The sequence below is a fragment of the Pinus tabuliformis genome, chromosome 2_2, assembly GCF_031772625.1.
Source record: "Pinus tabuliformis cultivar Carrire ecotype Pingquan chromosome 2_2, CPIR1, whole genome shotgun sequence".
Classification (NCBI taxonomy): Eukaryota; Viridiplantae; Streptophyta; class Pinopsida; order Pinales; family Pinaceae; genus Pinus; species Pinus tabuliformis.
Genome location: NC_142300.1, coordinates 74,471,878 through 74,543,966, shown reverse-complemented (window position 1 = coordinate 74,543,966; position 72,089 = coordinate 74,471,878). Strand labels below are relative to the sequence as shown.

General features: G+C 36.3%; 1 protein-coding gene and 1 pseudogene across 2 annotated transcripts; both read right to left on the bottom strand.

The window, feature by feature from the left end:
• Window positions 1-30,969: 30,969 nt before the first annotated feature.
• On the bottom strand, window positions 30,970-32,767 carry LOC149191512 (plasma membrane ATPase pseudogene; annotated as a pseudogene).
• A 10,453-nt stretch (window positions 32,768-43,220) lies between these two features.
• On the bottom strand, window positions 43,221-44,832 carry LOC149191511 (peptidyl-prolyl cis-trans isomerase). Of its 2 annotated transcripts, none has more exons than XM_089404305.1 (2): window positions 44,675-44,832; window positions 43,221-43,971 (listed from the first exon to the last, which is right to left on the bottom strand). In XM_089404305.1, exon 2 carries the CDS (start codon window positions 43,964-43,966, stop codon window positions 43,451-43,453), a length of 516 nt encoding a protein of 171 aa, XP_089260431.1. In that variant the 5' UTR covers window positions 43,967-43,971; window positions 44,675-44,832; the 3' UTR covers window positions 43,221-43,450. The 2 variants fall into 2 exon arrangements, with proteins under 2 accessions (XP_089260431.1, XP_089260432.1); XM_089404306.1 differs by lacking the exon at window positions 44,675-44,832 and adding an exon at window positions 44,401-44,585.
• Window positions 44,833-72,089: the final 27,257 nt, after the last annotated feature.

Below are 72,089 nucleotides of genomic sequence, written 5' to 3'. Positions count from 1 at the left end.
AGAAGCCCAAAAATTGTGGGATATTATTATTCTTGTTGTTACTCCATCAATTATATTGGTTAGCATAACTATTATTGATGCCTGGCAGACCTGGTGTACCTCCACTTCTGCTCCTAAGCAACGCAATTTGCCCCTTCTAATATGCTGGGCTATTTGGATCACCCGAAATCACTTAATTTTCCAAAACTCACCACCTCGCTGGTCTATTACTGCTGCCAAGGTTTTTGCCAACTACACCCTCATCCTGGATGACCCACCCCCAGAGGCCCAGTAATATTATACCTGAACATATTTATCATTGCAAGCCATGGGCTTATTTCGACTGGGCCGCACAGGAGACTGGGCGCAGTGGGGGAGCTATTCTACATATCAACCATCATCATTCTTACAGCATGCTCATGGGTTTCAGAAGAGGCACTAATAATTTTACAAAACTACTAGCTGCAAAACATCTCATGCAATTTGATTTGGAGAAAAATTGCAGAGACATACAATTATTTGGGGACTCCAAAATCATTTGTGACTGGTTGAATAAAACATCTAGATGCTCTATTTTTTCTTTGAGTCATATTCTGGATGAAACTCTAAGATTGATTTCATCATTTGACTCCTTTACATGTAAACACATTTTTAGGGAGCGGAACGGGGTTGTTGGCAGCCTATCCAAAGAAGTTGCGATCAAGGAGCCGAGCATCTGGATGATTCGGGAACTACGCGATGGAGATCACTATCAATACTACCACCGACTGTTTATGGATATAATTGCATAATTTTCTGTTGGCATATGAACACTATTATTTTGTGTATATATTTATCGCATGAAGAACTTCTCAGTTTTTATATATTGTAGTTTTTACAGTTTTATATATATTGTTGCCTCTCTACGTGGATCAAGGCATCAATTTTTTTATCATTGTTGATGATGCCAGTCATGTCTTGGATTTGATCTGAATATGCATTTATGCATTTACAAAATGTAATTTCCTTTTATTAATGAAATTACGATTTCTCCCAAGGAAAAAAAAACTAACTATTATAATTCAACAGTTAAGAACAAAGTGTCCTGAAAAGTTCATTAAAACAAATAAGTTCAAAGTTGTTGATTGAGATTTACTCTTTGATTCCAAATTTAAGGATTTCAAGGGTAAATTCATAACTCGTTAGCTAATCCCTTATGAAGTTTAAGAAGTGTTTGATAATGGTTTTATAAAGATAAAATACAATTGACAAGGAAGGTGTTTTATTTGTGGTCAATGGTCACGAGCTAAAACTCTATAACATGCCAATCAATCAAAATAATTTTATATCTCTACCATTTCAGCAAGCTGAGATGTAAGTTGTTGATTAAGAGAACTATACTCCTACCTCTCTTCCATCCTAAATACACTTTTATATATATATATATATATATATATATAGTTATGAAATTCAAGTTACTGTTATAATCAAGATTTCAATTTTCATTAAAAGACCAAAAAATTACCTAACAAAAATTCTTAATAAAAATACCTACCTAGTTTTTACTAGAACTATCAATATCTCATAATCAATTTTCAAAATCATTAATAGTTTCCTACTAAGATCAAACATTGATCTAGGGAGGATATCTACAAATATGGACATGTCTTGGTGTTTTCTTTCATAAATTCAATGTATATTATATATAAAATGTGTACAAACTATTATATTTTCTATCTAATGAGGTTGAACACTCCATATGAAACCTTTACAAAAACGACTTATTTCATATCCAAACAAAAAATAAAAGAAAATCACTCTATCATTCATTCAAGAAGGGAATGCTTTTTATCATTCATTGCAGAAGGGAATAAGTTTCATCATCCGTTTAAGAAGGGAATGAGTTTCATCGTCCATTCCACAAGGGAATGGGTTTGATCATATATTCCATAAGTGAGTGAATTATATTCACACATTTGAAAATGAAACAAGTCAATTTACAAGCAAGCAATTGAAGACTACAATATAGAAAGTGAGGAAATAAAAATAACAAACATCATAATTGGATACACAAACAATTATTCCTATTGTATAAAAGAAAGTGTGGCCAGAGAAATTTTCAATATTTTAAATTTTGTTAAAATAAAAATAATGATACCTTTTTACTCTTTTATGATTACCATTTAGTACTTATACCTCTTTAAAAATACTTTTAGGAGTCTTTTAAGTGTCATTTCTAGTTATTATTACCTATAATGGTACTTCCACCTTTATATTCATACCTCATTTAGACTCGTTAATCATTTCTTAAAACTCTTTCCATATACATCACTTCATTATACATGTCACAAGACATATTTACCTATTCATAATCATTATCCTAAACCATTATCTTAATGTACTATCAAATACTTGTCCCACTACCTATCCATATATATAGTTTCAAAATAAACTTTGACATGATAAATGGCTTGAATGACATCCTCTATACTTATGCTCAAATGATTTAATACAAGTGTTCATATTTATACTTATTCTAACAAGAAAACACTCTACCTCTATCATATTTGGTTTCCTCTTCCACCTTGATTTAGAAAATATTTTCTTTTCCACCACCTGTAAACATTATAAACTATATTATGCTTCTATCTCTTCACATGGATTGACACCTTTATACTCTATCTCTCATTGTTTCAAAACATAGTCTCTGCCACCTTACAATTTCAAGCATTGTACTCTATCACCTTGTGAGACACTTTGAAATCATGATACTTAGGCATTTTCCTATCAAATTCAAATCCCTACCTCTACATTGATATTTTATAAATGTGTGGAGAATAGGAAAGGGTTTCATCACAGGTAAGCCCAAAATGAACTACTATGTGATATCTCTTTTGTTCCAAAGTATGTTCATAAAAAGGACTATCATATATGTTTGGGTCTTTCATTGGCAGGGTTTCTGCATGTATTGGTATCCATAAAAATTACTTTTGAAATGGAATGTGTAAAATATGAGGTGTATGCAAAATATAGAACAACATATATTTTATAGGTTTACAACAAAGGCTTATATGTAAAGTTTGAAGTGCATACCAAATGGTGATTTTACACAATCATTTGATGGGTAAGGTACTCTCACAAGTCATTGGCTTATCTCATAATGGAGAAAAATAGTTTAAGAATAATGCCATGGAAGAAATGGCTCAGAGTCCCTTTGTAGGTTAAGGCAAAGACCTAACTAAGAAACAGGGGTCCTATTGACTCTTATATTTTTCTTGGCAACAAGAAACAACACTAAAGGCATCCGATCAAGATCTAATGGTCCTCCCACTTTAGGTTGGAGACTATCCCTCTCCAACCATAGGGGGTATTCCTTATGTTTAATATTATTTATATAAATTTTCTATAATAGAAAATAAATATATCCAAATTATAAATAAAAAAATGTTTTAAGAAAATATAGGTGGTAAGGCTTACAATATATGAAACTCCAAATGTCCCTTTTTGTAGATAGTCTCTTCAGTCCAAAAAGCTAGAAAACTGCTTAGCAATGTTCAACTAAGGTATTCTTTTTTCGTAGCTAGTCTATCTCAGTCCGGAAAAGGGTTAAAATTATACTGAGTAGACGTCTTTTCATTTGCTTTTACGAGTTTGAAAATACAAGTGCTTGGAAATCTTTTCATATTTTGAGAGTCTGAAAATAGCTAAAAGAGTACTCCTCCTAGAGGAACGAGTCGTATAAAAGGATAGAAACTGGTTCCGATGATGATGGAACTGCTCAAAACATGTAAAGGTCAATAGGTTGGCTAATAAGACCACTCATCGCAGATGTTCCCTAGGAAAGGGTAAAACAACCAAGTGAAAGTGTATGAATGGCCAAAGGGATGGTGACAATGGAATGAAAAACCAAGGCTCATTTGGCAAAAACAAGCTGATAAAAATGGAAATCACGAGAGGAATGGTTTCATTTTTACAAAAGCTTGAAACTGATACAAACTATGCTTGGGATTAGTTCCATTTTTACAAAATCTTGAAACAAAGAAAAACTATGCTTGGATTTGGTTTCATTTTTACACAAGCTTGAAACAAGGAAAAACTATGCTTGAGATTTATTTGCATGCCCCGAACATAATGACTCAATTTGAGGTACATGCCCCCAAGCTTCATTTCATTCACCTAAGTAGACTATTGGGTACTAAAAGGTGGATGGAATGAAGGTTCATTTACGAGATCAAGTGAAAGACTCGACTGGGAATTTACGAGATCCAATCAACTCAAATTGGAAGGGGATTTGTTTCATTTTTTAGTGAGCTTGACACAAGAAAAGAACCATTCTCATGACACCATATTTCATTTTTTAACGAGCTTGACACAAGTAAAGTAACTCTGCTCTGACACCTTGATTCATTTTTTAAAGGAGCTTGACACAAGACAAGGAACTATGCTCTGAGAACCTTGATTCATTTTTTAAAGAAGCTTGACACAAGACAAAGAACTCTGCTCCAAAAACCTTGATTCATTTTTTAAGGAGCTTGACAAAAGATAAAGAACTCTGCTCCAAAAACATGGATTCATTTTTTAAAGGAGTTTGACACATGACAAAGAACTCTGCTCCGGAAACCTTGATTCATTTTTTAAGGATCTTGACACAAGATAAAGAACTATGCTTTGAAAACCTTGATCATGGGCCATAAGAGGCCATGTGTCACGCCCTTACACCTGCGGTAGTCTTCCAACCGCTTGTAGCAAGGTGCGGCACCACCGAATGCGTTCTTTTCACCAATACTAACATTCGTGGACTACGCCTACTTTCACATTAACATACTTAGCTTGTGTTTCGCAACTAAGTAAAAGCAATTATCCTTTATACTTAATGAAGCCCATACTCATTCATTATCATCATGCAATTAAACCGAGAACAACAATTGCAACAAGTATAAAGGGGAGGGGCAACTCCCCGTAATGTGAGTCTGCCCGACAATATATTATATCAGTTTTTCAATAATACAATCATCAAGTATACTTGGCAAAACTCCAAGTCTATACTTATAATATTTTACAATCAAGGCATAGAACAGCCTTTTACAATCATGTGCCAACCTTACACGGTAGGAGGGTGCTCACCCGAGACAACTAGAACTCCACCTTAAGTTCTGCACAAAACCGCATGCTCATCGACCAACACACGACACACTCTTCCAACCATCAACCAAGACTTACACCTGCGCAATCTCCAAGTCAATGCGCATGCCTCAACCCAACTACGCACTTTTCTCTTGCGTAGATGCTATGAGCGAATGCCAAGTCGAATGATTGATGAACAAATGAGCTTGAAGCTCCTCTTACTTATACCATTCCATGCGTTGATTTACAAGGGGTGTGCAGCCCCTTGGCCGACCCCCAAAAGTCTTCAACGCACGCCCACAAGCTCCCTTAACAAGTCGGCTTGCACACATTCTAATCATCGCATATATATGCGCATGCTCACACTTAATCGCATAAGTGTTATCGCATATATCGTCGCATTGTCCACGGCTTCGTCGCACTTTCGTCACATTTCCACCGCAGCTCTGTCGCATCGTGTGCCCGTGCGCTCGCCCGCGCGCCCGCGTGCCTACCTGCGCGCCCTCATGCATGACCTCGCCCGGTGCCCGTCGCACCCGCAACTCAAAGGCCTTACATCCTCCTCCACCTGAAATCGTTGTCGTCCTCGACAACTACCATCCCGGTAGCCAACCACCAAGATCATCACTCATCTATGATGTGGACTCCTCTTCGCAAGGCAAACATCCTTGCAACATATGTAGAGACTCTTCTCCACTGGCTCAATGACCAGCTGCCACCAAGCTCACCATACCAAGGCATGCACCTCCACGATATGCTCTCCATCAGATATCTTCTTGATCCATGATTGCTGACCTCTTGTCTTCATCATGTGTCCCTATGTGAACCTTCGTCATGATATTCCAGCATAATGCCAACACATCTCTGTACACTTCCGGACCTCATGTCTGAACTAGTCGGGTGATCAATCCAACCATACGCTCAAACCATAAGAGTGAACATCCTCATGCCATCATCAGCTGTTCCTCAAACATCTGCCACATCCTTGACTCATCAAGAATCTATCTCCATAATCCATGCTCAAGTCCATGGAACTCCATCCATCTCATCTGCAACATGTCATGATGCTTGATGTCAAGCCATCCCTGCACCATCAATCATACCTGCTCAAACATGTTTAAGGACTCACTGCCATGAGCAGCTAATAATGATCCCATCTTCTTACTCATCTAAGAAGATGTAGAGGGAGTAGAGCCTGAAGGCTCTCCCTCACTAATCAACTCGATCCACCTATCAGGATCCTCAATCTCCATCCTTTGTAGATAAGCAACCCGGTCTTCCTTCTGGACATCTGGCCTCACATATACCTCATCATCATCATCATCATCCTCCACCAGCTCTAGCCTTCTTGTCAAATCCAAGATGTTATCTGAAAGTGTCTTGATGACCAATGACTGCTCCACAAGCCTTGCCTCAACACTAGACAACTGCTTGTTCATCTTCTCCTTATCCTCCATTTGCATCACTCCCAATTTACAATCAGGCCTAGTCACACCAATGGTTGGCACACCAATGGGTACATCTTCCCTTCCATCATAAATGTAGAGCTTCTTCAAATGTGGAACGATCATAGCATCAAATTGTCTCATGAACTCCATTCCCAATACAGCTTCATAGTCATCAATCCGCACTATAGTGAAGTCCACCTTCCCGATCCATTCACCAAGTGTAGTGTCCACCCTCTCAGCTATACCAAGAATCTCAATAGGAGGAGAATTCACTGTCTTCATTTGTGCCTTTGCCGGTACAAACTTCAGTCCAATTCTTCTCGCAGTATCTTCACCCATGAAGTTGTGAGAAGCCCCACTATCCACCATAGTGAGCACATCAGCACCTCCAACCTTCATTCGAACATACTCCAACTTGTTCCTTTCAGGATCCCTTCTAGAAGCCACTTCCATAGTAGCAGAAGCACCAAGTATCTGCATCATCCCCACAGAAGCATCTCCGTTCTTTCCATCAGACTGTGCAATAGCGGCCACCTTCGGTTTAGAGGGACAATTCTTCACCATGTGTGGTCCTGCACATATCCAACACTTCAAAGGTTTCTTCGTCTTCGAACCATCATCCGATTTCGAAGCATCATCCTTCTTCTTTTCTTTCGGCTTGTCGGACTTCTTTTTCTCATCAGAAGTCTCATCATAATGATCCACCAACCTATCAACCGCAGCAAAAGCCTCCTCAAGTGTCCTAATCTTCTGCCTCTTCACCTCATTGCGTGCCCAAGGCTTCAACCCAATAATGAAGTTGAACACCTTGTCCCTTTCCGCCATGTCGGGAAGTTCCAGAGCTGCACTTGCAAACTCTCGCTGATATGCTTGTAGGCTTCCGGTCTGTTTTATGTACTTAATCTTCGTCCTTGCTTCCCACGTTTCATCTTGAGGACTAAAATGGGTCTGCAAATCCTTCTTCATGTCATCCCACGAAGTGATGTCATCAGCACTGCCATTGACAATCTGATCCACCCTCCTTCGCCACCACATCTTAGCATCCTTTGTTAAGAACTGAGCAGCCACCTTGACTTGTGTCTCACCATCAAGTAGACTCAACCGTTCCAAGTACTGTTCCATATCCCATAGAAAGTTGCCAAGAGTCTTTGCATTCCTTGTGCCATCATAAGATTCTGGTTCCTTGACCTTCACATGAGGCACTCCTCCACCTGAGTTATGCCTCACGGCCTTCTTCAACACCGCAATCTCATCCTTGGCTTCATCAAGGGATTTGTTTACCTTGTCAAGAGATTCCTTCAAGTTCACGATCTCTGCAAGACCCTGATCCCTTGCTTCTTCAACCTCCTTGACCCTTATCTCAAGTTGTGTACACATAAGATCAGTGTACTCATGTTGCGTTCGGAGCTCATAAAGTTCTTCCCTTAGCTTCGAGCTGGCCTCTTGATCCTTAGTGAGCAATTCCTCCCTCGTTTCCCAGGAAGACTCCATGGCTTCCATCCTCTGCAGTATTCTTTCCATAAGTGATAAAGTCTCGGCTTCATGGCTAGACCCAACTTGAGACCCGGCTGCCATCTCTAACAGCTTCTTCTTCCTTTGCGATCTAGTCTCCACCATCCAACAGCTTCACCGAACCGAAGCTCTGATAAGCTCTTCACCGAGCTCTGATACCAACTGTCACGCCCCTACACCTGCGGTAGTCTTCCAACCGCTTGTAGCAAGGTGCGGCACCACTGAACGCATTCTTTTCACCAATACTAACATTCGTGGACTACGCCTAATTTTACATTAACATACTTAGCTTGTGTTTCGCAACTAAGTAAAAGCAATTATCCTTTATACTTAATGAAGCCCATACTCATTCATTATCATCATGCAATTAAACCGAGAACAACAATTGCAACAAGTATAAAGGGGAGGGGCAACTCCCCGTAATGTGAGTCTGCCCGACAATATATTATATCAGTTTTTCAATAATACAATCATCAAGTATACTTGGTAAAAATCCAAGTCTATACTTAGAATATTTTACAATCAAGGCATAGAACAGCCTTTTACAGTCATGTGCCAACCTTACACGGTAGGAGGGTGCTCACCCGAGACACCTAGAACTCCACCTTAAGTTCTGCACAAAACCGCATGCTCATCGACCAACACACGACACACTCTTCCAACCATCAACCAAGACTTACACCTGCACAATCTCCAAGTCAATGCGCATGAGTTATGTGCATGCCTCAACCCAACTGCGCACTTTTCTCTTGCGTAGATGCTATGAGCGAATGCCAAGTCGAATGATTGATGAACAAATGAGCTTGAAGCTCCTCTTACTTATACCATTCCATGCATTGATTTACAAGGGGTGTGCAGCCCCTTGGCCGACCCCCAAAAGTCTTCAACGCACGCCCACAAGCTCCCTTAACAAGTCGGCTTGCACACATTCTAATCATCGCATATATATGCGCACGCTCACACTTAGTCGCATAAGTGTTGTCGCATATATCGTCGCATTGTCCACGGCTTCGTCGCACTTTCGTCACATTTCCACCGCAGCTCCGTCGCATCGTGTGCCCGTGTGCCCGCCCGCGCGCCCTCGTGCACGACCTCGCCCGACGCCCGTCGCACCTGCAACTCGAAGGCCTTACACCATGGCTTCCAAGAGGTTCTCAGCAGATTTGAGAACAATACTCTCGAAGGGATACACATCAAGGGATTTAATGGAAATATCGGGTTCCAATGCCCCTAGTACATGATGCACTATATTACCGACTAACTCATCAATAAATGCGGGCATGGAACAAATGGCCACATAATAAATCTGTGGCGGGGATGATACCACTTGCATACAAGGACCATTTATGGAATATGGTTGATTGGGAGTCAAATTAGGACCAATGAATGAAATTTGATTAATGGTCAATTATTCTTTCATGAGGGAAACATATGACACAAAAGAGAGAAGATACAAGAGCTCTCATGACATAAACATAGTCACGGTCAAGGAGTAAATTAAAATCCAAAGGGCCTTGGACAACCATCACATCAATATAGATAATTTTTTCTCCAAAAATAATAGGAAACTTAAGAAGGAACCCTAACGCTTGACTAGTTCCTTTGTTAAACACCAACAGATTATGGGTAACAGGCACAAGCTATGGAGAACCTAAGTATTTGTAAGTAGTTGAGGAAAATATACTAATCGACACGCCTTCATCTATAATTGTACCATGTATGAGTATATTATAATCTTGTACTATGATATGTAAGGGAACATAAGGAGGAAGATGGTATCCTGTGAGTCGTCTCCAATCAAAGTAAGAGACCATACTACTTGGAGGGGGTGCCATGCGAATGGGAGAACTTCCCCCTTGGGTTATGGGAATGGGAGGATCCCCCTTGTACCATGGGAACAGGAGGATTGCCCCCCAATTCATTGGAATATGAAGAAACATGAAGAACATGAGTGTTATGAATTTCACTCTTTACAGGAAAGGTACAATCAACTAAAGGTGGACTCGAATCATCCATTTTCTCAACCAATGGTTGGTTGAGAACATGCTCATGGGATTCACATTCAGAGAGAGTGGGATTGACTAGAGATGAATTCTAATCAATCACTTGGTCAACTAGTGGAGGATCAAGGGAAAGCTTTCGACAACCAGTTGGAAGACGAGAATGAGAAGATGTAAGGTTGTCCAACACTTTTGAGGATTCATCCATATAAGGACAAAGGTGAATAGGATTATTCCCTTCACATAACCTACAGAGAAATTTGACTTTACCCTTTTTCCCATGGAACTTACTATCACTAGTTGAGGGTTTATCACTAGCATGATCTCCAGAGGCTGATCACAAAGACTGATGTGAGCTTGTGGACCACACTTCTAATATCTTGGGAATACAAGGACAATCTCTAAGAAGGTGGCCACCCTTACAAATCATGCAAAGGGAATTTAACTTTGCGGAGTTGATTGGAAGGTTTCTTCATACTATTTTCATCCATAGCAATGGTTGCTTGGTTATCCCCTTGCTTATTTTTCTTCTTCTTAATATTCCTTTTCTTCTTCTTTTTATCCACCCAATTACTAACTTGCAGGCTTTCACCAAACGAAGAGGAAGAAGACCAAACAAACAAAGAAGGCAAAGAGCCAACTTAGGATCAACATGAGGTGGATGTTGTTCGGGTGGAGGAGAACTTGGTTGAGAAGCAATTTGGATATTCAAAACCATAGGGGTTGAAAACAACCAAATTGGCAAACCAATGGTAAATACGGGAAAGGACAACGTTGCCAAATAAGGAGCACCAACGATCCCAAAAGAAGGAAAAGGACCAGGATTCCTGTTAGAGGGGTTTCCTTATTAGTAGACTTAGGAATTGCTTCGATTAGTCTCAACCTAAGATCCACTAAGGAGCTATTCCACGGGGAGGATGTTGTTTCGTGATCAATTAATTGTTTTTAGAAATTTACAAAAAATAAATAAAAAGGGGTAACTAGGCATAAAGGTTTACCAAGCAACCATGAACTGCAATATATACCTTGGCGAACCAAGGACTTAACATATGATAACCAATATCCCTTAATTTTGTGTTCGGTGTATCACAGTATACAAGGCGGCATACTGAGTTACCTATGGATGGATGGAAACCTATAGGGGACTCCCAAAATATACTCAATGATACGTGGGAGTGTAGTCCGTAGTAGTGATGTTTAATGTGTAATCGTTCGATGAGAGCATTCCCATATACTTTTCATGCATGGAGCACTGTCTAATTTACTTGAAGGTACGTGGAGAACGATCCTATACACATATGTACGTGGAATGAGATTTCACCCCCAAGATGCAATGTTGGAAAACAACAAAAACTCCTATGTTTAACGACGTTGGAACACGTCTCTAGCCTAGACCTTTAGATGTTTTTGTTAATGTTCCAAATGCTCCTTAGGTTAATTGAGATATATTTTAGAGTTGATCTTGAATTATGTTTCAGTTTCAAGGCTAAAAAATCGATGTCACCTAAACACACCTACAATGCAACAAATATGAAAAAATGATTCTTTTAATTTCAATGAAATCTATCTAGTGTAGGAAAGAAGTGCAAACATTGCTGCAACAATCAAATATGCAACCAACAATAGATTCCTAACTAGATATTTCAATTCCACAATTCCAATGCAACTACAAAAAAGTAAACAAATTTTAATTCACTAAAGTTCACCTACATGATTTTTTTTTCTTTTTAAAATGAAGGAGGATTCATTTATCAACTTTCAACACCAAGCAATGTAATCTATGCCCAATAACAATCTCAAAAACAAGTTTCTAGTGCAATGTAATCTAATGCAATTCCAAAAGTAATGATCAATTTTGAGATGAAGGTGTTGGAAATAATACTGAGAGGTTGGGGTTGGGGGGGGGGGGGGGGGGCGCGCGGGGCGGGGTGTGAATCAGTATTATCAGATCAATAAAACGTTTTCATTTCCATACTTAGATACATATACGCTACTTCATTCAAGGGAACCCACATGTATACGCAGCTGTGTCTAAAGCAACTAGCGTATATCCAAAATACTTATGATTCAATTAATCGATTAAATGTTGATCTTTAGTTAGTGCATCAGAACTTCATTAACCATATGAACAGTAAGCAGGTGCAGTAAAAACAGAACAAATCATCACACACAAGAAGCACACATGAACACCATGATATAAGGTGGAAACCCAATGTGGGTGAAAACCACCTGCTGCAATTCGTTTCTATCTTCCTTTATTAAGAAACTTCTTTTACAATGTACTGGTGCAGTCCTTTACCAGCACGCAAGCTACAACCTGCAGAAGGCTACTACCTTCTCTCGTTCTCCAGACTCTCCTAGAAGGGAGCTCCAACCCCCTTTGCTCTTGTACTAGCTAAGATACTAGTACGTAGGCGCCGACCTACAATCTTCTCTCCTCCAGGTACCACATTTCATAAATTTTCACACTGGATACTCCTGAAGCACAACACATAATCTGAAGGCCACGTTTCATCAAATTTTCATACTGGACCCATAAATATCATTGAAGCACAAAACAATCAATACTCGCATCATCAATCTCTGAATCACTGAAACACTAAAGCCCTGTCAACAACACAGTCACCAGAACACAGAGCAGAACTCTGCAATAACAATCAGAACCAACTGTACCATCAAAATCATGCATCAGAGTGCATACGCTACTTGGAAGTGCCGAACCTGTGTGTATACGCAACTTCATCAAGATGAACCAGCGTATATGTCATTAATCACTTATTCATAACTTTGCTGCACTCCCTGACTTCAGACATAACCAGATCATGACATATACAAGGATAATATATGCATTAGCACCCAGATCTAGTCCATCAGATCTCATAAATATGAGTCATTATGATCCTGATCCAATATTAGTTCTCATCCATCAATACTGAAGCTAAACACAATCAGCCAAACAAGATATGCAGAATACTGATACTGTCATCAGAACCCTTCAACCACCTGTAACTGCAAATATCATAGCTCAAAAGGTATACACTACTACAATGAACTCAACATGCGTACATACGCGCATACGCCAAAGCCAACCTGCGTACAGATCTATAAATATTCAATCATGACTTGCAGCGATTTCAAACTTAAGTTATACCCAGTTCAGATCATTACATGCGTCAATATACAGATCTAGATCTAGAATAAACATAATCAATCATATAGAGATAGTTCATTTCAAACCATTTGATCCCAATCTATCCTTGGATCTTGTTCTCCATCCACCGGTGAGATCCCTCCTTAGCTCAGATCAAGCAATGCATCATCAACCCATAACCTGCATACTGGATCTCATACATCCTCAGATATTCAAGACTTTTCGAATGCCCTTGCCTAATGATCTTCTTCTCCTTTTATAGTCTTAGGCCTTGCTCAATACCACGGTCCAAAACCATAATAAATCAATACCAAGAGCCCAATACTTGGGATCAACACACTTGTCGAGATACCATGGTCCAAAACCATAGGTTCAAATACCGAGGACTAACTACCACGGACCAAAAGTAAGCTTTCCGACATGTACACGCTTTTCTGTGCATAAAACTGCGTGTATACCCTACTTGGTATATAGCGAACCTGCGTATACGCGACTTGGTATATAGTGAACCTGCTTGTATACCCTACTTGGTATATAGCGAACCTGCGTATACGCGACTTGGTATATAGTGAACCTGCGTGTATACCCTACTTGGTATATAGTGAACCTGCGTATATACTCTTCTTTCTTCATTCTTTGTAGTCTGATCATCAATTCTTTGCTACTGACCTGCTGCACTATAATCTGTCATTTTTCCATCAAGGACAACACTTGTTTCATAAGGCCAACAGAAGGCTTAACAAATGCAAATGCAATTTCTTTTTGGTTTCCAAAAGAATTAAAAATGCTTATCAGACAACAAATCAGTAACACATGCAAGTAGAAAAACAATAAATTCAACTACACAAAGAACTAAAGATTCAACCAAATTTCGTTTTCACCACTTAAGCATGGAACAAACTTTTGCAAACAAAAAGAAAATCTAACAACAATAATTCAGAATTCTATGCACATAGAGCAGGAGAAATACTTTAGAGATATTGACATTCCAGATCTTCTGTCAAAAACCCTAAAAAATCTCATTTTTTGGACCAACACGACTGCAATGGTAAAATTCCGCATTGCTAGGGTCTTCAACGTGACTATAATGAGCAAAATCCACCCTGAAAATGCTCTGTTTTTCAAAAAAAGGGCGTTGGGCGAGAAAAAATTAGGAGAAAACAAGCAAAGTTGAATAGAGCCCTAGATTTTACACTCTAAACCACACACCACTCAAAATGTGGATCCACAATCAATCAAAGTTATGGATCACTAAGTGGTTGGCCAAACCTATTAAAAGAGACCAAAGACAAAGGAGGTTTGAAGGGTTATGTACTCCCCAGCAAAGTCGCCATTTTGTTGTGCAGAAAATCCTTTCTACAGATAGAAACGATCCCTCTAGTCCTATGGGAGGATCTAGCAACTACAAAAGACAACTACATGCAACCTTTCCTAATTCATACTAGAAAATGCAAAAGAGGATAGATCTCCTACCTCTCTATGATGTTAATACCCTTGCTATCTACCTTGACTCTTTGACTTCCAAGATCATGATCTCCTCTTCGATGGTGTAGATGAGTGCCTGTAAGAAAGGTCATGTGGGGACAAAAAAACTATACAAAGCATAACATTTTTCTAGTACAAATTATGTAACAAATCAAGGAGCATCACAATAAATGGACAATAATTGACACATTTATGGAAATAAAACGTATATTGTATTATTAATAGATGAAAAAGGGAGCATTACAACCAATGAAGCCTTGAAGTTGGAAGCCTCCTTCAATTGAGATTCCAATTCCAAGACTTAGCCTTCAATCACCTTTTCTCCTTTGCAAATGGGCAACATTTGGGCACAATTCAGCACTAGGATGGAAACCAACCAACCATTAGTGGATGGTTCACAATTCATTTATAGGGAAGGAGGACGAGTTAAGGATCCATGAAAATAGTGAGGAGTTCCACATCTCAAGGGAGATATACATGAAACTAGGATCTAGGACCAGTAATGGGAGGCCTCGTTCCAATATTCATTCACTTGAAACCACATCATCATTTTCGAGCCTTCTAGTAATAGAAGCTTCTCCTAAATTTTCAGAAAAACTGCCTGAAGAGGACCATCACAGATTTGCTTGATAAAAGTTGCACTGACAGCGCTAGACATATGTAATGCCAAAGGTTACCAGCACAATTTTTCCTAATAAAAGCCGTGATGGGCTTGCAAAACAAGGTTTTTAACAAGCTCTTCAGTATTCTTTCAAGGAAAGTCTTATTTATTTTCTTCAGGGATGTTTTGAACATGTTTCATGGTGAATACATTGTTCGCAACAATTTTAATCACTCTGTGACACTTGTGATATTGACGACACAAAGTGTGACACTTCATGACATAAGACTGGGAGTGTGACAAAATATTCTATAGAAGGGTACCACAATGCACACGAAATTGTCACCTAATGAATGACGGGATTGGGCAATCTGCTTTGAGGACCCTCTCGCCCCCTATCGTTAACTGTCAAAGATGCAAGGGGGGCCGCAATGGATCGGGAGTCGTTGATCTAGGAGGGCCTGATCTCGTCTGTCACATTCCAATTGAACCTTATTTCTATCTGACAAGACTGCCAAATCAAATTTATTTACAATTAAATAATCCTTCGAAAAATATAAAGGATTAAAATAATAAAAAAAAAACAAATTAAAGCAGCATTTTAACTTGCATGCTAACTTAGGGATATTTTTTTATTATTTTTCTTATATATATATATATATATATATAGGGATATTTTTTATTTTTTATTTTTCTTAGATATATGATCCTTTTTTATTTTCTTCCTTTTGATTTTTATTTATTTATTTTTTCTCATTTTTTTCTTTTTTTCTTTCTTTTTTATTTTTATTTTTATTCTCTTTTCTATTTTTTTCTTTTTTATTTTTTGAACAAAAAGGGAAAAGTGGAAAACAAACTAGAGTAAAAATAAGTTACAACATCGGCTCCATCTAAAAACTGCTTCCCTTTATGGGATGTAGAGAACTTGTAGATCCATGTGCCTTCTCCTTGGGCTATGGAGTCTTTGTTGTGAAACACACACTTTGGTGTTAAAATTTAAAGAAAACTAGAAATTTACTATGAACATAGTTGCAAACATTTATTGTTGAATATAGTGTTTCAGGTATTGTCCATTTACTGGAAATGAAGAATACTATCCTTCTAGGTTGCGCAAAATGAATGTATTATTTCCCTTTACTTCTGCAATACTGAATGGTCGCAACCATAAATTATCAAACTTTTCATGATTTCCTCTTTCCTCTCTTCTAACATCCCATCTTAGAACCATATTTTCTTGTCTAAAATATCTTTCTCTAGCCTTTTTATCAAACAAAATTTTCATTTTGTATTGATATTGTCGAAGTTTGTGTTGAAATTCATCTCTGTCTTGATTTAGCTCAATAATCTGATTGATTCTCCTTGAAAAATCCATATAGATAGGTATGCAAATAAAATCTCGGAGATAATTCATTAAAAAAATAAAATATTTACAAGAGAATTCTTGGCCTACTCATTGGCCTCTCATTCCGACTTGCATGCCTCATGGGCTCACCTAGATTTATACTAGTGGATCTGAACCCAAAGTAGCTTCTAGATCCTTAAAAAACTCCCAAAATATCTCTCATGATTCATAAAATCTCTCACCTAATCTCTTATCTCTAGATAAGATCTAACTAACCCTCAAATTTCTCAATTATTCCAAAATACTCTTGAACCTTCTTCTATTTATAATAATTCTCACTCTCTGAAAACTATAAGAAAATACATTAAATAATTAAATCATATCTTATGAAACTAACTCCTTTAGTAAACATTCAAACATAGGTTAGATGCACCTGCATCATACTTCCCAGGTAAAATAAAATCCATGGTCTCCCAACCATATGCCTTCATAATTTGATTAAGCTCCTCTTGGATCCAAAACTTTAGTTTGTTGTTGATCATCCATGATTTGTTGTTCTCCTTCAATGATTGTGACTTTTCATTCACCAGGTTTCTAAATTTTGTGCTGTAATTCTTCTCCTTCTTTGTTGATGTATATTTGTGTAGTAAAATGTACCCTATTGTTGCCCTTCTGCCTCATCTTATAATATATCGTTTTATGTACTTTTCCCATTAGTTTCCTTAATTCTTCAATTTCAATATCTAGTCTAGTTTTTTATTGAAATTTGTTGTTACTAGCTTGAAATATCAATTCAACATCTTTAATATTAAATTGAAAATTACATTTTATCTCAAGTTCCACATTTTTGTTGCTTGAACATTTTTCTTCTTTATCTACAACTTGATTAGATTTAGGTTCCATCAACATCTTCTCTAGAAATTGTAGTCCTTCTTCACATTTCATAAGCATTTTACGATCTCTTTCAAAAATAATTTCAACGCACTGGTCTTCATCTCTGCATGAAACAAAAGTAATGTCTCGTCCATCATCTTCAACACATATCATGCATTCACACACCAATTTTGAGATTTAAAACCAAGATAATTGTTATCTTCCATCGACAATTCAGTAATCCTATGTGGATCTTCTAAACTGTTTGTGGCACCATCTATGGGAATCGAACCCACATTCATATGAACAGATTTTATTCAGCATCATCATTGTCCTCACCAGGCATTGTTCATAGTTCTGGTTCAAAAATGCATACATTCACCTCAGTTATCTAGAATGTTTCTGCTTCCCTTAACAAAACTTTCAACTTGTGTTTATGTCTCCTTGCAATCAACTGTTTGAGTTCCATCTATCCTCTTCATTATCCATCCATATTTCTGATTTTGTAGCAACTCCATCAATATGTCAAGTCATGCCTTCAACTCAACATTCTTTTTCTCGTTACTTATATCAATTGCTATGGCATAGATGTGACTATTCATAGTTATATCCATATCCTTTATCATGTTCACCATCACATACACTCTTCATTTAATTAAAGAGAGATTTCAACCCATATGAAAATTGAAATACGTTGAAAATTTGTTGATAGTATATATATATTATTCATGGTTTTTCTATAAATCATGTGCATATACCATTTCATATATTACCATCATTACAATCTATGAATAAATAAAGCTATTCATTCTCAAACCCACACATGGTTTTATACCATATATGACTCACTCAAAACTGTGTGCGACAACTCACCATTTATCATTCAACATTTATTTCAATTATATGATTTTCTCATTCCTTACCCACTTATCATCTATCTTCATCAATTTTCCTTTACCATTTACTTTCACCTTTACCTTCACTGTTTACTTTCACCTTTAATATAACACATTTACTTTTGCTATTTACTTTCACCACTCATTCCTTCTTAAATATAAGTTTTACGTGAGTTATTTTTAAGAGTGGAAAGAAATAATGACAAATTACGTTATAAAGATACATATTTGAAAACTCAAAGACACATTCCTTCACACGTAGTCTCCTTGAAGTTAGGTGCATTCTCCGATCGTCGTTGCATTCATATCAAAAATTTATCCATCCATTCAGAACCTGGGCGCTCAATATTTTATGCAAAATCTAATTTTTAGCTCAGAACAATTGTAGCATCAATTCATTCAACAGTTTGATAGCTCATTCCTATGCGTAGACTTCAAATCCAAACGGCCTATCTTCTCCAAAATTGCAGGCTGCTCCACAGATAGTGGTGTTTTGTGTGTTGTTGCACGCCTTTCAAGCGTGAAATCAAACCGAAAACGTTTCAAATTAAAAAATATTATATCAAATTTCACAACCTTGAATGGTATAAGAGTCGTTTTTATTTTTTTATTTTAAACTAGTTCATCCACATTTCAGATCGCCAGCAAAAACTAATTTCGATGTATTTCCTAAGAAGTTTCGAGAATAAAATCCGGAGCAATTTCAGAAAATGATAATTGGCAATTTCGTGTGATGGGCATTAAAACAACAGCCTTTAGTTATGTTAGGAATAACGCAAGCGGCTCCAATGACTAAAACACAATGTAATAAACAATAACGTGTTGTGTATCAAACTAATAAAATTCGTATACTTTTCCCTGTCTACCCTATCTGGATGCAGAGATCCAACTTTTGAGGAACGGGGTTTCCTTTCTAAGCACGTTCCAACGGATAATAAAATTGTCAACCGATGGATTTCCTTGAAATTTATAATTGATTAAATTCAGCTATTATAACCTGATCTTTAAATTGCTAGACTCTGATACCAAAAATGTTGCCACATGCCATAAGGCTATGCAACTTAAAAAGTAACAAACAACACATACACTGAAATCGATATAGATGGGTAAACACATAAAATCTCATCATTTGAAAAAAAAAAATATTTACAAGAGAATTCTTGGCTTACTTATTGGCCTCTCATTCCTACTTGCATGCTTCATGGGCTCACCTGGATTTATACAAGTGGATATGAACCCAAAGTAGGTTTTAGATCCTAAACAAATTCCCAAAATATCTCTGCTGATTTATAAAATCTCTCACCTAATCCCTTAGCTTTAGATAAGATCTAACTAACCCTCAAATCTCTCAATTCTTCCAAAATACTTTCAAACCTTCTATTTACAATAATTATCATTCTCTCCTAAAACTATAGGAAAATACATTAAATAATTAAATCCTATATTATGAAACTAACTCCCTTAGTAAGCATTCAACCCTAGGTTAGATGCACCTGCGTCACTATCCCAACTTCTTTTGTGATCTGTCAATACTTTTTTGATAACCTTAACCAAACTTTTATTTGATGATTTTGCTAACCCATTACATAGAGGGTAATATGGTGTAGAATGATTCAATGAAATCTGATATTTCTGACAGAATTCTATCATTTTAATATTGTTGAAAGCTTGTGCATTGTCTGTAATTATTTGCCTTGGACACCCAAATCTAGACAGTATATTTTCTTCAATGAATCTCATCACTACTATATCAGTTGCATTCTTAACAAGGATTTCTTCTACCCACTTGGTGAAGTAATCAGTGGCAGTTAATATCCATCTATGTTGGTTGTTGGAAGCTGGAATTATTTCACCTATAAAATCTAATCCCCATTGTAGAAAAGGAGCTTCAATTAAAACTGGAACAAGGGGAAGTGTTACTCGCCTATGTTTTCCTGCAAATATCTGACATGGGATACAACTCCTCACCTTTGCTCCAACTTGTGCAAACAATTTGGGCCAATAGAAACCTACTCTCAAAATTTTATATGCAGTTTCCTTCCAAGCATAATGTCCTCCACAAATGCCTTCATGAAACTGTTCAATTACTCCTTCAGTTTCACTTTCAGTCAAACATAATAAAAGGATATTCAAAGGATCCTTCCAATACAAATTTTCATTTATGATACAATACTTCATGGCCTTGAGTCTAAGAGATCTGGATTGATTCTTTGTGAATTCAGGAGGATACTCTAAATCTCAAAGAAAATTCACTATGTCTTTATACCAATATGAAAGTAAAAATTTGTCATCAATATGTAAAGGAAAAAGAGCAAGATTTGTACTGGAAGAAAGTTCTTGTGGATTCTTCTCACCTAAAATTTGAGAAGATTATTGTGGATTCTTCTCACCTGAAATCTGAGAAGGTTCTTGTGGATTCTTCTCACCTGAAACCTGAGAAGGTTCTTGTAGATTCTTCTCACTTAAAATATGAGAAGGTTCTTGTGGATTCTTCTCACCTGAAATTTACATGATGGTGTTGATACCAAGTATCTTACAATTTGATTCAACCAAAAGTTTAGCTAAACCTTGTCCTTTCACCAATTTGGTAGGTCTGATATCTATATCAAACTCAAGTATCTTAGCAATCCATCTTCCCCTCTTTCCATCTGTATGAGGTTGAGTTAGAATTGTTTTTACTGCATTGTTGGGGACATAAGCAATTATAGGAGAATGTAAGACATAAATCCTAAATGCTTTTAAGGCGTGTACAAGGGCGTAGGATTTTTTCTCTATGATGTCATATATTAGTTCAACATCTCTCACCACCTTACTGAAAAGGGAAATTGGTTTCTCATATCCATCATCATTTCTTTGTAGTAAAACAATTACTATGGTAGTATCTGAGACAAAGGAGAAGATACTAAAAAGTTTTGAGTAATATCGACTAGCTAGTACTAGGGCTTCCGAAATGGACTTCTTGATCTATGAAAAGGAATATCTAGGTTGTATTGTCCATTTGACTTCATGATCCTTTCTAAGCATATCAGTAATATATTTCACAATCTCAGCATAATTAGGTATAAATCTTTTCAAGAAATTTATTTTTCCTAAAAATGATTGAATTTCCTTCTTATTTCTAGGTAAACCGATTCTTGAATTGTTGAGACTTTTTTTGGATCAATAACAACTCCTTCCTTTGAAATTATATGTCCCAATCGCTTTTCTTCTTTCATTGCAAAAAGTGACTTTTTGGGATTAAGAGAAAACCCATATTTCCTGCATCTTTAAAAAAAAAATCTCAAGTGTTTATCATCAAAATCAGAAAATATAGTTAAATCATCAAGATAAATGATAATAAATTTATTTATCTTACCAAAAAATGTGAGATCCATTGCTCTTTGAAATGTTGCTCTAATGTTGATTAAACCAAATGGCATGTTGACATGCATAAATGTACCCCATGGAGTTGTAAATGTTGTCTTTTCTCTATCTTCTGGACTAACTAGCATCTGGTTATATCCATAAAAACCATCTAAAATTGAAATCCTATTTGAACCTGATACTCTTTGAAGTAATTGTTCCATTTTGGGTAATGGATAATTTTCCTCTAAAGACAATTTGTACAAATTCCTAGAGTCAACACAAAATATTACTTCTCCATTTTTCTTCCTAATAGGTATTAGGTTGGCTATGCATTCAAAATGTCTTAAGGGATCTAGACAGCCTTGCCAAAATAGCTTTTGGAAATTTTGGCTAACGCAATAGAACTACCTTTGAAGACAAAAGGTATTGAGTCACTTCGAGAGGTGGTCGTAAGATCACTATCCTTGTCAATAAAGCATTGGTTATCAGGATCTAATTCTTCTTGTTGTTTCAAGGATCTAGACAAGCAAGAGAAAAAGTGGATGTCCTTCTTTCTTCATTTCTCATATGGCCAACTCTCCTCCCATTTAAGAAGATTTATCCCCAAGGTGCATGGGAAAATTAGGTGCTCTAAGTTAGAATTAAAAAAATGGAATTCTTCTAGGTCTTTTCATATTTTGAGTTTTTATTGTGCTTCTAAAAAAAAATGGCTTGCAGGAGTGGGAGGGGCTATTTTTTTCCTTGACAAAAAATTTGAATTAACCTTCTTGTGGGTACTAGGGAATAGGTATAATAATCAAGTAGAATCATATGCCCTTCTCTAGGGTTTGATTCTAGCTCAATCGGGGAACATAGAAAGCATCGCCATCATTGGTGACTCTCATGTAATTATCCAAAGTCTAGTTAAGAAAGCTCCTCCCAAAGGGATGAATCTGAAATCCATTGTAAAAAAAAAAGCAATGGACCACTTGAAATAGTTCAAACAATATGAATTTCATCACATTCTAAGAAAAAATGATTAATTGGGAAACTCCTTGGCTAATGAAGGTGCCTCATTATCCATCGATGAATTTTAAGGAGTGGCTCCTCATTTTGTTCCATATCATGAAAATGATTGTGAAGGAAAAGAGCAATTATGATAAATGGTGGATTTCAATGGCATGAAAAAAATTATGATATAATGGAAGGGAAGGGTTGTAATCAACCTCTCCTCCATTCAAACTAGTACAAAGGAAGGAAGGAGATATTTTACTTAGGAAATATTGTTGATCACACAAGGGCACTCTTGTGGACATGTTAATTTGGAAGGTAATGGAGGTCAAGTCTAGTGATGTGAAGGAGGTCAGCCTAATGTCAGGCGAGAGCATAGCTTAGATGAAATCCCCCTATACCCTAGCATACTGGCAATTTAAAGGGTGGAAAATTATGAACTTGGATGAGGGTGGATGGATGGATATAATGAACTATATAGACATTACCTTAATTAATTTCTTTCAAACATATTGGAGCAGGTGTGGGGAACTTGATTTGTGCAGCCAAAGTCCATGGTTCTGTAATGGTAAGAATCTCCAAGCCACTTTAGTCTATTTGGAGTCTTTTGGTATTTTTTTATCCTAAATATAGAACACTAGAGCCATTAGATTAGTCAGTTGGAATACCAAGATATTGCAATTGCAAATCTATGTTATAATGACCAATGTAATTATGTTCGATACAATTTGATTAAAATATGGTGGGATAGTGTAATTTGTTTTTTTTTTTTATTCTCTTTAGGTTCAATTTATCTACTCAATAAGGAAAGATTGGAAGCAATCAACTCCCTCCAAATTACTATGGAAATTGAATAAGTGGATTGGGTGTTGTTGCCGATCTGAAAGAATTTTGTGTAGATTTAATTATGATTATTTGGGTGGTCGATTGGGTGTTTGTGAATTTTAGGTTGGTGGTCAATTGGGTGTGTCTCTATTTGGGGAGCTCAAATCATGGGAAATTATTGAACCTTATCGCAATGCAGGGGACCGGGTATTTTATCTTGGGATTTCAAGTAACACATCTCTTTAGTAAGTAACTGAAGTTGAAATTCCATGAATTTATTTGCAACAACTCTCTCTTGTTTTTCAAAGCCTCTTTCTTTGGGGCACTCAATGGAGTCCAATTCTAAAACTCAGTAGAAGTGACACTGCCAAAATCACACCATGTCTCCCAAGTGTGGAGTTTAACCAATCAATGGAGACGATCAACCAACTGCAAGAAGAAATACTTACCCTTCAACCAAGGAATAATCGAATGGTGTATAGTTTGACTATAGTAATGGAGTTTCTTGTGGAACACAGAACATCAATGCAATAAATGAGGATGAAATTTCCAGCCTTCAGTAGCAAATTGAGGAGATATAGTAAAAAATTAACATGAGGATTTCAGATCCTTTAACTTCCAGTAATGATATGATCATAGTTTAACAAAATTTACTAAATCTCAATGTAAAAGCATCCCCCTATAGAAAGAAATATTAGGGCTAGGTGATGACATGACTTTGCCAAATACTTGATTTGAAGGTGTTGTAAAACTTTGTCTATATTTCAGCGTATATATGTTGATATTAATAGTAGTCTAATGTAAGGGTAGTCAAAAAATTTGGAATATTGAGCATTCAAGCGGTAGATAGAGAGGAAATTAGAAAATGGGATTGTACCCTCCTATGATGTAAAGGATGTGATGGCTACATCCACCAAACAATTTTTCAGAAATATAAAAACAAAGCTATCTTTCATGTTAAGAAAAGAAAAATCCATGTTTCCAAAAATGTTACAAAATTTAAGCCCGAGAGTAGTAGGGGTGATATTGACATAACATCAATTTTTGATCTAGGGGTTAATTTTAAGGTTTTGTTTACAATAGTACCAATTGTTGAGGTGGTGGTTTCAAATAAGTTATAATGTTAACAAAAAAAAGTGTTGATGGTAGCATCAATTTTCAATTCAATGACTAATTTTAAGATTGTTGTTTGAAATATGAGTATTTAAGGATATGGTTGCCAAAATTTGTAGTTTTATTAAATTTTTTGGCACTCGTCATTGGGTACTAGGTTCAGTGCGTGCACACACACACACACACTGGATCTAGTAATACCTTCATATTAACTTTACATAGCTAATGAACTGAAACACATTGATGCGTCTAACCAAGAAAGAAAGAAAAATCACAATAGAAATTATAAAACCAACAATTAGATCATGCATAGTAAAAACAAAATTTCATCCCTTAAAACACAATTCTTATTAGTCCTTCAACAAGAATCTAGGGCTCTTGTATCAAGGAAAATGGCCCTTTTAAAATGCTTAGTAAACTACCAAATACAAAGAGAAAAAACATTTTCTTTACTGTTGAAACCCTCCTTGATATTGATGCCACAATCTACTCATTATACTTGCTACAATTTTCTCATTGTTTGTTGCTCCTATAGTTAAACAAGCCCTCCTTGAACATATTCCTTCCTGCCTGAGGGTTATGGATATCATGGCTCCCTCAAACTTCAATAATATGATTATACAAAATCTTCACAACCCTCAGCCTTCACTATTCTAACTATGACCTCACTTAGGGTTATCCACAACCCTAAGTTTTCTTGAACTAGGGTGTGACTAGCACCTTATAGGTCTTGTCTTGTTCTCCTTTTTTCAATCTGGGGTCTAGCCCCTTACCTATCCCTCCCTTCTCTTTCATTTTCATAGCAAACTAGGCTACAACCTCCTCAACACAACTACAACTTCTTCTCACAGGTCGCAACCCTCTTGGTCAGCCCTTTAACTGGGATTGTCCTTCTTTGCTCCTTTGTTGTAGCCTTAACTCGAGTTGCTTCCCTACTTGGAATCTCTTTAGACTTACTCAGCCTCCTCAAAAACTCCCTTTTTTGTTCCAAAACTGAGGCCTACTCAACCTTCTCCTCCATAAGATGCTCTCTTGCCCACAATATGAACTCTTAGCCCTGCTCGACCCTCTACAAGCTCTCTCAACCCTACTCGGCCCTCCATAAGCCCTCTCAATCCTCCACATGCCCTCTCATCCCTAGTTAGCCCTCTTGGTCCTCTCGACCCTCTCAACCCTCCACAGGTTTAAGGCCTACTTAACATTCTCATCCATAAGATGCTCTCTTGCAAACTGTTATCACTATGTGAATTCCCTAAGCTGAAAAGCGAATCCTAGAGGTAACCACAAACCAATTCTAGGCCATAATCTAGCCCTTCTAGCCTAGAGAGGGCTCTCTCACTTAGGTTACACAAAAAATATGATTTTAGGCTAGGTAATAAGCTCAACAAAGTTTTATTTTTAGAGGTTTGTTGATGAGAAAAGGGGCAGATCCATTGGGCATGGAGTCATGTCAAATTAGATTTTGTCCAGTGAGATGATGGAAAAATAGAGGGTTTCTCCACAGGGGCAAGGTAGGCAGCTTTGGTGGTGGATTTAGATCAAATTTTTGTAGGAGGTGAATGTAGAAAGGGTGAAAGACAAACACATTAGAGCATCAAATCATGGATGAATTCTAAAGTGTTGCTTTAAGTTGAAAACATTGATAACTTGGCAAACTAAAATAGAGCATTCATTAAAGATGAATTCTGAATTAATCATTTGGTTTTCCAAGAAATAATATGCACATTAAATATATGTAAACACATAGATAACTTACAAGACCAAAGGAGCACAAAACCACCAAAATTCTGACTCAAGAATCCCTACAAATTCCACCTTTGTATTTCATTCATTCACTAGAAAAAAGTTTCAAAAAATACAATGCACAAAGTCTTTTCTCTAATCTCAACCAAAAGAACCATTTACAATGTTTTTGATATCTTTATACATCTTTAAAGGTTTGATCTCCTTCCCTAAGTGATTGAATTCATTGATCAAAACCAACTTTAACTAGCATGTACTGAAAAATAGGATTAGTTTCACCTACTACCAATCACTGCCTAATACATCATTGACTTGGAATATTTGAAATTCAGCTTTAATTACATCTCCTAAAATAGTATGCCACCTATCCATACGATCTAACTACTTCTAGGAGCCAAAATTTGAAATTTGAAACACAATAGAGTTGACTATCCATACTCACAACGCATTGAAGTGGCTTACATGCTTTGTACAGTTGTGATCCCTGACTGTCAAAAAGAAGAAAATGGGTATGATTCATATACCCCTATGATGGTGTTGGTTCTCCTAAACCAGATCGAAAATGCCTGTAGACATCCCTTTGACCTATACCCCATTTTTGCAGCGGACCAGTCTGTTTTCACAACGCCTCCAAAAAATGAAACACATGGTGACTTTTCCTTAATATGAAATGTTGGAAACATCAAAATGAGTGTTGGAACCTTCATAGAACTCCCTCATGACAACAAAACTTCCAACTTCACTATCCCACAATTGTCAAAATTTATATATGAAAAGTGCAGCAAGCCCCTTACTGCGTTTTTACAATTTTCATCAAAATTTTACCTTTTCTGATCTCCTGAGCCAAAAACAAGGTTTCAGAGCTGGGATGAGGTTTCCTGTTGGAGATTCACCTTTGTACTAGCCTCTGCAAGTAATTCCAACTTACCTCTCTTCCTCTTCCTTCCATCTTCTTTGACTTCAGTGAGCTTCTTCTTCACCAACCTGAGCCTTCTTTTCAAGACCAAGTTCCACTTCAGTTTATACTTAGCTTTTTCAAGGAATAGTATAACAACATCTACCTCTCTAAACAATGCCAACTTGTCCCTATGATCTTTCTCTGAAAGTTGATCTACTTTATATTGTATCCCTTCAAGTTGTTCCAGTAGCTTCTTGAATTCCTTCTGTTCATCAAAAACCACAGGTTGAACAATCTCCTTTTCTTGCATATTCATCTTAGCAGCAGACCTAGTCCTAGGTCTTCTAGAATTATCAACTGGCTCCTTTAGCTCCTCGACATCAATGACCATTTTACCTTTTCCTTTGGCAACATGTGCCAATGTTTCCTTTGGTGGCTCTTCTCTTCTAGGCTGGATAGTCCCTTAAGACACATTATGCCTAAGCTCCATATTCTCCTGCTGCAAGTAATCTATTGTCACATGGACTTTGTCCAACTGATCGTGTAACTCCCCAATTTTCTGGTCTCTTTCATCAATTTTCACTTCTCTTTGTGTGCTCTCTAATTCCATGACTTGAATTGGTGATGATGGAGGAACCATAGGTAATCTCTTGGCTACAACTCTAGTTCTTGGCACCCTTACCACCTTTTCTACCTCAGGGGAAAACTGTAGCTTCTTAGCACTTTTCTTACCAACCAATTTGCTTTTAGTCAAATATTTCTTGACTGAGCTTTCTATTGCAGATGAAGCTTCTTTAATCACAACTAAAGGAGTATCATTATTATTCCTTTGATTGTTTTAAGATTGGGATGACCATCTTGAAGAAACAAAGAACTACCGCCAAGACTATTCTTTCTTCTCAAGATCCTTCATTACCAGCAATTTAGTTAATGAAAAATGGAACAAACTAGCCTCAACTTGACTTCCTTTAGTTTGAACTCAGTCAACCATTTTACATAAACTCCTAAACAGATAATAGGGAAGATTCAAATATTTCTTGCTAGTAAAATGCATTAAGAGCCTAATGTGATAGTGATACACCCTATTGAATCTCCCCTCACATGTGAAGTACCTTTGGATGACCTCCAATAGTTTGCTATGATGATCTTGTAAATAACTCCTTGGAACAAATGAACCATACCCTTTCCTATGTTTTGGCTTGAGAAAGTCCTTGAAAGCAACCAAATCAAAATTCATTCCTTCATTCCTCTCCACTCAAAGGTATCTCAGTGGCCTCAACTATTGATTGAGTTGAGACTGGAAAATTCATACTTCCCACCTTTGCTTGTACACCATCAAAACCCCTAGAAAATTCCTTTGTCAATTGCAAATGATATCCCTAAATTCTCTCACAGAATCTCATACACCCTACTTGTTCAAAATCCATCATAATGGTTGGATCTACATTAATGGTTGTGATATATTGTGGGTAAAAATGTACAATGGCTCCTCCTTTGTATTTTTTGTCTTATGGTGTTGTCATGGTTTCACTTTTGCAACAATGGATATTTTGAGTTTATGAACAACTTGCTTGGGCAATAATGGAGGTGTTATGGTTTTTAAATCTTGTGACAATATCTTAAAACACAACCCAACAATTTCACCAAGAATCACAACCACAGAATTTCTCAAGCAAACCCTATAGGACTCAGAATTTTATAACTATTGGCAAAAGATTATACTAGGGATACTCACAATGCACAAGTCAAAAACGCATCACTAAAGAAAACTCGACCTCTAAACACCTTTGAGCATAAATTTTAAGGGAAAAGGATTTGTTAGAGTCTTTAAACTAAGGCGACAATTTTCATGCAGAGGCTCTTACGGTGAAAAAAGGAAAATTTGCAATGAGAAAAGAAGGAAATGTTTCACTGTGTGGATTTGCAGCGGGTTGGGATGAAAAAGTAGAGCAAAAGAGGAAAAAACGCAGTGAATCTCAGAAAGGCAATAATGGAAATTTTATCCTATTTGCAAGCTCTAAATGGTTTGTGTTGGCTTCAAAATGAAATTTCAAAGTTCTATCATGACTGAAGGACAAAGAGGAAACCGAATTTGCACCTGTGAGAGGATTTTGACCATTTATATGCGAGAAATTGAACATTGTGTGGACTTGTAGTGCCCCTACCTCCCTTTCGCAGCGAAAGAACTAGACCTCTTGAGCTTTTTGATGTCGATAATGAAGAGTGGGGTGCTAAGGGATAATAAGGCGGGCTCAAATGATCACCTTGAACAGCTTAGAGTGAGAGTGAGCGTGCTAATTATGATTTTGAGAGAAACATCATGAATACACAGCGTTTTTTCTAAAAACACAACACATTGGGAATTTAAATGACTATCCTCTGACTATTATCCCTTGTTGAGCTCATATGTTGTCCTTTTGAAATGACATCCAAACCGATGTAATAAAGCCTCCAAATATTTGTGATGATCATTGCATGATTTCTCCAATGAATACATTATTACCAAACTTAGGTGGCTTAATAACTATGACTTAAGATGGGACTAAGCCACTCACACTAACTAAAGACTTGTAACATGATTTTTGTACCCTTTTACAAGTGACCAAAGAACTTCCATGATTTTCCTTTGTAAGGAAAAACATAATTTTAGATGAAGCATAAAAACTGATAGTTGTAGGCTTGAATGTAAAAATACACAAGAGGTATTTTGTAATAATATATATATATATATATATATATAATGTATAAGTGATGAATGGTACAATGAGGACCTGCATTTATATATGTAAGCAAGTGTCCTTTCGTGAATGGGAATGTCTTTTAGACATGCCTTTTCACTTAACTTAATGACTATTTAACTTAATTAATATTTGATTATTTAATATTTATTTTTGTTTTATTTATTTACTTGTTATGAATTACATTCATAACATAGCCCCTTCCTTCAAAAATTTTGTCCTCAAAGCTATATTGCTGGCAATTGTCTTTGCTATTGTTGTTTCGGCATATGGAAGGTGGAAGGTCTCCATCACTAGTGACTTGCTAGTAACTCTATTTTGAGTCCAAGGTTGTCTTTCTTTTTCTTTTTTCTTTTTTTATTTAAGAATTTTTTCTTTTTTTTAATACTAATTTTTAATAACTCTAATTTTTTTTTAAATAACTCTCTCTCTCTCTCTCTCTCTCTCTCTATCTATATATATATATATATATATATATATATATATATATATATATATATATGTTATTATGAGATTAGTATCATTGCATTAATGTAATGTCTATTGGTTGATTATATTAACCTCGTAATATATATAATATATACGGTCACCCTTATAACCTTTCCGAATCATGATGAAGATAAGGTGTGACGCATCGAGACCCCAGCCGTCAAGGATTTAATGTTTCATTCAGGAACGATATTATACAACCAACTTTTTTTATGGAGACTGGAATTAGAGCTACAGTCAACTATTAAAAAGGAGAAGAACTGTGGAATAGGGAATAACGGAACTACTTGACGTTTGTCAGTCTGTGGGAACAAATAGACTGACCGGGTTGTTTGGCGGCTCGGACGGGAAGCAGAGAGTGGGCTGAGGCATGCCTGTTGACCTGCGGCAATAAAAAAGTGGTTGGAGGTTTTGTCCGATGTCTGGGCCGAGACCTGCCTACTGACCTACGGCAACACAAAAGCAGCTGGCACGCGCTTGCGTGGTTGCTTTGCAATGAGGGGTAGCACAAAATCGATATAGCCTGATACTACCCATACCCCATCTGATGCCATTGATTCTCGCAAATGCCCAGTTTGCATACACTGCAATGAATGTAGCAATCAATTGAGCTATTATAAAGGAAATGCCAAGCAGAAGGCCAGGGCTCTCTAAAAATGACCAGCTGCGAGACTGAGTCACAAAGATGAGGGTCTGGCTCACAATATTGACTTACAAGTACAGTGCAGCCATGTATTCATTGTTTTTTCTTAAGGGTCTCACACCAAACATCTCCATGAAAAATTGATGGTCATACATTGCCCAGAAAAATATGATTGTCATGGTAGCGAGGTAAGTGCCAAAAACAACACCTGTTGCAAATATTTCCTTCAACTTCCAACTATCAGGAAGTGGAGATGGTTTAACACGATCCTTGGATATTGTCATGATTGTGGCATCATTAAGAATAACAATGATCAAAACCATAAAAGCAGAGCAATCAAATTCCCATATCAGGGTGATCATCAAGAAGCCAAGCACAACACGGATTGTGATAGATACAACATATATCGTGTAATTTTTCATTCTTTGGAAAATGCAACGATTGGTAATGACAACATGGATAATGACACTAAGCCCTGGTTTCGTAAGTACAATGTCTGAGGCACTTCTTGCGGCATCCATGGCATCAACAACTGCAATTCAGATGTTTTCCTTCTTCAAAGTCGGGGCATCGTTAACTCCATCCCCAGTCATTCCACATACTATTTCATCTCTTGAAGCTGCTTCATGATCTCGTATTTGTGCTATGGAAATACTCCGGTAAATCCATCAGCTCATCAACGGGAATTGTTTCAAGATTGGGATCCTTATGATGTCCAAGCAAAGAAGAAGATGGGTACATATTCACACCCATGCCCAGTCTTTGCCCCATCTCTTTCGCAATGGCTAACTGGTCACCTGTGATCATCTTGACATTGACACCAAGGTCAAGAGCCCGGCAAATAGTTTCTACACTATCATGGCAAGGTGGGTCGAATAAAGATAATAAACCAACAAATTTCCACGGACCTCCCGGACTTTCATTTCTCTTCTTGTGGACTTGCTATCTAGCCACAACAAGGGATCGAAATCCACGTTCTACAAACTTATGAACAATTGAGTGTACCTTATTTATCAAATCTATGGTACAGTTGTAGAATTCAAGGATATTTGAATCTCTAGCTTGTCTCTCTTCTTCAACGATATATAGTTTTTGTTTCCTACTAGTTTCACCCACATCTTCTTCAATATATTGCTTCCTTTTCCTAGTGTTTTCTTCTAAATTTTCAACACTTTGTTTCTCTTATTGTCGATCTGTTTTTTCTTCTAAATCTCTAGCGCTTTGTTTGACCTCTGCCACGGCTGTAGCATCTTCGACCTTACCTCCTAAAATTTCGGCTTGAGAATCTTCTGCAACATTCTCATCTTCAACATTATAATCATCTTGATCTATATCAGCTTCATCGGAATCATTATCTTGATTTAGATCATCATCATTCACATCAAGATCGGCTTTATTTGAATCCTCATATTGATCTGTATAAGTTTCATCAGAATCATTATCTAGATCATTTTCCTTTCGAGCTTCTTTAACTTTTGCAAATGACTTTTCTAAATGTTGAAATGCTTCTTGAATTTTACTAAACTTTTCAACGCATTCAAGATGTGAACATAATGGCACATTGTGCGGTGAACAACGTTCAAAGACCCGCATGATTATTGTGCGCCATAGCTTTCACACCACTTAAGCATAAAAACTGATAGCTTGTAGGCTTGAATGTAAAAATACACGAGGTATTTTGTAATAATAATTTATTATATATACAATGAGGACCCGCATTTATATACCTAAGCAAGTGTCCTTTTGTGAATGGGCATGTCCTTTCGTGAATGGGCATGTCTTTTAGACATGCTTTTTCACTTAACTTAATGACTATTTAACAATAATAATAATCAGTTGATTCATGACTAATATTTAAAATTTTGACCTTAGATACATAACAGACTAACAAGACTAAGATTCCTAAACATAGGACACCAACACCAACCACAAGAATGAATCACTCACCCTTGTACTTATACCTTTTCAAACAGTGCAATACCATGGGTCATCAAAATACCATGGATCTATGGGTGCAAATCCCCATCACTTAACCCACTTGCCCCACACATAAGAATACTCCTAATGCTAACAAATTTTTATTTTTTTTAATGATCTAATCCAGTCACTCCAGTACTTGTAGGTCCAAATTAAGTTGCAATAGACTAGGCATTACAAGTAGATGGGGACTTTACAATAATTTCATTTGGTGATCAAGTACACGAAGGGTTGTTGATAAATCTAGGGCAACATGGTTAGGGATTCTTATTAGGATGATTTCTCTTTCACTTGACAATTACTTGTTATTAATTCTTACTTCTCATTCTTTTTTATTATATATTTATCATCAAGACAATTGCCAAAACTTCAAAGACAACAAGGGAACACGTGATGTAGGCACTCAACCAAGGCGTAACCCCTAAGGAGGGGAAAACCTAGTCAAACTCTTCCAATAGTAAATTCAAATCAAGTTGAGATGAACAAGACCCTTATTACCTAGACCAAGAATACCTTCCATCCATCAAGTCAAACTTTAGAAATAAATCATTTGTTCGTTCATTTCTTCATAAGTCAACAACAAATAGTTACTCGAGACAATTTGCCCTCTTTATACTCATGTGTCTTCGACTTCCCACATTCATAAAGAGTTTCGGTCCTATAATCATGAAGATCTTCGATCCTATAGGCATGGAGTACTTTGGTCCTATAATCAAGAGGAGTTTTGGTCCTGTAGTCAAGAAAATTTTGGTCTTGTAATCATAAATATCTTTGGTTTTGTTCTTCTTTTATATCTCCCACGAAATTTCCCTTTGACTGAAATAGCAGATCACAATATGTTTGATAGTTCAAATGCTTCACAAGGCCAAATGCTAGTATATATATAGTCCTTTGCAAGGTGGACGCGATTGTTCATAAGGTTGACTTAACCTTTTGAAGAGGTCGACTTGTAATGAGACAAAGGTCAACTTGATAGAGGCGAGGCAAGACTTTATTTTGATAATAAAACATTTTCTTTCTTTGACATCATGAACCCAAGAAGAGTTTCTTACATAGTAACTTTCATATTGACTCAACAAAAATCCTAGAGCACTCAATGGGTGCTTTGACTTATTGACCATTGACCCAAGCATGAAACCCATGCTTTAAGAAGTCAATAAAAATTTCTTTTATAAATAATTTTATTTTATTTCTTTTGAAAGATACATGACAAGTACAATTATGAAGACCGACACTAGTTACATTCTTCAACACCCCCTCTTAACTAGGGAGGTATTCATAATTTTGTACATATATAGGTACATGGAAGATCTCAAAATGATCTGAACTATGAAGAGTTATAGCACATACAATGCTACATATTAGATACCTGACTAGGGTACTCTAATCGGGTGGGACTAAGGTGTACTCAAGCTTTAGCCACTCTAGGTACCATTGGGCTTTTAAGATCTAACACCAACCCAGAGATATAGGTGTGTATCCAAGGTCAAAACTCCATGACCAATACCACCCTCCCTACTTCGGGATCTAGACATCAATGCATAGGTCAGTCACACGTTCTCCTAGGAATTTTGTTGCCACAAGATGCTTTATCTATCCTAATCAAATATATATATATATCCACCAATCCAAGCATGCTTCAAACATTAAAATTTATACAGAGAGATCATGCACAATCGCAACCCCAATCAGTGATAATCTTTCAAATCATTAGAGAAATTTTGAGGTCTAAAATGGGCCTCTATTAAAAGAATATTATAAAATAATAGTGGAAATAATAAAATAAGATTAGATTACATCATCAAATTTTATAGGGAAAAATGAAAAAACTTCCTTTTCAACTCGTATTTTCAACTTATCTCCCTATGGTTTTACTCAAATTTCAAGCGAGAGCGCTCATTGGATGCATAATTTGATTACTCATCCAAGGAGTACCCATGTTGCATACTTTTGATGACCCTGCTACACGAAAAATGAGAAATACATTGAAAAAAAAATTGCAATAACGTTTTTCGCGTATTTTTCATTTTTCGTGTAGTAGGGTCCATAGAAAGTATGCAACATGGGTACTCCTTGGATGAGGAATTAAATTTTGCATCCAATGAGTGCTCCCACTCGAATTTGAGTAAAATCATAGGGAGATAAGTTGCAAATACGAGTTGAAAAGTACTTTTTTTAAATCTTTTTATGTTTTTACTCAAAAAATGGTGAATCATCCCCCATGGTTGACATCATTATCTTGAATCCTATTGATTCTTATAAAGTTGATTTTGGTTGTACATTTTTGTTTTGAGGCCCATTTTAGACCTCAACATTTCTATAATGATATATACAAGTAAATACAAACCTTCGAGGTCCTCAATCATTCTAATGCTACTTATATCATCATCAAGTTATCCAAACACAACTTGTCAGAAGCTTTCTTAATTCATTTCTTCAGTAGCACCAAATACAACCTGAGTACTTCTCAAGTCCTTTAAATCTATCTGTATTACTTTCATTCATTCGTCAATTTCATTCTTTCTTCAAAGTATTCACTATGGTTGTCATAATATGTTCTCCCTCTTAACTCAACAACTTCCTTCTTTTATAGCATTCGAGAGACTTCAGCCTTTCAAGGATTTATTTCTCTTTTATGGCATCAAAGGCCATCTTAATCATCATCATTCTTATAGCTTCCTTCATCATGCTCATTATTATTATCATCTTCAGTTATGAACATATTCAACATTTTGAAGATTATGTACTTGCAAAACTTTTAATAGCAAGTACAACCAAATACAAATATACAGAATCATGAAGTCAATTATATCAAAGTCATGTCATTATAATGGAAGCATCAAAACGTTCAAGTTTTAGACATCAAATACCTAAACCTAGTTAGGTTCATATTTAGAAAGAGTCACATCTTTTATATTTTAGACTTCAACAACTTGTTAGTGTTTTGTCACAAACCCTAGACTTCATCATCGGGACTTAAAGCAACTCAGTTAAGATATTAATCCAATCATGGCACTATACATCTATGGATTTCAATATTATGTCCTAGAATTCATAACGAAATCTACTAGGGTTTTGCTACAAACCCTAGACTTCATTAATTAACATACTTGCATATATCTAGGATTTCATTATCATGCACTAGCATCTGATACCAATATCTACTAGGTAAACCCAAGATACAAACATTAATACATTGAAGTTAGATATACAACAATTTTGACCAAATTATGGTTTCGATCATACATACAAATATACACCTAGGATTTCATTTCTAGGATCTCACTTTAATTATTACAAGGGTTTTGTTCATAAAACCTAATTCACCAAACCCTAAAAATATAGGGTTTCATTATATAACCTAGACCTTAATAGAAAACCCTAAAGGACTAAGGTTTTTACCACGACATTATCAAAAACCCTAAACTTCAAAATAATAAGATTTTATTATATGTTTTAGACTTTATCAATAACCCTTAAGTAGACTAGGGTTTCAATATTACCATTGACATACCCTTAGCATTGAAAGGCTAGGGTTTCATAGTGACCCTAAAGGTTAGGGTTTCAAAAGAATGATCAAATGTCAAGAGACAGTATAACAAGGGTAGATTCAATTTAATGAATAATCACCCTAACAAGAATCTTTATGATTTAAAACTCTACACATAAAGATGTTAGTAATGTCAAGAAAATTTCAAAATAGAATGAACATACCTTTTGTATGAAGAAAGCCTTACAACAAAACTTGTTGTCTATGACATAACTTGAGTTGTTCTTTTTAACAAACCTTGCAGAGTATTGAAGGCCTCCCTCTGAATCTAGTTGCACTCCTCATTCCTTTGAATATTCTTGTAAGCTTAGTCTTAAAGAAAACTCAAAGATGATATATATCTTATATGATAAGGTGGAAGCCCCTTGTGAAAGAACATCCTCTCATCTTGAAACAATACCATCCTTATCTCTTTATGCACCTGCAATAATCCTTGGTAAGTACTACCAAACATATACAAATACAAGGACATAATTATAAATTAGTAATTTTACATTCAAACCCTATGTTCAAATTTAATTCTATACTTACTAAGGCTTTCAATTTTTATCCAAACCCAAAGGAAGGGTTCCTATGAAATAGGGTAGGGTTTCCTTAAAAGATTTATGACAACAATATTCACTATTACAGACCCTAGAAATTAAGAGATAGGGTTTCTAAGAGAGAGTAAGTGATGACCCATATACCATCTAGGATTTACAATTCTAAATATTAATAACATTTAACATAATGAGAACTAAGAAACTCAACATTTTGTGCATGCTATCCATACCTCATGATTACATACCCTAACAAGAATCTTTATGATTTAAAACCCTACACATAAAGATGTTAGTAATGTAAAGAAAAATTCAAAATAGAATGAACACACCTTTTGTATCAAGAAAACCTTACAACAAAACTTGTTGTCTAGGACATAACTTGAGTTGTCCTTTTTAACAAACCTTGTAGAGTATTGAAGGGATCCCTCTGAATATGGTTGCACTCCTCATTCCTTTGAATATTCTTGTAAGCTTAGTCTTAAAGAAAACTCAAAGATGATATATATCTTATATGATAAGGTGGAAGCTCCTTGTGAAAGAGCACCCTCTCATCGTGAAACAATACCATCTTGATCTCTTTATGCACCTGCAATAATCCTTGGTAAGTACTACCAAACATATACAAATACAAGGACATAATTATAAATTAGTAATTTTATATTCAAACCCTAAGTTCAAATTTAATTCTATACTTACTAAGACTTTCAATTTTTATCCTAGGCTTCCAAACCCAAAGGAAGGGTTCCTACGAAATAGGGTAGGGTTTCTTTACAAGATTTATGACAACAATATTCACTATTACAGACCCTAGAAATTATGAGATAGAGTTTTTAAGCGAGAGTAAGTGATGACCCATATACCATCTAGGATTTACAATTCTAAATATTAATAACATTTAACATAATGAGAACTAAGAAACTAAACATTATGTGCATGTTATACATACCTCATGATTACATACCTTTGACTTTGATGTTCCATTGAGCTTGTTGATTTTTCTTGCAAACTAAAAACAATTGTTAGATTACTAAAAGATAAAGGGCAATAATAATACTTACTTGAATTTGATGAGATCCTCAAATATGCTTTCACAATCTGATGTAAGACAAACACGTTTGTAGACTTCTTCCTTTCTTCAAACAAGCATGCTAAGATTGCTTATCAAGGTCTTCCTTTCTTCAATGCTAGATTATGCATTGGTATAATAGATTGTTTTTAAGATAGGCCTATAATGCCTTGCACAATAGAGATTATCTTGTCAACATTTTTGTCACTTATGGATCTCGGCCACCGTAAATATGTATGGGTATCTTTATGACTTAGACCTTAAATAATCCATTTACTTTTGTGTTTTAGTTCAATCAACAAGTGATCCTTTCGTTGGTTACTCCAGTTTAGAGATTTTACCACCTTTTGAGATGGTATACATTTTGGATGACAAATATCCTATTTCGGATTCCTATTATAGTACAAGGTTTGGATTGTTGTACAGACCTTTGTTTTTTCTCTAATGATCTCGACCTTAGCAAGACTTAAAGCCTCATTATTTAGACCTACAAGAAAAGTTATTTGGATTTTGTTATTGTTGTGGTTATTAATTACAGGTTTGCAATATTTTTTATTACCCATAATTGTGGCCTAATTGCAAAACACTATCCTTGTGATCATGCTAAAAAAGTTGTTCTTTTTCAATTCGATTTTTCCTTCTAGGAACTCGACCTTGAGGACTAATGCTTGTAGTCTTATTATGATCCTCTAGCTGCCATTTTTATACTTGTTTCCTTAGCTCTGAAACCACGTTGAGAAATCTATGACAACATAGTTAGGACTTCTCATTAAGATGATTTCTCTTTCACTAGACAATTACTTGTGATTAATTCTTCTTCTTTGTTATTATATGTTTATCATAAAGACAATTGCCAAAACTTCAAACACAATAAGAGAACAAAAGTAGGCACTCAGCAAGGGAAAAACCCCTAAGGAGGGGAAAACCCAGTGAAACTCTTCCAATAGTAAATTCAAATCAAGTTGAGATGAATAACACCTTTATTACCTAGACAAAGAATACTTTCCATCCATCAAGTCAACCTTTAATAAATAAATCATTTGTTGGTCCATTTCTTCATAAGTCAACAACAAATAGTTACTCAAGGCACTCAGCCCTCTTTATACTCATGTCTTTGACTTCATGCATTCATAAAGAATTTTAGTCCTGTAATCATGAAGATATTTAATCTTATAGTCAAGGAGTACTTCGATTCTGTAATCAAGAGGAGTTTTGGTCTTGTAGTCAAGAAAGTTTCAGTCCTATAGTCAAAAAGATCTTTGGTTTTGTTCTTCTTTTATATCTCCTGTGAACTTCCCCTTTCACCGAAATTGCAAATCATAGTATGTTTGATAGTTTAGATGCTTCGCAAAGGTCAAATGCTAGTATATATATAGTCCTTTGCAAGGTGGACATGATTGTTCATAAGCTTGACTTAACTTGTTGAAGAGGCCGACTTGTAATGAGAGAAAGGCCGATTTGATGGAGGAGAGGCGAGACTTTATTTTGACAATAAAACATTTTTTTCTTTGACATCATGAACCCAAGAAGGGTTTCTTACATAATAACTTTCATTTTGACTCAACGAAACTCCTAGAGAATGGGTGCTTTGACCTATTGACCATTGACCCAAGCATGAAACCCATGATTTAATAAGTCAATAAAAATTTCTTTTAAAAATAATTTTCTTTTCTTTCATTTGACAAATACATGACTCAAATAGAATTATGAAGACAGGCACAAGTTACATTCCTCAACAAGGGAACCAGATCAAATATTACAACCTTGGGAACATTGATGCACATGGAGACTTTCACCTATGATGCATATAGAGAAACATATGTAGACAATGAGAACTTCAAGGAGGGGTCTCAATAGTTGCAAAGCTAGAGTCATGTCCACGATGGTAACAATACAATTGACTAACATCTCCAAATGGGTTACTCTACAAGTTGGATAAGTTATATGTTCCTAAAGGTGACTCTAGTTTATCAAATTTGCTCACACCTCCACGATTCCAGGGAATTTAGGTGTATGGAAGACAATGGCCAACTTGAAGATGTATTTGTACTAGCCCAGGATGTAAAAAGAGGTAGCTAGTTTCATAAGAGGATGCATTCTTTGTTGTACTAGCAAACCTAATAATAGGAACAGGGTCTATACCATTCCTTATCTATACCTGCTCAAAATTGGGAAAACATTTCAATGGATTTTATGGGAAGTTTATCAACAACTAAGAAGGGACATAACTACCTATTCGTGGAAGCTAATGGGTTCAACTCAATGTGTGTTTTAATGCCTATAAAAAGACCAATAGCAAGTAAGAAGAAAAAACTTTTTATTTGGATAGGTGTGGGTGCACTTTAGGATACCATGAAGCATAATTTTAAACAAAGACACAAGACTTCTTAGTGCATTTTGGATTACATTGTGGGAGAAGATGGACACAAAGTTGAAGAAGTCTACAACATTCCATCTACGGATAAATAAGAAAACAGAAGTAATCAACCTAACTTCGGTGCACCATTTGAGGGGCTATAATAAAAAACATTTTAATACTTGGGATGAAAATATGGCATATATACAACATTCTTATAATAGAATGCAATCCACACTTCTACTGTTAAGTCCCCATTTGAAACTTGTTTTGGAGAGAACACTTGCAGGGTCAATCTACCCCCCGACATGTGCATTTACTCAGTCATGAATGCAAAAAAGTTGAAACTCGGAGACTTCCATGTTGGATCAAGAATAGAATAAGTCTTACCCTTTGTGCAGGATTTGACACTAGATGCTTAGGCAAAGTTGATGAAGGATATAGTTTTGCAAAAAAAGTCAATAACTACAAGATAGTGGTTGAATAACCTTTGGAGAATTGGGTTGAAAAAACAACTTCCATGGAAAGTAATCTAGGGAGAAGGCAGAGAAAAAAATAATTCCCCTGATTTAGTAAAAGGTTTTTGGAACAAAAATCCTCTAAAAATGGGGAGATATGATCTGGATTGGATCATTATATTATTTTCCATCCATTTTTATGCTTTTAGAGTGGGAAACATGAGGAATTAACTTATAATACCATTTTACCAATGGGTCCCAATCTGGAAAATTCAGGTTTTTAACCTTACGAAGGTAATTTGAGGCATTTCTTGAAGTTTTTGGGGGTCCAAAAACTCTATAATGAAATACCCCCTAGGATTCATTACAAAGACTAAAGGACTTGGGATTTCTTTGATTTGCTTCAAAGTGAATCGGAATGCTTTCAGTGCTTACATTCACAACACTATTAGTGTTGAAGAAGGTTACACCTTGTATACCACTCTTTGACATGTGAATGAGTTGCTTACATTCATAACACCACTAGTGTTGATCAAGGTTAACCCTTGTATACCACTCTTTTGCGATTACTGTGAACTAGAAATTAACCACAAAATTAATTTTATGGTTTTCAATGTTCCAAAAAAATGTTTCATGTTTGTTACAAAGCAAAGTAAACAAAGGCAAGTTAAAATTGTGCTCTAACATCCCACTAAAGTGTGACATTTGTTAGACTTTGTTAAATAGATGGGAGACTTAATGTAGTGTACTTTAACAAACAAAGCGATCTTGTCTTGAGAATCATTTTGCATGCTTCATTAAATCTAGGAGATCATCCCTTAATGTTGTTAGTCTCATGTTGCAATGTTTCTAAAGTGAAGATAAATCATTGACCATTTAACATTTCTAATTTTAATCCTAAAATATCTATCAAAAATCTCATCAAGGGGCTCATAAAATATATTTTGAGTGCACTTGGATTTCATTAAAAGATTTTCCAAGCATTCAATAATCTTCCCTCTCATTTTGGAAATTCATTATTTGCCTTCATGATGTGTATAAGTTAATACATTAAATTACAATCAATTTATATAAACATGTTTGATAACCAAATACGTTAGCCCTAGAAAAAGAACTTTAATATTAAAAAACAAAAAACCCTCTCAAAAACCCAAAAGTATTCTTTGTAACTTACATTCATAGCTATCATTCAAAAAATGAGAAAAACAAATTCAAATCCTATAACATATAAAAACAAATAGCTATAATTTAAAGATAAAGAAAAACAAAATCAAAATATATAAAAATTAATCAAAGGAAAAAAAAAAGAAGAGGAAAAAAATAATACTAGTCACTAACATCCATAAATAATACTAGTCATAGTAACATTCATAATCATTTTTAAGGTTATCTAATATTTAATAACATATAAAAGTAAAAATTCAAATTAGATAACATAGAAAAACAAATTTAAAGCATGTAAAAATTATAATTTTTAAAATTATCTAATATTTAATGACAAAAAAGTAAAAAATTCAAATCTTATAACATAGAAAAACAAATTTTAAGCATATAAAAATTATATGAAAATCATCGATTTCTAAGTAGAAAAAATCATTTAAAATAATACAATTCATAGTAGCATTCATAGCCATTTTTAAGGTTATCTAATGGAATCAACCTTCTCTTTTCAAGAGCAAAAATCTAATGGGTGATTTCTAATTCGGTTTTATTCCACTTGCATACACACAACCTCAAGATAACAGACATTTTACATCAGATATTTTACATCTCTCCCTTATCCATAAGGAAAGGCCAAAACCATTGAAAATGACATGATAAGAAGCATTGATTTATTCAAGAATGACAAACATTTTCATATAATATAAAATACTTGTAAATCATTAATTAATACAGGGATAAACCATTGAAAAGGACAACTGGTTCAAACTTTCCATCACGTTTGTTAGATAATGCCATTTTATTTGCCGATAAAATTTGTCAAATATCTAAAACATATGCGACAAAAGGGCAGCATTAACTATGATAGGAAAAAGATTCAGTGGGGCACAACCTCATGGCCCTCACATGACCGTAAAAGCAAGCCACACCATGTAATAATTATCAAGGACCATAATAAGATTTCAAATGTGAGAGTATCCCATGAAAATATAAGCTAGTCCCACGACTCCACAAGAGTCGTCGTTAGTCACTTAAAAAGACGAATATACGCAACATATAGGATAAAAGGTGTCAGGGGCGGCCATGCCACTCGAAACCCTTATTAGAACACAACAGTAAACTCGTAAATTTTCCTAACCTAACCATAGTAATTATTAAAGCGCAGTTCAGAGCTGACCGCAGTCAGCAATAACTACGGGCTTGGAAGTCCTGCCACTGGAGGATCCCACACCCTCGATGGCCTTGACAATATCAAGGCCCTCCACCACCTGACCGAACACCACATGTTTCCCGTCCAACCACTCTGTCTTTGCAGTACAGATAAAGAACTGCGATCCATTGGTATTCTTCCCGGCGTTTGCCATCGACAGGATTCCCGGCCCGGTGTGCTTCTTCACGAAATTCTCGTCGGGGAACTTGTTACCGTAAATGGACTCACCGCCAGTGCCGTTTCCAGCGGTGAAATCCCCTCCCTGGCACATGAAGCCAGGGATCACACGGTGGAACGCGGATCCCTTGTAGTGCAGAGGCTTCCCGGATTTCCCCACGCCAATCTCACCGGTGCAGAGTGCTCGGAAGTTCTCTGCCGTCTTAGGCGTAACGTCAGCAAAAAGCTCCATCACGATTCTTCCGGCGGGCGCGCCCCCGACGGACATGTCAAAGTAAACCTTAGGGTTCGGCATTTTAGCTGCAGTCAAAGAAAGAAACAGAGCATCTTATTTTTTGCATTCTCTGTTAGGGTTTATATAAAGCTTAAAGGCGCTAAAAATGAAAAACAGAAAATAAATAAGAACAAATCTTCAAGAATAATCATTTGAGTGCATAACACAACAGAAAATGCAAGAAAATTATAAGTACACGAGAGCAAATTCTTTTAACAAGAAGAACAAATTTCTAAGTTCAGCAAAGTCTTTTAGCAAGATGCACAAATTTCTAAGTTCAGCAAACTCTTTTAGCAAGAACCACACATTTGTAGGTTCAGCACATTTTTTCAGCAAGAAGCACAAGTTTCAAAGCAAACTGATCTGATCCGTTCATTAGGCTAATATTCGCTGCAATTACTAGAAAGATAATAGCGGTAAGAGAAAAGCCCTAATGAAACATCAATCGAACTAACTTCACCGCATAAAGACAGCTAAAACCCCCGGCATTCCCCTTTCAACCTCTCAGAGCCAGCCCAAAGAGAAAATCAAAACCTCGCCGAATAATAACAGATAAAAGTCCCGGCACTCCCCCTTTCAACCTCTCAGACTAGAGAGAGAGAAAATCAAAACCTCACGGCATAAAGATACAAAACCCTCCAGAATTCCCCTTTCAAAATCTCAAAACAGATCCAAATAGATAATCAAAACCCTCAGCGGCGGAATGCAATAGAGATCGAGAAAACTTACTCGCTACTGCAAATCGAAAGCTCAGTCTTAAAGTCGTATACACTGATGAGCGCCGAATGAATTCCAGAGCTCCCCCTTGACCGCTATATAAATTCCAGGGTCACAAGAAAAAATCTTGAGACAATATCTCAGCCGTTCGATCGGACACCGGAGTATCGAACGGATGTGGTTTCGAGTGTTCATAATTTACCTTTGAAAATTCCCTGGTGGGGCTGGGAGTGCGTTGGGTCCACCTCTAACGGTGGCGCTCTATCAAACACGTTGGGGCCATTCTTCCGACCATTGCTTCGGATTGGATGTCTAACTCTCCGCGTCTCATGGTACCAAGTCAATGTTTCGAATTCCAAAGTGGTTTACCGACACCTGTCAAAACAGTTTACCACTTCGATAAACGAAATTGGGACCCTCCTTTCCGCCAAAAGTCCCCGAAATTGTTATAGTAGTTGGGATGTGGTGCAAGGGTAGGTCAATGGGAGTATATGACATTAATTTATGAAATATTTTACAAGCATAAAAAATATTAGATGTAAAATTCGTCTTACTTTGTTACAGGTTTGGTTTGCAAAATTTGTGTAATTTAAGATAAAGTAATGTCTGCGTGGTTTTAAATAGCCCTCGTTTAACTAGGCGGAGGAATTATTGAGAGAAAGCTATGAAAATTCTAGTTATATTTAGAGAAAATCTGACAAGGATTTTTGTAAATCTAAGTTATAGTTATTAAACTTCAAAATTTTAGGTGTCTTAAACATTTTTTATGGTGCTGAATTCATTTCCACCACTGCCTCTACAAGTTTTTTGAAATTTTTTTGCCCGGATTCCGGCCACTTTTGGTGATCCATGAATTCCTCCGCCTCGACTCCGATTAAATATAATGATTGAAAAAGCATCTCAATAGGATAAAGTTACCATTCTTAATGGACTAAACATCTTAATAGACTAGGTTAGGTTAATTAGTGATTATAGATATTAGTTAATTTTGTGTTAATATGTGTTTTATTTTAATTAGTGGAGTTGAAAGTTTCTATAATTTGTTTTGTTTTTTTCACTATTTTTTGGTTAATTTTGTTTAAAATTTGTTAGGATGTGTTGGAATTGTAAATTGATATATATTTTTACATGGATTGTTCCAAGGAATTTTTGGGAAAATGAATCCATTTATATATTAAAAAAATTCAATTTTAGCAATGAAAAAATATCTCTTAAAGAGTTATATGATCATACTAAGGTGAAAAGGATTAAAAGATAGAATAGTTAGACTATCTCTTTATATATAATTTAATTTTAATATTAGAATTTAGTTCAATATTAAATTGATGTATGAGACTCCCTTGTTTGTGGGATAAGGAATCTCTTTAGAGTGATTTGACTAATTATGTTTAGCTCTCAAAAATAAAGCTCAAAATCATTACAACAATATGCTCGTTATGAACTCAACATGTAATTTATTGAGATTTAACTTACGTGTGGAGGATAATCATCATTCCTCTCAACCACTCGAGATAAACTCAATTGATTATATATATATATATATATATATATATATATATATATATATATATATATATATAGTCTAACTTACGGACTAAATGACTTTTTTGACCAGAATCTGGTGATACAATTTCAAGCAAGATTGTCATTTTTTGTTATTTCAAATACATTTTTGAATGCATAAATGGATTCATCACCCTAAGAAACCCTTGTGGCCCTCAAATTCTACAGATTAAACAACTTAAACTCAAGTTTTTTTAAATCTTTATTAGATTTTGGTTAAAATTAAATAGAAAAATGCCCTAAAAAAATCATTTCATCAATTAGTTAGACTATGTGCGTGGGTATATATGTGGGATCAAATCTAAGTGGGTCATTTAATATTTCCAACTATATATGTGGTTTGCAATGTATCCATCTTCCATAAAAAATTCTAACAAAAAAGGGGGTGCTTTGTGAAGGTTATTTCATATTTGAGTACAACACACCCATTCTTTTGGTAAGATTATTTCTTGAGAAAAAAGAAACAATCATTAGTTTGTGAGGAGTGGTCTAATGAGTACTTGAGCATTTCTTGTGACAATGACTTAGGTTCAAACCATGATGAGCATGCTCTTCCCATTATGTGTGTATTCAGAAATATTATTAAACCAAAATATATCCATCTTAAGCATGAATCCATCAAGTCAATAATTTGTTTTATTTTAATTTAAGCATGTATACAACATATGTCTCGTCGATCTTGATTCTTGATTAGAGAGGTAAATTGATTATGAAGGACGAATATGTCATATCCATCTTAAGCATGAATCTATCAAGTCAGATATTTATTTTATTTTAATTTAAGCATGTATATGACATATGTCCCATCCATATTGATTACAAAGAGAGGTAGTTTATGAAGGACACACATATCATAAACAAGATTTAAATCTAGATAGTGAAAATAATTAGGGTTTTTACTAGAGCCATGGGGTCATCTTGAGGTAGTGGTTAAATGTGTGGTTTCACATAGAGAAGTTATATAAAATGATCTTGTGACCTATGTAAAGATATATGAATCAAATTCCACGCCTATCTCCATTAAATTTTAGTCCAGGGGCAATAAATCAAATGGTTGGGAGGTAAATCTTACACTCTCTCCGTCTAGGTTCAAATCCATGATGAGACATGTGCCCATTGTGACAAGGCTAAAATGTTAGGTCCCTATAATACTAGTGATTCTCCCATTACTATTGTCATTGTAGCTCTTATTGTTATTATTGTGCCCCTATTGTCCCCATATTGTTATTAGTGTGCCCCATAGAAACCCACTATTGTTATTGTCGTGCCCTTATGTTATTACTATTATGTCGGCTTGATTATATTGTGACCCCTTACACTTCTATATATAGAAGGGAGGTTTAGTCATTTGAATCATCTAAGAATTATTCATTTGTGTAATGTAAAGGAGGTGTCCCCCTCGAAGAGGCTAAATTATAAGGCATTGATCTATCTTTTCTATCTTTTTGTGAGCTGGTTTCATAGCATTTGGTATCAAAGCTTTGGATTCTAGGGTTTCGCTGCTCCAAACAGGTCATTGTGGCATTTTCGCTATAACTTTTCTTCTGCAACATTTCAGAAGCTAAAAAAAAACCCATTTGAGCCGAAATCGTTATGAACTTTGGGTCCGAATTTGAGAGCTTGCCTCGCTACATTTTTGGAGATATGATATGAGGAAGTTATGGTTTTTGTAGACTCCCAAACTACATTCCAAACAGGTGACCTGGGGAAAATTGTCATAACTTTTGTTCTGAGCATCAGATTGAAATTTCGTAAGAAGTTTCAGAAAGAGGACAACCTGTAGTTTTCTGTATATTAGTTTCAGGTACTAAGGTTGAAACAGTGACACATGGCACTTCATACAAGTTCTCTCTACTGAACTAGTTTATAATCAGGTCATCGTGGGAGATTTGGCATAACTCTTCCTTGGAGAATCCAATCTTGATCAGACTTGTGGGGTTAAAAAGAGGACTCAATGGGCTACTGCAGGACGCGATTTCAGATATTTGAGATCCGCAGTTATAGAGATACAATAGATTCAATCGAGCTCTTACAAAGTGAAAAAAAGTGTGTAGTTTTTTTTTTTTTTTTAATTTTACATAAGATTGGTTTAAAAAATCTAGTTTGAAGGAATTTAAAGGGAATAGTGAAGAATTATTAGGATTAATTGATGCCCCGAAGAAAGAAAATGGAAACACCTAGTAAGCAACTTGAAAACTCTAGTATGATTCGTGAAGAAGAGGAAGAAATGCAACATGATATATCAAAATTACAAGACCAAGTACAACAAATGTCACTTTCACAAAAGGTAATTAAAGCCAATATGAATAGCGTGGAAGCTAATATGAATGGCGTGCAAGTTAAGATGGATGGCGTAGAAGCCAATATGGATGGTGTAGAAGCTAATTTGAATGGCATGGACACTAAGATGGAAGAAATGAAGATAAATTTGAATAAGTTGCTACAAGAAATGGTTACTAATGGTGAAAGGGTAGTAAAGAAAACTCCAGAAATGTTAATCATGATTTCATAGACTCTAATGTTGGATTGAAGACCCACCATGTTACAAAAATCGATATGAGGAAGTTTGATGACAAGGACCCTGGAACATGGATACTACAGATTGAGCAATTTTTCGATCTTCATAATGTGCAAAACACACAAAAGGTACGTATTGCAACTTTATATTTGGAACCAAATCAGTTTGTATGGTATCTATGGCTTTTCTCTCGTAAACAAATTGTCACTTGGGCAAATTTTACGGAAGAAATGACAACACATTATGAGGATAAAAAAGCAACACCTTTTTTAGCCAATTGATAAATCTCAAACAAAAGGGTTCAATGATGGAGCACATTGAGGATTTCCAAAAATTGAACATAAGGGTAAAAGATATTCCAGAGGAGCATAGGATTGATGTGTTCATAGGGACTTTAAAGGATAATATCCAACATGAGGTTCGCCTTTGGGAACCTGATTCATTGGAGAACGCATTCAGGTTAGCAAGAAAAATGGAAAGCAAAATTATGGCAACCAGGAAGCCTACCACTCACAACTATAAAGATGGAAGTGTTGTTGCCCCTAGCCTTCCACAACCTACAAGGTTGAAACCACAACAATTGGAAGAAAAAAGAGCAAAAGGGCTTTGTTATAGTTGTGATAGCAAATACACTAAAGGTCATAAGTGTAATTATTCTACATAGATTGTGAAGAGGAGGAAGAAAAGGAACAAGAAATGTCAAAAGAAGAGGATATACTCGAGGAACAAACCCTAGATAAAGAAGAAATGAATCCGACCATATCTTGTAATGAATTGGCTGGAATTACCACTCCTCAAACTATCAAGATAGAAGGACATATCAAGAAGAAAAAGGTAATAGTGTTGATTGATTCGGGAAGTACCCATAATTTTATCCATTGTAAGATAGCGAAGGAAATGAATTGCTTCTTATATCCAGCACCAGAGTGTCAAGTGATGGTTGCAGGTGGAGGAACCATAAATTGCTCTGGAAAGTGTCATAATATCAAGCTATCCATGGGAGAATATGTATTGAATAACCCAATGCTTTTCATTCCAATTGGTGGTGCTGATGTTGTACTAGGAGTCCAATGGCTACAATCCTTGGGTACAATAGCTTTTAATTTTCAAGAACTTTTCATGAAATTTTGTGCGGAAGGAAAGGAAGTTGAATTAAGGGGTATTGCAGGGAAACCGGGAAAGATAATCAGCTCTAACAACATGACAAATATTCTAAAGAAGGAACAATGAGGCGTAATTGCACAATTATGTTCGCTATAGGTTCCCACATCGAAATCATGTATTTCTCCATATCTCCAAAAAGGCTTGGACAATCATTCCAAGGTATTTGAGACTCCCAAAGGCCTCCCACCTATTCGTGATCATGATCATGCTATTCATTTGATTCCAGGAAGTGTTCCTCCAAACATCAGGTCGTACAGATATCCCTATGCCCAAAAGAGTGAAATTGAACGTATGGTTGCAAAAATGCTACAGGCTGGTATAATTCAACCTAGTCAAAGTTCTTTCTCTACTCCAGTAGTATTGGTGCACAAGAAGGATGGATAATGGCGCATGTGTTCGGATTATAGGGAGCTCAATAAGTTCACTATTAAAGATAAATTTCCCATTCCTGTCATTGATGAATTATTGGATGAATTGCATGGATCAATTTACTTCACCAAGTTGGATCTTCGTTCAAGATATCATCAAATCAGAATGAAGACTGAAGACATTCTGAAAACAACATTTAAAACTCATGAGGGTCATTATGAATTTTTGGTCATGCCTTTTGGCCTTACCAATGCACCTTCTACATTTCAAGGTTTGATGAATTCCATTTTCAAACCCACCCTTAGAAAATTTGTGTTAGTATTTTTTGATGATATACTAATCTAGAGCAAGTCTTGGAGGGATCATGTTCAACATATTGACAGGGTGCTCAAATTATTAGAGGAGAAACAATTATATGAAAAAAGCTCCAAATGTTCCTTTGGAGTACAAGAGGTGGAATATCTGGTTCATATTGTATCTCATGAAGGTGTTAAGGTAGACCCTAGCAAAATTAAAGCCATTAAGGAATGGAAAATACCCACATCCATAAAGCATCTGCGAGGATTTCTCGGGTTGAAGGGTATTATCGCAAGTTTGTTAAGAATTATGGGAGAATAACAGCACCCATAACAACATTATTGAAGAAAGATGCATTTTCATGGACTCCAAAAGCAACAAAGGCCTTCGAACATATTAAAGAGGCAATGTGCCAAGCACCAGTCTTAGCTACGCCAGACTTCACGAAAACCTTTTTTGTGGAATGTGATGCTTCGGGAAATGGAATTGGTGTTGTTTTAATGCAAGATGAAAGACCCATTGCTTTCGAAAGTCGTCCAATTAAAAGAAAGTATTTACACAAAGCTATTTATGAGAAGGAAATGTTGACAATACTATGTGCACTTAAGAAATGGTGACCCTATCTAATGGGAAAACACTTTTAGGTAAAAACGAATCATGATAGTCTTAAATACTTTTTAGAACAAATAGTATCCTCTAAAGAGCAACAAAAATGGGTCACAAAGAGACTTTGAAATCATCTACAAAAAAGGGAAGCAAAATGTTGTGGCAAATGCACTCTCAGGAAAGGATGAGGATGTGGAAGCATTGTTGTGTGCCATTTCTATTATCCAACCAGATTGGATAAACGAAGCAAGCGATGAATGGAAGAATGACAAAGAAGTGTGGGCACTCATTCGAAAGATACAACAAGATCTTAGTACATCTGATACATTTTGCTGGAAAAATGATTCGTTGTGGTACAAAGATTCCTTATACCTATGTAAGAATTCCCAACTCAAACAAGAGATTCTTATGGAATTGCACACTTCTCCCTTAGCAGGGCACTTAGGATTTTTAAAAACTTACCACAGGGTTAAGAAGGAATTTTTTTGGGATGGCCTTAAATCGGATATTCAAAAGTTTGTGGTGGAATGTTTGGTTTGCCAACAAAATAAAGTTGAAGCAATTAAGACCCCAAGTCTATTACAACCTTTATCCATTCCAAGCCAACATTGGGAGTAGGTTTCAATGGATTTTATCACAGGTTTACCCAAGTCCGAAGGAAAGAGTGTCATCACGGTGGTAGTTGACAGACTTACCAAGTATGCACACTTTTGTGCATTATCGCATCCATTTAAAGCTAGTACAGTTTCTACTGCATTTATGGAAACATATCAAAGGCTACATGGAAACCCAAAGATTATTGTAAGCGACAAAGATCCCATTTTCACTAGAAATTTTTGGACAAAATTATTTTCTTGTCTCGATACTCAGTTAGCTCATAGCTCATCTTATCATCCTCAATCTGATGGGAAAACTGAGATAGTAAACAAATGTTTGGAAGGATATCTTCGTTGCTTTGTATCTGATAAACAGACACAATGGGTCAAATGGTTTCCTCTAGTTGAATGGTGGTATAAGACTTCCTTCCATACTGCAGCGAAAATGAACCCATTTATGGCACTTTATGGATATCATCCACATCCATCACATCATATTTAAGAGAAAATTCTAAGGTTCAAGTAGTGGAACATCACATCGAGCATCAACAACTAGTTCTCCAACTCTTAAAGGATAGCCTCACGTTGGCGCATAATAGAATGAAATAATAGGCAGATCAACATCGCAACGAAAGAAGTTTTGATGTAGGTGATTGGGTATTCCTACGGCTACAACCATATAAACAAATGTCCCTCAAGAAAGCTAAGAAGGATAATAAATTATCGCCAAAGTATTATGGTCCATACAAGGTGTTGTAAAAGACTGGTACTATGGCATACAAATTGGAGCTTCCTGCAGCTTCCCGAGTGTACCCAGTTTTCCATGTTTCATGTTTAAATAAGGTTATAGGTGACAAGCTCCCAGTTCAAACAATATTGCCAAAACTTAACGAGGAAGGAAGAATCATATTGGAACTGCAAGCAGTCATAGAAACAAGAACTCGATAACTACGAAATCGATCGATTTCAGAGTATCTCATCAAGTGGAAGAACTTATCCGCTAAAGATTCCACATGGGAGGTTGAGAATTTTATACAGAAGCATCCAAAACTGCTCAAGCATTGAGGACAACGCTTTTTGGAAGGAGAGGGGCATGTTAGGTCCCTATAATCCTAGTGATTCCCCCATTACTATTGTCATTGTAGACTTATTGTTATTATTGTGCCCCTATTGTCCCCATATTGTTATTAGTGTGCCCCATAGAAACCCACTATTGTTATTGTTGTGCCCTTATGTTATTACTGTTATGTCGGCTTGACTATATTGTGACCACTTAGACTCCTATATATAGAAGGGAAGTTTAGTCATTTGAATCATCCAAGAATTGTTCATTTGTGTAATGTAAAGGAGGTTGCCCCCTCGAAGAGGCTAAATTATAAGGCATTGATCTATCTTTTCTATCTTTTTGTGAGTTGTTTTCATAACATAAAAGGATTAATGCCCCCCAAGAGTGGGAACCTCCTTGTGTGCGTGTATTAAGATGTATTAACACTTGGTAAGTTATAAGTTATTAGTATACCTAATTTATGAATTGTTTGATATATTCTTGAATTAGCGCTACTTAATTAGTTTCATCTCAAATCTAACCAAATCATTATAATTAAAAACAATAAAATAATTTTGAATTAATTACACAACTTGCATGGGGTGGCAGGAGGGGAGGGGGAGGGGGAGGGTCCTTTATAACCCTGAAAGAAAAATTGAAATAAGGTACTTCTTAGGTCTGGAGCGTATGAGAAATAGTCAAGCCAAGATGCTTCGCTTACTGCAGGGCTTGCTCCTAGCAAAAGGGCGTGGGAACTTCCAATATTGTTATTTTGGGGGATTTGCTTCTAATAATATAATACGTTTGAAACAAAACTTGACCCAGGGATCAACATCTAAAGCTACCGTTCCAGTGAATTTCAAGGTTGCTTGGAGATTTCTCTCAAAAATCATTCTAACATGTTCTTCAAAACCAAAACAAGGAGGTCGATATTCAAGCCAATAAGGCATACCTTCTCAAAATTGGATAAAAGAAAATTAATAATGTTCAAGGGTGACAAACCCCACCTTGACATCATTTTCATAATCTTCATGGTATTAAAATATCAACCCTTGTGCAATGTCAAGTCTCCTCGTTTATGTATTGTTTCAAATGATGGCAGACATGACATACTTGTTGTTGTGGTAGTTTTTTTCACACAAACGCATGCAAATCTCTCTATAATATCTTTTATGCATGCTCCAAGTACCATAAGATGGTGGAGGCTCAACCTTAGAGCCTGTCCTCCACCGTTGCTAGTTATTATTCACAAAGGCATAACAATTATGCTTAGATTTGGCTTCATTAACTCTCGTGCATGTGATCAATTCGACCCAAGGTAGAATTCAATGGCCACCGAATGCTCCTAAGCTCAAGGTTCATCCATGATCTCTATTAAATCTAAGTCTAGCCTTTGGAACCAATAAGCTCTTGTTATCACTTTGATAAGCATTATTTTGAATTTTCTCTATTTAATTCTTGGTTGCATCGCTTCAATGCTTAACAAATTTGGGTATTTGGAGTGGCCTACTGGCTTGGTCTAATTTTTTGACTCCTTTATCACTTATTACATTAGGATTCAACGCTCTAGTGTTCCTTCATTCCTTTTAGGCAAGGATCGCCTGATGTTCATGGCTTGCCTCTCCTTTATCACTTCTCTTATTCCATCATCTCCTTCACCGCGCATGTGGTCTTGAGTGATCTACCCTACATCTTGGATTTGTTTTGGATTGTCGCCCCCTCCCCCTCCCCCCATGATGGAATCAAACTCACTTAAATGGGTGTTCTTGTCTAAGTTGTCTTACTGTGTTTCAACCTCCCTTGCCTTGCATCGCTCTATTGATTCCCCATTACTCCCAAATTCTCGCTTTGTCAGCTCTCGGCTTGCTTGATATGACCTACAATTCTAAAGGTTCTAAGTCTCATGGTCTTGGTAGAAAACATCTTTTGGACCCTCTGTAATTGGAAACTCTAGAGGCCAACGTGGAACTCCAAGAACAATGGAAAACTATTACTTTGCTGCTAGAAGAAATTCAAGATTTAAAGTGCAAAATGGCTCGCCAAGATGACGAATTAGATGTCATTTGACAACATATTCTAGACTTGCAGATCATGTTCAAGCCAAAAACTATCAACCCTTTGAACCAAGTGTCAAGAACATGTACACATGAAACTCTCTTCCTAACGTTAATCAAACTCCAAATGTGGACACTCCACTAGTTGTTCAATGGTTTCTCATTATAAAATTTGTCTTCTATTAGGATGATTTTGCAAGGTGTATTCTTATCGACATATTACCTTTTTTGTCTTTTTTCATTAGTCTTTTTTATCCAATTATTCTTCCCTCTCTTAGGTATTTGTCACGACTCGACAAGATTTTTTAACATAAGTTCTCATTTTTATGAAAAAAAAATATTGAACTTACATTAATTTTTACATTTAATTAAATTTGAAACATTACATTGTAATTTGAAATGGGCAAAATGCAATGTACACAAGAGAAGAAAGGCCCTATCTCAATTATAAGAGTGAGACTGGTGTTACAAGTAGTGGGCGACAATTATAATAAGTCCAAGGAAAGGAAAGGGCCGACTTCAACCATGAGAGTGTGGTCGATGTTATAAAAATTAGAAGGATTAATTAATAGATATTTTTATTGGAATTTGATAACATAATTTTAGGGAATAATGTGATATATATATATATATATATATTATTTTGAAAAAAAAAATATTAGTGTAAGTGGATTGTGTAAATGATATAATTTAAATTTAAGATTTAGGTAAAATTTGTTTTAAAAAATGTCCATAAAAGAACCAAAACATTTAGTATTTAAACTAGTCTTTAAATATTTATATGATTATAAAGTAGAGTGAACAATAAGCATCATGTAATACGAAGGGATCGCGTGCTGGAGATGGAGCTCTCCCGCCTCTGAAAGCCCTGACCGCCCCCGTTCGAGCTTGGCAGCCCTGCTGCCGGGCTTGCAGGCCCTTGCGGGCTCTCCTTGCTGCGCCCTCCTTGCTTGTTTGCATCCCGGGCCTCCTGCCCGCCCCTGGTTGTTCGCGCGGCCCTGAGGGCAGCCTTCTGCTGCTTCTCTTCGTTTTCCTGGGCCTCCTGCCCCCCCCTCTTGCCTTTCGCTGAGCATCCCTCCCGATGGACCCTCATGCCTCTAACCAGCCCGATTTTGAGAAAGCTTTTGCTTCTCTCGTCCCTGAAAATAACTCTGAGAGGATCCGACCTTCTGCCTCCAAATTTATCAAAAAACTTGATGAAATTCCGGAAATCCCTCTTCCCCTTTCTCTTCCAAGGAGATCGGCTGTAGCCTTAGCTGAACGCGGATTGGTTGGCCAGTTCACGGGGCTATGGCCCTCCCCTCGATCTGTTCAACGTTGGGTGGAAAGAAATTGGAATGCCATGGTCCAAGGAAAAATTGCCATAAGGTTATGTGGAAGAGGGTTCTTTACCTTCCTTTTCGAATCAGTGGAGGATCGCAATCTAATATTCAGGAATGGGCCATACTTTATGGACACAAGAGGCCTTTATCTCAACCGTTGGACCCCGGATTTCGATCCAGAAATGGATGTTCCCAACGCAGTCCCTGTATGGGTTCGCCTTCCGCATCTGCCGCTCCACTGCTGGGCTGATGAAACTGTTCGAGCGATTGGAAATGCAATAGGTAAATATGTGGACAGATCTGAACCAAAGGAAAATATGTATGCATGTGCGAGGATCTGTGTGGAGGTAGACTTGGGCAAAGGTCTTCCAGAGGCAGTTAAGCTCAGAGTGGATCAGTGGACGCATATTCAACAGGTGGACTATGAACAACTTCCCTTCAAGTGTAAGGTATGCCATGAGTACGGTCATTTTGCAAATAGGTGTCCTAAATCTAAACCAGATGTCAATAACAATAATTCTGAAACACATGAGGAAGCATGGGAAATAGTAAGGAAAAAGAAGAAAGCAAACCCTCCCCCTGAGTCTGAGGTGCCTCACTCCGGAACCCCTCCCTCTCCCCCTGTCTTCCCCTCGTCCTCCAACCCCTTTGGATCCCTTGCTTCAGAGGACCTTCCATCTCCCCCTCCCTCCCCCAAAGGCCCCAGAATCTCTCCCTCTTCCCCCCTCCAAGCTTCCCCTCCTCACTCAGTGGAAAGGAACTTATCTAAAAACAAATCGAAAGTGTCCAATGATGGCCCTCAATCTGATCAACCAGTACTGACCCGTATTGAGCCTCCTTTGAGCTCCTCGAACCCATCTCAGCCAGCACTCGGACCCCAGCCCATCAGAACTACCAGAAGTTCCTCCAAGGACCTTGGTGCATCCGGTGATATCCACAAGAAACCCGGACCAGGCAGAAAATCAGCCAAGCAGCATCGGGAAGAAAGCACGCAAAAGGACATAGCTCTCGGGATACAAACCCCTATGGATTCCTTTATTACAGGTTCTCAAGAGAAAGACACAGCAGCTAAAGAACTTGAGAGGCGAGCACCTCCTCGCTCGAACGTCTTATGATGAAGCTTTTATCTTGGAACAGCAGGGGTATGGGGCACCCCTCTAAAACAGCTGCCCTAAGAGACCTCCTTCATTCAGAAAGGCCTGAAATTGTTATAATTCAGGAAACCAAGCAAAATCAGAATGATATGCAGATAATCATAGAAGCACAAAAATCCTTCATAGGGATCAGTAGCAATTCCAGAGGAGCCTCTGGAGGAATCACCACTATGTGGAATAAGCAGCAGTGGAATTGCATATCCTCTGTCCTCAATCCAAACTGGATCAGGACCAACCTCGTCAACAAGGAAGAAAGCTGTGACTTAATTATTTACAATGTCTATATCCCCAACCATTTCCGGGAAAAGGAACAATGCTGGAAGGAATTGAAGCAGGAAATAGACAAGGAGCAGAATTCAAATGTTATCCTTGCTGGAGACCTCAATTTAATTCTCCACGCGAATGAGAAAAGGGGGGGCGCCTTCACCCCTGATCCTTTCAGAAGGCAGCTGGAAATCATCATGGCTGAACACGAATTGATGGACATCATCCCAAAAAATAGAAAATACACTTGGAGCAATAGACGACTGGGGCCAGGTAACATTATGGAAAGGTTGGACAGAATTTTGGTTAATGTTTCCCTTCTCTCCTCCTTTGCTGCAGGTCACACCAAAATTCTAAGCGCCACAGCCTCAGATCATTTCCCCATCCTATTAACGATGGACTCCCATGCCAATTTGGGACCAATCCCATTCAGATACAATCCACTGTGGAGAGACAGCCTTGAGGCCGAGTCAATTATAGAAGACACATGGAAGAATCACGTGGAGGGCTCCCCAAACTACATTTGGGAAACTAAACTTCGAAACACAAGGAAAGCACTCAAGGATTGGGCAAAAGTTAGCTACCAAGAACCAGAAAAAATAAAGGAAAAAATACAGCAGAGTTTGGAAGATATTCATAAACAAATAGAAGATCACGGATTCACTAATCAGCTTAAAAGTAAGGAATGGGAAGTGCAGGGACAGCTAACTCAAATTAAGAGGGCGGAAGAAATCAAATGGAGGCTCAAGTCGCGAGAAATATGGTTAAAGGAAGGTGATAAAAATACGGCATATTTCCATAAGCAGGCCACAGTAAAAAAATCAAGGAACATTGTTACCACTATTACAGATAGTCAAGGCAGCCAGCATGAAGATCAGGAATCTATTAAAAGTGCAGCCTTCCATCATTACAAGTGCCTTCTCACCGAAAATCAAGGCGCCATGGACTATACGGCCTTCCTTCGACACCTTCCAGGAAAAATCTCTGCTGAGGAGAATGAGAGGCTAAACAGTGAAATAACAGAGGAAGAGATAAGAAAAGCTATCTGGACTCTTCAACCAGATAAATCTCCAGGTCCAGATGGTTTCTCTATTAATTTTTACAGGGACCATTGGCATTTGATAAAAAAAGATCTTGTAAAAATGATGAAAGGCATACAAAGAAAAAAGAAAATGGGGGGTTTCACAAATTCAACCTTTCTTGCCCTCATTCCTAAGGAAACTAGGCCCACTTCCTTCTCCAGATTTAGACCAATCTCCTTGTGCAATACTTCTTATAAGATTTTTGCAAAAATCATAGCAGCTAGACTCCAGCCTTTGCTTCCTTCCGTCATATCTGAAAATCAGGGGGGCTTCATGACCAACAGGCAAATTCACGATTCCATCTCCTTGGTTCAAGAAGCTATCCATTCTAGCACCTCTAGACAAGAGAAAGGTTTCGTCCTCAAGCTTGACTTAGCCAACGCCTTCGACCGAGTAAGACACTCATTCTTGTACGCTGTCATGAGAAAAATGGGCTTTAATTCTGACTTCATAAGCACCATTGCCGCATGCATCTCTGGTCCCTGGATCTCGCCTCTCATTAATGGCCGCCCTTGTGAAGCTTTTCAATCTTCAAGAGGACTAAGGCAAGGATGTCCTCTCTCTCCCTATCTCTTCATCTTGATGGTTGAATCCTTCAGCAGCAACCTCGATCACAGCCGAAGAGTCGGCCTCATCTCTGGTATCAAGTTTGGGAATGGAGTTAAAAACATCAATCACTCACAATTCGCTGATGATACCCTGCTTATTGGTGGGGCTTCCACCACAATAGCAAGGCGCTTCAAAGCTCTCCTCGATCAATTTATGGAGTGTTCTGGAGGAGAAGTTAACTTTCAGAAAAGCTGCATCTATGGATGGAACATTCCCAACCAAACAGCTCACAGTATTGCCAATATCTTTGGAGTAGCCTACAAAGAAACCTGGGATCACTTCACCTATCTTGGGATGCCGGTCACCTTGGGCGCTCTTAAAGCGTCCACCTGGAATGAAATAATAGACAAAGTCAAAAGAAAGGTACAGCAATGGGGGACTCAATGGCTTAACCCAGCGGGCAAATTAATCTTGCTTAAATCAGGTATTTCCTCCTTACCTTTATATCGTTTCACTCTTTACCAAGCTCCTGCTTCGTTCCACAACAAGCTAGAAATTGCTCTCCGTAATTTCTTATGGCAAGGAGGGAAAAAAGAAAAAAATAGATACAATTTGGTCAACTGGAAAAGTGTAATTCAATCTCCAGACAGAGGTGGATTGGGAATCAGAATGCCCAAAATACTAAATCTCGCCTTTGGGATTAAAATGGCTTGGAGACTTATTAGTGAACCAAAAGCCTGGTGGAAACAGGTCTTTGAATGCAAATATCTTTCGGACCACAGACAAAGACTTCTTGAATCTGATATTCCTATAAGAGACTCCACCAAAATCTGGCAACTCTGCAAGAAAGCAATCCCCACTCTTATTCAAAACACCTCAAAGATTCCGGGGGATGGGAGCAGTATTAATTATGCCACTGACAAAATCATGGGGCTTCAACCCTTAAATACTGTTGAAGAAGCCATTCCCATCATTCTTTACCTTCACAGCAAAGGCATTCAAAGGCTGGACCAAATTTCAAAATGGGACGCTGACAGTGGTGCTTGGCTTAGCTGGGAATTCCCAGCTATTCCCCCACACTTGGAATCTAGCTATCAAGCCCTCCTTAAAAACCTCCAAAACAGAGCCCCTATTAAAAAAGGAGCTCTAGATGGGCTTAGATGGGACCCCACGGGCTCAGGTTACACCATTAAATCTGGCTACCAATTCATCTGCAACAATACTTATCAGGCACCGGTCTGGAATCAATGGAGAACAATTTGGAAGTCTGAGGCCATCCCAAAGGTCAAATTCTTCATCTGGCTGCTGCTTAAGGGCAGAATTCTCACTACGGAAAATTTGAGAAAGAGAGGGATACATGGTCCTTCAATCTGTCCTAACTGCTGCTCCGAGGAGGAAACCATCCACCATCTTTTTCTTGATTGCGCCTTTGCGAAGAAATGCTGGACTATCATGGCCAACCTGGGCAACATAACATGGCATCCTCAGCAAAACATTGCTGAGACAATTCAAGACTGGAGAAGGAATTGCCCTTGGAAAGAAAAGCGGAGCAAGATTGTCAAAAGAACCTGGGACATCATCCCCCACAACCTCCTTTGGAAAATCTGGCTCACTAGAAACAAGAAAATATTTCAAAATAAAGAAGGCAATGTCAGGAAAACATGTAGCAGTGCTCATCTACTGGCGCAGGAGACGATGGCTGTCAAATGTTCAGGAACCATTAAAGCAACTGATTATACAATTGAAGAGAGGCTCATGATCAGGCATATACTAGGTAGCCCAGGCCAACATCAGAGTATTCAGAGAAATGGCATGAAACTCCAACATAAGACCAAAGAATGGGAAATAAGGCTACCATCTCAGGAATTCAAAAGATGGATAATGAGCAATAACTGTCCAATCCTTTTCTTTGATGGAGCCTCCAAGTCCAACCCAGGACCAGCAGGTGCAGGAGGAATTATATTAGATGAATCAGGAGGAGAAATATGCAGCTATGAATGGAGTTTAGGGGAAAAAACAAATAATAATGCCGAGGCCCTTGCTCTGTATCAAGGATTGCTGCAATTAAAAAATAGGGAAATCAAAAATGCAATTGTTCTAGGAGACTCCTCTATAATCATCGGCCACATGAACCATTACAGGATATCCTCAAACAGTAGTCTTCAACAGCATCTCCATCGCATCACTCTCCTCATCGATTATTTTGAAAATATCCGATTCTACCATATCCTACGCACATACAATGGGGAAGCGGATCAACATGCTAATAAAGCAGTCGGACATCAGGAAGGAGTACTGAGGCACAGTCAACGAGCCTTCTTCCAGCCCCTGCCATGAATCAGGCTGACACTGACAATACCCAAGCGCGCAAATCCAGCAAGCGTGTGATGGGTAAGGTAAAAACAGTCTCAGGACACAGCTCGAAATGCTCAAGCAATCACACTCAGGATACGATTCACAGATCAGCTGATATCCCAAGTAAAATTCATAACCACAGTGAAGGACTGAGGAAGGATTCTGCTGCCACAGTCAATCGTCCTAGAGATATAGATACATATCTAATTATTACAGAGGATCGGATGCTTCCAGGCCGCTGCAGTCGACCCCGATCCATAAATTTGAGCACAGGAATGCATTCTATTGTCTCTCAACTCTGCGACCAAGAGCAGCTCCGCGAAAGTGAAGAAAGCGCTCAGGATCAGCCACGACGGAGAACCCTTGCTCTGGTATCGGTTTTCTATTTCCTGCCTAATTTTTCTCTAATCAATCCTTCGGTCTCTTTCAGGAAAAGCTTTGAAGGGAAGCTTAGAGCTCCAGTGCCCCTCCTTCAGCAATTCCTGCTTCTCTCTCAACGTCTTCGCTGGCCGTCCACCCGCCTTCCATCCTGCTCCCTCTGCTCGCACCTACCCGGCTCATCTCCCCTTTTTTCAATTTCTTATCTCTTAGTCCTGGGAGCTATCTTACAGATTCTCTTTTTTTACCTATCCTTGAAAGTGAGATCGGGGATCTCGAAGCTCATCTGCTCTTTTTTAATCTTACCCAGACCTGCCAATAATCCGCGCATTATTACCTGGGCCTTTTTCTCTTGTAGCCAGAAGGAGTCTATAGATCATCCTTGTGAAACCGTCCCTCTTAGAATCCAACCCCATTTTGTGATGGCTCGTTCTGAGCAATGCTTCCATTGCCGCGACCTCCAGGCCGAATTCGACGAGGTCAGAGCTCAACAACGAATTCTGGAAGATCAAGTGCGAAATATGGAAGCTAGGCATGCAGAGCAGATTCGAAGTCTAGAAGCAAAATTCGAGGAGCAGTTCAGAAATCTCCACGCTAAATACCGTACAGAAATGAATTTGTTTCTCCACAGGGTTCACTCGCTTCAGGAGCAGTTCAACGGGCTCAACAACAGATGCATCCATGCCGAGGAGTCGTTGGCAATTCTAAGGGAAATTTTGGAAGCAAAGCAGAAAGAGAAATCAACTTCTTCAAGCGCAAAGCCAATGGAAGCAGATCAGCATCCCGAGGACTCCACTGCGAGAAATATCAGTCATATTTCCATTGACTAACTATGTATTGCAAATGCAAATTTTTGTGTCATCAGTTCGTCCGGATATATAGTAGTACTAGCTCTTTAGTAGTCAGAATTTTCAGAAACCAATTCAGGGATAGGAACCTCATGCTCTATCCTCGGATATGTAATGCTCTCGAAGCAAACTATGTACGGCTCCATGCCTTATCACTTTTTTCAATCAATATATAGCAACCGACTTTGTTAAAAAAAAAAAAAATAAGCATCATGTAATACGGTAATAATTAATTTATCATCTTTTTTATCTTATTCTTTGGATGGGAAGAATGTGGTATTTAAGAATTAGATGGAAATAATAAGTCACTTGGTTTATGTTGAGTGATTGGGAAGAATGATTATTATCCTCCCTACTTAAATACAATTCTCACTAATAACATAGTAAATTCATATTAAATATATTAAGCAAAGCCTTTCGGTAGAAATCACATAAGATAAATTTTTGGCAACGCGTTTTGAACCAACAAGTATGGTTCACGCAGAAGCTTGAATACACAAATTAATATATTGTTGTAATGAAATATGACTTTGTTATTGAATGCCCTTCCACTCTTAAAAAATATCTTATACCTAATTATAAATAAATAAAATAAATAAAAATACAATTACATTAAAATAATAATAATAATAAATCAGCCCTACAATTAATCAATTGATTAAAAAGAAGACATTGGACAATAGACTATATGCTTTGAACCTATCCATTGCCAAAATATCTACAAAGTTGGTATTCATCTGTCCAATGTACAATATGATCAAATATATATTCGTAATGATTGCTTTCACCCTTACATTATGAATTATAACTTTTTCTTGACAGATAAGCATATTGCACTTTTACAAAAATGTGATGAACGGTTTTAAAGGGCCCATCCTAAATCATAAGAAAAATGGGTAAGTCTATCGTTAGGCTGTTTTGCAAAACGAGAATCCCAAATAGACAAGAGGACCTACGCGGTTGTACCTTATATATTGTTCTTCATTGGAATATCTTCTTCCCTTTTTTTCTTGGTCATCATCGTTTTAAGAATCTTGAATATAAGTTAGAAAGATAGGTTATTCTTTATTTTGAATGGATTTATTTGCCTCAACCAAGTCACAATAGTCCATCACACCAAAAGTTATGGGGAGGCGCTTGGCCTCAATTAAGTCACAAGAGTCCATATGCACAAAAAGCAAAAGATTCCCAATTAAATCGTTTCCCTATTTGAAAGATTAAAAAATTCGTTAAAAAAATCAAGAGACCATGGGAATCACAAGTAGGAATATGCCACTTTTGATTGGCATCAAAAGTGTAAATATATAATTGATGCCTCTTAAGCATATTGGGGAAAACTTTGATAAACGCAAAGACATGTTATTTCACTCTAAAACAAACAAGTACATGTTGACTTTACTAAGCCCATAATGTCTCTATGTCCTTTACTTATATTAATAAGTTGTTGTTACTATTCAGAAAGGGGAAAGTGAGATGAATAAATCTCTCTGCGATTTTGTTACTTGATTGGTCAACTCTCTTTTAAAAACACTTAGGGGTCTACTCATGAGTGTTTATGGGTTAGAATTTAATTTAAAGAAGTGGGATGTGAAGAAAGGTTAAAAAATAATGTGATTTGTTCGTGCTGTGTAATTGGAAATTTTGGGAATTGAGGGAATGGGGCTAAGCAACGAACCCTTGTCGTCTCAGCCTCTGGTTCATGTCTCTGTTTTTTCCTTTGTCAGGATGGAGTTGAAAGAGCGAGGACCAAGCAATGAACCCTTGTCATCTTTGTAAAGACCCTCATTACACCCTATATATATATATAGATAAACCTTTAATCCATATGTTCAACTAATCTCTTTTCAAAAATATTACTTTAATTCAACTTCCTTACGAGTTGTAGGTGTAATTTCACTTTTATAATTTCTAACTAAAATTATTATACAAATTATTCCTTCAGTCCTTTGAAATAATATTGATAGTGCTACATTGCAATTGGTTTAGGGTTATCTCTAAGAAATAGGTATTATTTCTTCTTTTCTCTAACTTCATAACATATAACGTATATGTATATAAATATCAAAAATCAACATTCAATTATTCCAACTACATGGTATATATTTTCAATTTAAATTTATGATATTAGTCCAACCCTTGTAATATGTATTTGTATCTAAGGACTCTTATATTATAGTGTGGCTTCTATTTGTTTTATGCATGTGGGTTGTCAATTTTGTTCTCATATACTATTCACGACGAACATATATATTAAAAGTATGGGTTTTAGTTATGTTTTGCGCCTTTTAGATTATATATATAAGTTTACGAATAATAATAGTCTCACGTTACCTACGATTGTCTAGTCATGAGTATGATATTTGAACGTTTTACAACTTATAACCATAATAATTTCCTTCAATTATTTCCACAATTTATTAATTGGGACTTCTATTATTGTGGTCATATACATAGCACAACCTATTGTACTACCTTCACATGTGGGATTATTTGGAAATATTTGTGGCCCTGGTCACTTCAAATGAACAATGTTATGAATTGTTCTATACGTGGCGGGAAGTTCCTCCTTGATGCCACGTATACTAGGATGTCCTCATCTTAATCTATGGTTGAGAATAGTTGGCAGTTAATCGGCGGTCAGTCTCCTTTTAGGGTTTCATTATGAGTTTAATGACTTTGTTGGAATTTCAACATTTCACCTGTTCATTTTTCCAAATGACCTTCTCCAGTCATGCTGCTCTGCGACCAACGTTTCAACCATTGTTTTCAACGACATTCCATTATTTGTGTCAGTGTAACTCAATATGTGTGCTTTAGGCATTCTTTGATGGCTTATATTCTCCATTTGTTTTTCGAAGGTGGATGACTCTTTGTTCTTTCGAGTAAGGAGGCTTAACCTCTATAACGTGTCAACACTCTTATCAGGTAAAAGTCTTCAAATTATTTCTTCAACATTACAACTTTAAACTTCTCGTTTTCTTTTGTAGTTATGCTCACCATTTTATTGTTAATTATGACATTATATGATTTTGGTTGTTAACAAGCTTACCAAAGCTTTTCTCTAATCACCAGCGTTGCAAACACTTTGTTTACACCTAGTGTCTGGAGATTATACGATGCTCACTCTCTGTGCTAACCATATTTGAATAGGTAAGCTCTCGAATATTTTACCAATCATATTCCTTAAAAAAACTATATTTTTCTGCGTCCTTTGTTTCTCCATTACTGAAATGTTCAACTCGTTCCTTTGAGGGTTACAAAAAGGCTTCTTTCCTTTCAAACCCTAAGGTTTCTCTATCAATTAGCATGAGTATATTGCATAATATGACTTCCCGATTTTTCTTTTTCGTTGGCCATGTGAAATATTATCCAATTTTCTAATGTTTCTTTTGTTATTGTATTTCGACTAACCTTGAAGATTTTAAAAATAAAGATTGTTATTCATCGTAATAGGGTCATACCCTTCATAACTCTTTTCACTTTTACAAGAGTTTCCATGACGTTTTTTTTTTGAAAGGGTTTTTACTATACCCAAACAATGAACTAATTAATTCTTTTGTCATGTCGAGACTATCTATTTTTCTCCATAGAGTTTTCTTTCTGTGCAGGTTTGAAATCCTCTGTTCCTCTTTGTTCCTCAATTCGATAGTTACAATGAACTTCTTTCATGTAATTTTACTATATATATTTTCCCTTTTCTTTGTTTTACAGTTCTGTTATGGCTAACTCCTTCCTTTTTGTGCAGGAGATTTGTTCTCAAAAGTGACTCAACACCCTCAAGAGGTAATTTCCCTCTTTGTTGAGTCAGGGTTTACAATGTACTTTCATTTTGTTTTTAAAAGACTACAAAGTTACTTTCTATATATTAACTTCCTCATTTGTCATATTCATTCCAGGTATTATCTGATATGTTGCTTCAACGTGTTTTTCATCTGTAGGTGGAATTTTCTCTAAGCTTTTAATTTAACACTCGAACTATGCCTTTTACTTGGTTGGAGAATCCTCAAAACCCTTTGGCTCTCTTTATTAAGGGTGATGTTCCTATGGGAAGACAATGCTTGAGTTATTTCTCTTTAAATTTTCTTTTATGTCAAATGTAGTCTTACCCTCCTTTTTGGACCAAGGTGTTACTCCATTATAGGGTTTAAGCCTTGACAATAATTTGCATTGCTTTAATTTTTAAGCTATCTTTGTCATCTATTATAGAAACTGTAAAACTCTTGTAGTTCTAATGAAAACGACGTTTTTATTTTTCAAGATTAATATCAGCCCTAGCTTATTTGGTGGTTTTATATCGTTATTTCATTAACAAAGTTCCTATCTAATACAACATTTCTTGTATGGATTTACACAACCTTTTTTATTGTTCTTATATGTTATGGTTATGCATTTTTTTTTCTTAAGTATTATCTACACACCATATTAATGTACATTATCTCTTTTATTCTTCAAATAGTCTTTTGTAATAAAAAACTCTTTTTGTTATTGGAGATTTCCAGCATAGAACTGTGTAGTATTTGTGATTATCAATTTTTTTCTAAAATTTACTTCTAATACTCTGTCTACAAAATATTTGTGTCGTTGTTATTGTAGTACATATCCATCTATAGTCGAATAAATGTTCTTGTTTTTCAAGTATAATTCATATACAATTTTTAAAGGATTACTGAAATATGTGATTCTCAGTTTTTCATTTCCTAAACCTTCCCTACTACTATACATTTCTAGAATTTATACAGTGAGCATATCTTTCCCATGAATAAAAATAAAAATAAACTCATCTAGATACTCTCTAACATATCGTAAGATATATATATATATATATATATATATATATATATAATTTCTTGCATTTCCATGAACCTCTGTTTAGGAATTTATGAATATTATAATCCTTTATCTATTCAATGTTTTATTTTTGTGCTCATATCTATCACCATTAAATGACAATACCAACTATAATTTTGATGTTGAACTCAACTGTATCTATTGAAAATAGAAATGTTTTTCTCTTCACAGATTTACCCTGAAGTCCAATATTAAATAAAACATATATATTATATATTCACCATTCTTGTCAAATTAGTATTTTCCATGAATACAACAAAGTATAAGATTGTAAAGGAACATAAATAAATTATTGTTTTAAACACAAAATAAGATTAGCGTTAGAGAACACCGACTTAATAGGTATTTCTGGGAAATAAATAGCTAAATACTTGGCTCCTCCCAGTCTTAACACAACAACAATGCTTGTCCCCCCAAGCAAACCAGGCATGCAACTATCTTTTTTTTGTCTATTCCTCCTTCCTTCTCTTCAATCTCTCCAATTCTTCTCTCAGAATAATTGAGACAAAAGCAAGATAATTCCCATCTTGACGACAACTCCCTGTCTTCTAGGAAACATTTAGTTGGCCAATATCATAATTTCATAATTAAATCTAACCAACCGTATTAGATGTCGAGGACTTGCTGATGGATAAAAGAATAATTTTTCATAATTAAATTGCAACCTTTTTCATCTTTTAGCCATTAATTTCCTCATTTTGTCTTTATTTATAAAATAAAACTTAATTACAACTTTCACAAACAACCATTATCAGTAATGAATTGTTGATAATTAAAGTGTCTATCTGTTTCCATATAACCTACATAACCAAATAAAATAAGACGTAAACGTATGCACACTTATTTACAAACAAATCCTTAAGGTAAGTGATATCACATCCTCCCCACATCCTCCCCTACTTAAATTTGACATTGTCCCAGTGTCTGATCACCATTCTCTGGAAACTCATTCTAGTTTTTAGTTTTTATTCAATCATAGAAGGATAAGATTCTTTGAAAGCATACCCCAACTCCCAAGTTTCTTTCTTTGGATTGAAAATTCTCCATGGAACCTTTAACTACGCTACTCTCTATTCCAGAGCATAACTACCCTCCGGTCTAAAATACACAGTGGTTTTGCTAGGAACTCTCCCTCTAGTTCCACCTGTACAACATGCCAATCAATCACATGAGATGGATCATGCACATACTTTTTCAATAATGAAACATCAAATACATTATGAATTTTGGCTGGTAGGGCTAGTTGATAAGAAATTTGTCCAACTCTAGCGAACACCTCAAAGGGTCCACAATATCTAGGAGATAACTTAGCACAATTATCAAGTCTGAGCGTACTCTTCTTAAGTTTGACCTTTAAATACACATGACCTTCCACATTAAATTCCTTTTGAGTTATTTTTAGGTCTGCATATATTTTTTTAATGGTCTTGGCATGTTTTTAAATTATGTCTAGTATGCTTGACTGTCTCTTCCATTTCCTTCAACATGTATGGTCCCAATACTAATATGTCTTCATCGTGATCCCAACTTAGGGGTACTCTTCATCTTCTTCCATACATCACTTTGAAAGGTTTCATTTTCAAGGATGTTTGATATCCATTGTTATATGCAAATTCTGCTAAGTGTAGATAATCTTGCCATTTAACTTGTTTGTCTTTTACATACATTCTTAGCATATCGTCTAGTATCTTATTGGTCCTCTCTATTTGACCATCAATTTGAGGATGATATGGTGTACTAAAGTTTAACTTTGTTCCCATATTTTCAAATAATTGTTTCCAAAATTTTGATGTGAACTTTGCATCCCTATCTGAAATTACAACCTTGGGTATCCCATGAAGCTTGAAAATTCTCTCGTGAAGATTTTTGCAATATATATGGCATTAAAAGTAAATTTGATTCGAATGAAATGTGTTGCTTTACTAAGATTTTCAATCACAACCATAATGGAATCATGTTGTTTCCTTGTTTTTGGTATCCCTATGATGAAATCCATTGAATTGGTCTCCCATTCCCACTCTAGAATGGATAGTGGTTGCAACAAACCAACAAGGTGTTGATGGACTGCCTTAACTTGCCGACACTCAATACATCTTGCTACATATTCAGTTGTCTCATTTTTCACATTTGGCCAATAAAAATCCCTTCTTAATACAATGATTAAATTATTATAACCAGGATGACTTGTTGTTGGTCTTTTATGCGATTCATATAAAACAAAAAATTTCAGATTTACATCATTGGGTATGTAAATTTTGCCTTTAAACAACAATAAATCTTGGTTATTAACTGAAAAATCATCTTTCTCCTCATCCAATTTATCAAATTTCTTCACTTTATCTTTGATTTTCAAATATTCTAAATTAGAATTGGCAATTGTTTTAACTTTTTCTTTTAAATTTGTTAACCAAATCATTGTTGATGTAGCACAAATTTGATTAAGTTTTCTGTTTTAGGCATCAACTATTTTGTTTTCTTTTCCCTTGATAGGTTTAATCTGAAATTCATATTCACTAATAAAGGCTAACCATCTTACTTGTCTATAATTTAAATTAGGTTGATCAAATAGGTATTTGAGACTAACATTAATTGTGTTTAGCTGAAATATCCTCCGTATTAGATAGTGTCTCCAAATCTTGAATGCATGAATTGTTGTTGCTAATTCTAGATCATGAGTAGCATAATTTTTCTCATTATATTTCAGTTTCCTAGACTCATAATAGATAGCATGAACATTTTGCATCAAGACTCCTCCTAGACCTTCCTTACTTGCATCCGTACATACCACAAATTCCTTATTGGGATCGACCAATTTTAAAATTGGAGCTGAGGTGAAAAGTTGTTTTAGTTTGTCAAAATTATCTTGACACTTTTGACTCCACTCAAATTTGATCCCCTTCTTTTGTAGATTAGTGATTGGGTATGCAAGCTTAGAAAATCCTTCTATAAATATCCTATAGTAGCTTGTGATGCCCATAAAATATATGACTTCTTCCACATTCTTGGGTGATGACCACTCCATTATTGATTTTATCTTCTCAAGATGTACAAAAATCTCGTCTTTTAATATTACATGTACTAGATAATGAATTTGTTGTTGGTAGAATGAACAATTGTTGAATTTAACATATAGTTCATTGTCTCTTAGAGTTTGAAGGATCATCTTCAGATGTCGGTTATGCTCTTCCTTACTCTTTGAGAATACCAAAATATCGTCTGTAAAGACAATTTTCAAAAATATATAGAAATGGTCTTAGTACAATGTTCATGAGACACAATAATGTAGTAGGTGCATTAGTAATCCCAAATGGAACCACCACCAATTCATAATGTCCATAACATGTGAAAAATGTTGTCCTGTGTATGTCTTCATCCTTAATCCTAATTTGATGATATCCAAATCTTAGATCAAATTTAGAAAATATAAAATCTCCTCTAACTTGATCAAATAAATCGTCTATTATTGAATGGGGGTATTTATTTTTTATGGTCATCTTATTCAATTGTCTATAGTTTATGCATAGCCTCAATATTCCATCTTTTTTTTCCACAACTAACACTAGTGCTCCCCAAGGAGAGACACTTCGCCTTGTCTACTTTTTGTCTAAGATTTATTGTAATTGAAGTTTCAACTGCATTAATTCATGAATACTCATTGTATATGGGGCCTTGGACACTAGAACAACAACATGTATAAGATTAATGGTGAAATCGATATCCCTCCTTGAGGAAATCTTGGTATTTCATCTGGAAAAACATCTTTATACTGCTTTAGTATAGGGTATTCTTATGATAATACTTGTTGTTCATTTTACACTGAATATTGTACTTAGACAATGAATAATTGACACCCTTTCCTAGCATATTTCTTCATTTGTATTATAGAGATTTGCCTAACATTTTTTTTTTCTCAGAATGCCTTGAACCTTAAAAGCTTCCCCTTTATCATCAACACATGTAAAGGACTTTTCCAAGAAATTTAATATCACTTTGTGTGTTTCTAACCAGTCCATATCTATGAGGATATCATAAGACCCCAAGAGTAAGCTATTCAGATTGAGGGTAGCATGCATTCCATTCAGATTTATTGTGCAATTTTTACTGATTTCAGTCACTTTTCTCTTAGTTCATGTGGCCAATTGTACTAACCAGGGCTTGTATTGTTTTTCTTTTTCATGTTTACACTTTTCAACTACATTAGGGGAAACATAACTCAATGTAGATCCTGGATTTATAAGCATTGACACATCATTATCAAAAAGTTTACCTTGAAATTCAACCATGGTTTACTGATTATCTGCCCGCCTTCCATCCAATGCAACGTTAATTCTTGGTATGTTGCAAGCAACATCATTTATAGTTGATCCTTCCTAAACATTATTTAATGTTGTATTCTTATTTAATGGATTATGTGG

What these genes read in the sequence shown, in the direction of transcription:
- LOC149191511 (XM_089404305.1), bottom strand. Translation starts at nt 43,966, where the DNA reads ATGCCGAACCCTAAGGTTTACTTTGACATGTCCGTCGGGGGCGCGCCC.